The 69615-nt window shown below is 37.7% G+C and overlaps 8 protein-coding genes and 1 long non-coding RNA gene across 12 annotated transcripts; 1 reads left to right on the plus strand and 8 right to left on the minus strand.

Moving 5' to 3' along the window:
* Nucleotides 1–3408: 3408 nt before the first annotated feature.
* Nucleotides 3409–5819, minus strand: LOC129727198 (arrestin homolog). Its single transcript, XM_055684762.1, has 4 exons — nt 5549–5819; nt 4158–4968; nt 3967–4096; nt 3409–3906 (listed from the first exon to the last, which is right to left on the minus strand). Exons 1-4 carry the CDS (start codon nt 5655–5657, stop codon nt 3805–3807), a joined length of 1152 nt encoding a protein of 383 aa, XP_055540737.1. The 5' UTR covers nt 5658–5819; the 3' UTR covers nt 3409–3804.
* Nucleotides 5820–7586: 1767 nt separating this feature from the next.
* On the plus strand, nt 7587–8392 carry LOC129727199 (protein croquemort-like). The gene is made up of 3 exons (XM_055684763.1): nt 7587–7887; nt 7949–8039; nt 8095–8392. The coding sequence occupies exons 1-3, from the start codon at nt 7766–7768 to the stop codon at nt 8320–8322; spliced, it is 441 nt and encodes a 146-aa protein (XP_055540738.1). The 5' UTR covers nt 7587–7765; the 3' UTR covers nt 8323–8392.
* A 1567-nt stretch (nt 8393–9959) lies between these two features.
* LOC129727197 (protein croquemort-like) lies at nt 9960–14350 on the minus strand. 2 transcript variants are annotated; one of them, XM_055684760.1, is made up of 6 exons: nt 14190–14350; nt 12079–12388; nt 11718–12023; nt 10853–11655; nt 10701–10791; nt 9960–10644 (listed from the first exon to the last, which is right to left on the minus strand). In XM_055684760.1, exons 2-6 carry the CDS (start codon nt 12202–12204, stop codon nt 10504–10506), a joined length of 1467 nt encoding a protein of 488 aa, XP_055540735.1. In that variant the 5' UTR covers nt 12205–12388; nt 14190–14350; the 3' UTR covers nt 9960–10503. The 2 variants fall into 2 exon arrangements, with proteins under 2 accessions (XP_055540735.1, XP_055540736.1); XM_055684761.1 differs by having other exon boundaries at nt 12079–12385; nt 14190–14349.
* A 2383-nt stretch (nt 14351–16733) lies between these two features.
* Nucleotides 16734–35194, minus strand: LOC129731965 (protein croquemort-like). Of its 3 annotated transcripts, none has more exons than XM_055692397.1 (6): nt 35098–35194; nt 18675–18934; nt 18318–18623; nt 17337–18178; nt 17189–17279; nt 16734–17138 (listed from the first exon to the last, which is right to left on the minus strand). In XM_055692397.1, the coding sequence occupies exons 2-6, from the start codon at nt 18804–18806 to the stop codon at nt 17025–17027; spliced, it is 1485 nt and encodes a 494-aa protein (XP_055548372.1). In that variant the 5' UTR covers nt 18807–18934; nt 35098–35194; the 3' UTR covers nt 16734–17024. The 3 variants fall into 3 exon arrangements, with proteins under 3 accessions (XP_055548372.1, XP_055548371.1, XP_055548373.1); XM_055692396.1 differs by lacking the exon at nt 35098–35194 and adding an exon at nt 34972–35054 and having other exon boundaries at nt 18675–19077; XM_055692398.1 differs by lacking the exon at nt 18675–18934 and having other exon boundaries at nt 35098–35168.
* Nucleotides 19965–22757, minus strand: LOC129728533 (uncharacterized). Its single transcript, XM_055686977.1, has one exon. The coding sequence runs from the start codon at nt 22755–22757 to the stop codon at nt 19965–19967; it is 2793 nt and encodes a 930-aa protein (XP_055542952.1).
* A 3776-nt stretch (nt 35195–38970) lies between the features above and the next one.
* Nucleotides 38971–43903, minus strand: LOC129730316 (protein croquemort-like). The gene is made up of 4 exons (XM_055689564.1): nt 43411–43903; nt 41797–42623; nt 41642–41732; nt 38971–39172 (listed from the first exon to the last, which is right to left on the minus strand). Exons 1-4 carry the CDS (start codon nt 43840–43842, stop codon nt 39008–39010), a joined length of 1515 nt encoding a protein of 504 aa, XP_055545539.1. The 5' UTR covers nt 43843–43903; the 3' UTR covers nt 38971–39007.
* A 509-nt stretch (nt 43904–44412) lies between these two features.
* Nucleotides 44413–54278, minus strand: LOC129728534 (ralBP1-associated Eps domain-containing protein 1-like). The gene is made up of 6 exons (XM_055686978.1): nt 54246–54278; nt 52727–53967; nt 51983–52661; nt 51761–51929; nt 51034–51695; nt 44413–47001 (listed from the first exon to the last, which is right to left on the minus strand). Exons 1-6 carry the CDS (start codon nt 54261–54263, stop codon nt 46498–46500), a joined length of 3273 nt encoding a protein of 1090 aa, XP_055542953.1. The 5' UTR covers nt 54264–54278; the 3' UTR covers nt 44413–46497.
* Nucleotides 54279–60792: 6514 nt separating this feature from the next.
* Nucleotides 60793–61609, minus strand: LOC129732712 (uncharacterized). Its single transcript, XR_008729322.1, has 3 exons — nt 61335–61609; nt 61026–61248; nt 60793–60955 (listed from the first exon to the last, which is right to left on the minus strand). It is a non-coding gene; the product is annotated as an uncharacterized LOC129732712 (long non-coding RNA).
* Nucleotides 61610–63541: 1932 nt separating this feature from the next.
* LOC129730491 (protein croquemort-like) lies at nt 63542–68481 on the minus strand. The gene is made up of 4 exons (XM_055689853.1): nt 67966–68481; nt 66352–67178; nt 66197–66287; nt 63542–63743 (listed from the first exon to the last, which is right to left on the minus strand). The coding sequence occupies exons 1-4, from the start codon at nt 68395–68397 to the stop codon at nt 63579–63581; spliced, it is 1515 nt and encodes a 504-aa protein (XP_055545828.1). The 5' UTR covers nt 68398–68481; the 3' UTR covers nt 63542–63578.
* Between the last annotated feature and the right edge of the window lie 1134 nt (nt 68482–69615).

The following is a 69615-nucleotide window of genomic DNA, read 5'->3' on the forward strand; positions in this document are numbered from 1 at the left end:
TCGGAAGCCTTCAGTTGTATAGAATAACTGTTTGAGAATGAATTGTCATACAAATCTTACAAAGATTTTTTTGACAAAATTTCTGAAATAAATGCTAACTAATAATTAAGGAGGCAAAAAGGATTGCATATTTTCTTATTTTGTTTTTTTTTTTTTTTTTTTCAATAAATTAGATGTTATAACAAAACTTGTGGTAAAAAGTCAAAATGGAGAAAAAAGACAAGTCTTGAAGCTCAAATTCAAGAGCCTTTTTTCTCAATTTTAACATTTTTAAGAATAAAAGAGATAAATGTTTTAAAAAAGTATTCAAAATTAAAAAACTTATGAACAACCTCCTAAATGAATCCGTTTTTGAGTCATTTTCAATTTGAGTTTAAAAAAATTAAAATTAAATCTAAACTTTATGTTAAAAAGTATGTTCTAAAGATTTTTGAAATATTTTTACTTTTTTTATATTTTTAAAAATAATTAAATTCCAATGGTCCATCGGGTCCGTGAAATCTTCTTGTTATATCGTGTCATGCATTGAATAAAAAAACCAATGATGCGATATGATTTCGATAGTCATTTGAAATCATAAAGTTTTTGGCGACGAACTTTCTAAATGCATCCGGAATATTTCAGAATTACATTTAAAAAATTTGAGTTTTCATTGAAATTCGCCTTTTTCGTAGTTCTCTGGCAATAAGCATAAATTTATAGAAATGTATAATCAATATAACACAATTCATTCTTTGCAGGAAAAAGATTGGGAGAATAACGAAAATTTATAATTTGAAATCAATTCTAGAATCATATTGTATTATTTTACCTAAATTTCCGTAATAATGCCTATTTTAAGGGAAAATGTGACTCTATTTCGATTAAATCTAAAAGTTAGTGTTTATCTGCTAATTCTCTGAACTAATGATTTGTACACTGAATAAAAATATAAAGCCACCCGGGCAGGAGAGCATAACAAAATAATAACTCATCAATAACATATTTGGCTATGAGGACTTATCGTGTTATTCGAAAGATATTCACTTTTCAAACATGCATATGAAAATATCATAAAACTTTGATATCATATTTTGCTATGTCTTCAATAAGATATTTGAGTTGATTTTGAAATATCTCACTAAAAGTAAGTTTTCAAGTGAAAATTGTTCGTTATTGATTATTTATAATATATTTAGTTATGCATTCAGTGTTCAATAAGTTGAAAATATCTGAATCGGTAATTTTCGTGAATTTTAATGCAAATTATTGGTTTGTTATTGAAATATCAAGCTTTGTTATTCATATAGTCTTTGAGGAACAATATTTTGGTATAATTTTTTGTTATTTTACCAACTATGTAAACTATGTCAAGATCAAAATGAGGTTTATTTCCAATATCTGATTATGATATTATAATGATATTTTTTCCTGCTCTGGTTATCAACAATCTTGCACGGTGGTTCATCACTGACAACCTAGACGGCGTGCGGGATTTCCACCATTCTTTTCGTCTATAACATTCAATAAAAGTGTTTTCATGTTCTGCATATAAGCATGCCCTTTTGTCAACATCTCTGTTCAAAACTAATTATGAAAATATTAATTCAGAAATTCTCGATTTTCGCTACTTTTTCGCAAACATAAAACATGATAAAATGCAAAAAAAAGTATTTTTTTCCGACATGAACCCGACATTTTCAAACCCGAACCCGAAAATGTTTTTTTCACGAAACCCGAACCCGACCCGTACCCGACATGTTCAAAAAATTTCAAACCCGAACCCGACCCGAACCCGTCGGGTACGGGTCGGGTTCGGGTTTCGGGTTTGAAAACCCGAAACCCGACCATCTCTAGTAGATAGTTCGAACGTAATGTCGGCAAATCCTGGTAGTTCGAAAATGACCGTCAATGTGGGTAAACAAAACACGGTGGAAAACAAAAATACATTGGTTAACTCAGCTAGCGTTGCTTTTCTAATATCAAGTACCTAGGACCCATTACGTCAGGTAAACTTTTTTTCTGTAACAAGCAATGTTCGATCTTATGAACGCCATGTTGCAGACAAATTCCATGTTTGAAGCAATTCAAATTGGAACAAATTTTCCCCTTAATAATTTTTCAATTTTAATTTACCAATGATTGTGAATAATTCAATCATAATTTTGCATTGGCATGCTCGCTCATTGAAAGCCAATGAGAATGAGCTTTTTATCTTTTAACAGTAAATAATGTGCACATTGCAATTATTACTGAAACACTGGTTCATAGATATGATAGAAATTCAGGGTTCCGGTGGTGGAGTTGTAATTGTAATTCATTGTCGAATCAAATTTGATTCGCACAATAATAAATGATGAAAATCTTCAGCTTCTTATTCGTTTGAAAAATGTTCGCGGAAGTCAATGTCAACGCTCTCGTGACTCCATTTTTAAAATTATTCATAAAGTTTCACAGATTTATTCTTCTGAGAAATCAAAATTTTGAGAGTTGAGTTGAAAAATTGGAACCATATTCAAAATCCTTTTGGAAGCTGTCGTAGATTCTTAAGAAATCTTCAAAGCCTATTCCAGTTATAAAATATGGTGAACGTTTTCTTGTAGGTATCCAATGAACAAAAGGCTCAAAAACTTGCTTAGATGTTTGAGAGTGTTCAATTCGATTTTTGTGAGTCCAACTGAAGATGAAGTGACACGTCAATATAATTTAGTTCCTTCTAAGGTTTTTATACCTATAGATGAAGATAAATAAGGTTTTTATACCTGCAGAAATGATTGTAACTGACTTGAATGGGATTAAATCAATTATTGAAAATTTCAAAAATATTAAGGCACCTGATGATGATGGGATGAGAGCACAATGGATTTATAGTGAAAAATTGCAACAGTTGTTTTTCAAATTTGTGAATGTTTTCCCAAATTGTGGAAAAATGCAAAAAATACCCAAATTTTAAATCCGGATAAAATTACAGCTGTGAAACCTCAGTTATCGACCAACCAGTTTGCTTTCTTCGATAAGTAAACTGTTTGAGAGAATTATTCTTATTGGCTGATGTCACACATCAATAAAAATTCAATTTTTGCAGATGATGAGCTGAGATAACATATGTTGCTCAAAGTTACTTTTATTACTCATCAATTATATGCACAATTGACAAAACCTGTATTGCATATAAAAGATCAATCTGTTCTTCAACCATACTGAATAGTTCATCGTGCACCCGCCGAGAAGGGGTAATTTTTTTCTCGGTGAAATAACGGCAGAGAGAAACAATCTCGCACCATTTTGCAAAAGTCGTGTCTATGCCTGTTACTATCAAAACTGTCAATTCAAAGACGTTTTGCGTAAGATATATTTCTAGAAGTTCTATATAATTTTAAAATTAATCTTTTTCTAAACTTTCATGTACATTGTAAAAGAAACAGACAATCCCGATCATATTTTTTTTTTATTTAATGTTTTATTTTTTTTCACATTTTTGTTACATATAAATATCACCGGTAAGATTCGACGAGAGACAAGTTCTATTTATTTTGAGAATTATTTCGCTCTGTTCTCAGAAAGTAAACATTTAATCAATTGGCTGTTTTGAAAAACTCTCTCTTCTACAGAGCTCTAGTTTTGTCATGTTTCTATATAAATTTAGAGGTTATTTTGACAACAAAAATAATAGCATAAACACACACACAAATTCAATTATGACACTAAAAGATACCAATGTAAGGTTTAAAATTCAAAGCATGTGTCGTTCGTTTTGGTTTTGCGTTACATCAGCTAGTTGTCATCTATATCAGTTCAATAGTGGTCTACAATTGTTCAGCAAGTTTAGTCGAAATCAACCGACTGTTGATCAATGGTATCCTGTCGGAATGTCTCCACGTCTGCTTGACTATCAGCGTGGATCATGGTTTTTGCCTTACTGCCAGGCTGGAAGTTGAACCACTTATGTTAGCATATTGTTTGTTAGTTTGAGTAGTGAAACATTACCTTCGGATGCATCAGAACAAATGGTAATTCAGCAGAAAGCTCACCACCAAGAGCTCCAAGGAACAATTTTATTTTGACGGCATAGGAAATGATAACTCCAAAGGCATCCCGTTGATCTGGTTGAGCCAACCTGTAAAAGTTTTTTTTTATTAATGTTTCTTCAAACACTCATAATTTTGTCACAAACTTACAATGTTGTGGAAGCTAGGCATTGCTCATGGCGTTTAATTTGGCCATCCAATGCAATACCTTGTTTTTGTTTATTCGAACTTAGCAAAGGTGTCAAATACATCACCTTCTGTAGACAAGATCCAGGTTGAATGGGGCATCCCTCACTTGTCTCAATTGATGCAACAGTATTTCTATAGCTTCCATTTTGGAACAGAACCACATCGACACCTTGTTGAATCATTGCCTTAATTTTCTTGACCACCTTGTTAGAATTGTTTCTAATGCACAGATTCACTCCAATTCGTTCACCGTGCAAATATAACTGCTTGTCTAAAGTTACCTCTAACTCTAGTTCACCAGGGCTCAGCATGAAGTCCTTGCGTACTACAGTGCATGGTTGCTGTCCTTGCTTGGTAGGTGCAAATTGAATCTTGCGGATTCCCAAAGAAACTGTGCCACGACGATGCGTACGGTCGGTTTCGTTTTCACCCGCGAAGATTTTCACGTAATATGAAACGCCACATGGTTCGCCATGATCAGTGTCACCTTGTTGTAACGTAACCGACGAAGGAGCACTCGGCGGGATATTGAAAGTGAATGGGAACGCATTTGGACCAAGTTTTTTAAGCAAGCGATCCTGCAGCTTAGTTTGTTCCTTGTTCGATTTTTCAGGTTGTGGGTAAATCTGTTCCGACGCCAAAAATAGCTCTTTCTGGAAGTTCAGTCCCATAACTTCATCTTCTTCACGTCCATAGCGGAAGCAGCACACGACTTGCCCAAAAACTCGACGCTGGTCGCGAACATATTCGTCGTCTAACACCACGATACCGTCTGAGAAGAAAACAATTCAAAAATCATTTTGGCATATCCGAACCTTTTTTTTCATATTTAACTACGTTTTGCTTCTTTTACTTTTAAAATAAATTATGATACGAATTATTGGCATTTGTTTAAAGAATTGATGTGATCCATGACAGATAATCTCTTTTGAAGTTCTCATTTTTTAATACATTCTCTAATTTAATTTTTTTGTACAGGTCAAATAATAATTCAGTACCTGATATAATTGGCTATGGCCAATTTAACGCTTCTCTATATAAATATATGCTCCACTTAATTTAATTATAACTTTTTACTGGTACACACATATGTAGATAATGAATACACGTTTATGAAACTGAATTATGATTGTATCGTTCAATGGTTTTGTTTTCTGTAGTAGACAGTTCTTTTCTTTTACATCAGATGCTATATAAAATAATTGCGGCTGTTTATATGAGTATTCTAAGTTGCACTAGTTTTTCTATTTTGGCAGTTTATATTATTTATATTGATAGAATGTGAACGCATGCTAATTCCTATTCCAACGCCAGAACACTTATTAAATTCCAAAAGGATTTATTATTCGCACCTATTGGTTCAACTCCTGAAACATGATCGACAAAATCACGTTTTCCCATGTAGATTGTAACCTTGCCGTTGGGTGAGCATTTTTTGAAGACTTTGAAGTTGTAAACCATTTTGATATGAGTGGTTTTGAGTATCACAAAACGCAATACACGTTGTTTGAAAATTATTACAACTGAATAAAGATTTGCTAACACTCGAATACGCCTGTTATTGGTGGTCCTTCGTTAGGTCGTTTGAAGAATGACAACCGGTGTAGAACGCAAACTAAATTTCACCTGGTGCTTTCGCTCACCTTTATACAATTTTTTAAGCGCGTATAGTATTCCACGTGCCCTGGAATTTCACTAATCCAATTATTGCCGTCCAGCAGGCTTGGTTTCTCGTTCCCTGCCGTAGTGTCATTCATTCGATTTGCCTTTGTTTATGGCCGGATGTTCCACTGGTTTGACCTTGATGACGTATTCACGGAAGGGTGGTTTTTTGATTTGTTAGTTTTTGCCTGAAACCCATTAAAAGTAAATATGTCTAGTTACCGAAAATAATTTACCTAACAATAATATTAACAACGAATTATGACAATAAATTGCAATAATGTGCAATATTATTGATTAGACAATAACATTGCATTGTCACCTTGTTTGTACCGAATAATACAAACATAAATTGCTAGATATTTACGCCACTATGCCGTATATAACCAATGAGACTTTTGCATAGTAATATTTTTCGTGTAAACAAAGATACGATTGTAATCTGTTCCTTGGACTTCAAGTTTAGCCAGAGTGGATAGTGTGCCGTATAAGTGATTCACGTTTAACATTTGTGTCGCAATAACAGAAAAAGAGTCGATTGACGTATATCGCCGTTCCTTCTATGAAAACTTCTGACGCATTAGATGAAGACCGCAAAAATATAGTTTCGCATTAGAGAAGAGAATGATGGTTTCGTATATTTGAACTTAATGAAAATCTAATAAACAAAAACATCACTCAAAGCCTTGTGTAACAAACTGAATATTCAGTGATTCCAATATTTGTCAAAAACACTAAGAACTGCCGTATTATTTTCGCAAAGACTTTGACCTAGATATTGTTGCCCAAGCTAGTTACGTCACAATCAGTCTTGAGATGCGACCCTGATATCACAATCGACTTGTCGTATCTCCGAATCCCAGGCTGAGAGAATCAGGATCGTACGGGTTAACTTACGATCGTCATGCATAGGGGAAGACCGGGCAAGACGGTCACCCTAAGGAAATTATTCATTATTCTGCTCAGAACACAATATTCCAACCAACGATATTCATAATATTTGACATTGGCTTACGCTTGTAATCCTTTTATAGTGTTTTTATATTAGTTTTCACTAAAATAAAACAGTCTCGAAAACCGATATTTCACAACATGCATATAAAACGGGCCGGCTGTGCTGGCAAGACGGTCTGGTACGAAGTAGGGCGAAATACGCACCCCTTGTTTTTGCGAAACTACGCATTTTATAATGCAGTATGATATGAGGCTTAATTTTCGTTCTCTCTACTTCATATACTGTCTGCTTAATGAACTTGCGTGTTAACGGGAAAAAGCCGTTGTTAAAAATAGAAATTCAGTTCGAAAAATATGAGGAACGCTTTCGTAGTTACCACACTATCTCTTTTTGTAAAACGAAAGTGATTTGTCGTTTTAAAATATTGAAATATATTTAAGAAATCAACTCGATTCCTGAATGTTGAAGAAATTATTATTGTCGCGCACTACAAAATAAGCTTTTACGGCCGTTCTAATGGCTTAATCAAGTATATAGTAACTTCAATATGACGTATTGGTCGTACCTCAAATCCCACCATAATTCAAGTTTTGATTTTAGGCTATAATTAGTGGTGCTTATTACGGGAGTCACTTCACGGTGAAATCAGAGTGAAGTGAACATAATCCTATTACGAGACTCACGTAAGTGAGAAAAACGTCACAAAGTGACATCTGCCGCGGAATCTGGGTTATTATGAGTGTCATATCAGTGAAGTGGGAACGGAAAAAGCGACGTTTCGCGTGGAATTATTTCAGAAGCCGCCTGTTGGTGTAATTCTAAACCAGAACAATGCCCAGACGTTAAACCTGGTGTCTTCAATGCTTCCGCATGTAAATTTGACTCCCCTACGTTTATTTCTTATCCACATTTCTATTTGGCTGATGCCAGCTATCGAGAAGCTATCGACGGCATGAAACCAAACAGGAGTAAGCATGAGTTTTATATTGCCATTGAACCGCATACCGGAATACCTCTGGATGTACGTGCGCAGCTGCAGATTAACATGCTCTTGCAACCAGTTCGAGGATTCAAGTATACTTATTAGTTTGTGTATTATCAGCTATATTTTACTTATCGGTATTCATCCGAACAGGTTATACGAGGAAGTTCCTGAACTCATGGTACCTATGCTATGGTTTACTCAACGCGCAACTTTAACCACTGAGCTGGCAAATCAGGCAAAGGTAAGAAAACTGGCGATTCTTTTCTGCAGATATTTAAAAAAATCGTTTGTTACAGATGGCTCTGATGCTGCCAAAGTTAGGTATCTACGTTGCTATTTTCTTTGGTACAACTGGGATCTTGCTCGGGGGAATTTTCGCTCTCAATTTTCGTTCTCACTTCACTGATATGACACTCATAATAACCCAGATTCCGCGGCAGATGTCACTTTGCGACGTTTTTCTCACTTACGTGAGTCTCGTAATAGGATTTTGTTCACTTCACTCTGATTTCACCGTGAAGTGACTCCCGTAATAAGCACCAGTATAAAAATCTCATTTTAACTTTAACTAATGCGATAGGAGTGTGAAAGTGGTGACCAGGCTTCGAAATGGTCACGGTAGAACCACTTTTCACTGCGATAATCGTCTTCTTCTTCCTCTGACGCTACCAAGGCTCGCTATCTGAATACATTCTTATAGCGAATTTCTTTATTCCACTGTGTACGGGCAAAACTGCCGAGGAATAATAAAACGTCATCACCATTTAAGAAGCCAGTAAGAAAGAGATGCCAGATAATTGTTTACGAACTTAGCACGTGCGTTGGTGGGTTGAAGCTGACAAATTTTACAGTGCGCTTCGGGCAGCACGGCAGGTCAAAGCTGGGTCAAAATCGAGCGAATAAAGAAAGGGTTTGACAGCAGTTAGTGCGTTTCCAGTCCAAAACGAGGTGAGCTGGTGGAATAAAGAAATTCGCTATTAAACAAACATGTCAACTGACTATCACCATCACGACGTTATTTTCCTCAAACGTATTTTGACATTTTTTCTAGAAATGAGAATTACGCATGTTGAGCGCGTGTATTCTGGAAATTATTTATATCATTGATCTTGTAATAATATTTCTCAACATAAATGATCAAAGTACACAGAAATAGGCCGAAATAACATCGCTAAACGATTGACAGTGTGCATCTCATTGATACGCGAGTATAGTTTGACTATCGTTTTCTTTCTGTGAGCTGAGCGGCGATGGTTTGGTTATTTTACATTTACGAGCGAAAGTCGGTGACCGTGGTGACCGTTAACAAACCTGCTAACAACTATCGATTTTGTATTGATATCTAGCCATGTCATATACAGTCAAACCTGTTTTTGTGCGACTCTTTTTTGTGCGAAACTTATTTCGTGCGGCTGTTTTTAAGCGATTTTTTATTTTGTGCGATTTTTTTTGTGCGGCACATGAACAAGGACCATCCGACAACATTTTCAGCCATTTAGTTTTTTCGATTCTTGGAATGAAATCCAACGCATTACAGAAATGTTGCGTCCAAAAATTACTATTTGATCCAGTTTTACGTAGGAAAAGTCACGAATTGCTTGCCTACGAAGGAAAGCGGTTGAAAGGATTAGCATGTTTAAAAAAGTTTCGTGTTTTAAAATTGTTCTCATAGGTATTCGAAATCAGAATCAACAACTTTCGAGTTATTTTTAACTGAAATTTTTTTATGCGGTCCCTATCCACCGCAAAAAAAAAGGTTTTTTCAATAATGCTGTGGAAATATTGTTTTGTAGCTGCACGTGAAGTTCCGAATGATTTTTTTTGTGCGGTCCCTATCCCTCGCACAAAAACAGGTTTTACTGTACATGATTTGTGTAAAAAAACTATCAATTTCAAAAAAATAAAAGCGGCACTTTAACTATTCAGGAACATGTAAGTCCAATTTAAGCTTTTACAGACCAGCTTAAAAAGGATCTCGCTGGCCCGCATAAAACTTACATTTGCCCGGAGAAGCGATGGTTACCTTTCAAACCTGGCGACTTCGTGCTGGACTCGGAGAGAACACACATGGATACACACAAATTTTAGGAAAATTATAACTTAATTTGTTAATAAGTTTTCGGACTTGTATTTCGGGAAAAATATAATCGGACTCTGTATATCCATTATAATCATTTCATTTTGACAAGACATTTACATATTTGGTATTTTTTAGATTATTCACAAATGTCTGTGCAACCTAGGGCAGAATATTTTTGTTGAGCAAATTTCTTTGTACGGGTAAAATCCAAATGATAGTCTTATATGTTCCAACGAATTGTAACTTTAATCTGTCCAGATTTATTATGTGTTCATTTGTTAGAATATACTCGATTTACAAGACAAAGAATTTAATATTATCTCCCGAAACCCTCACTTGGCACTAGTTCCAGTGTAGATCTTACTGAATCACTGTCAGTCAATTTTGAGTTTAAATAAAAATAACAGTTTTGCAATAACTATGCAATATAAGGTAAAAAAATTGGAATCTTACGTCTAAATGATTTTTAAAATCTTCTCTCGTCACAACGCTAACTTTGGCATAGTATTTTTCAATGTGACTGGTGATTATCGTATCGAAGGCACTTTTTGATCTTTCCAGATGTATGCCCTCAACTCATGAAATTTCGAGATCAAGCGATTTCCTATCCGGCTGTGTGCATCTCTTACCGTAACAATTCTTCGTATGGTACCTGGTCGGACCATTTTCGAATAGCCAAATAAGCGAAAATTCCCCCGAGCAAGATCCCAGTTGTACCAAAGAAAATAGCAACGTAGATACCTAACTTTGGCAGCATCAGAGCCATCTGTAACAAACGATTTTTTTTAAATATCTGCAGAAAAGAATCGCCAGTTTTCTTACCTTTGCCTGATTTGCCAGCTCAGTGGTTAAAGTTGCGCGTTGAGTAAACCATAGCATAGGTACCATGAGTTCAGGAACTTTCTCGTATAACCTGTTCGGATGAATACCGATAAGTAAAATATAGCTGATAATACACAAACTAATAAGTATACTTGAATCCTCGAACTGGTTGCAAGAGCATGTTAATCTGCAGCTGCGCACGTACATCCAGAGGTATTCCGGTATGCGGTTCAATGGCAATATAAAACTCATGCTTACTCCTGTTTGGTTTCATGCCGTCGATAGCTTCTCGATAGCTGGCATCAGCCAAATAGAAATGTGGATAAGAAATAAACGTAGGGGAGTCAAATTTACATGCGGAAGCATTGAAGACACCAGGTTTAACGTCTGGGCATTGTTCTGGTTTAGAATTACACCAACAGGCGGCTTCTGCATATTTCAAACCATTATCAAATACTCTCTCGTCTCCTACATATTTTGCTCCTTCGACATCGTTAATTATCACTTCCTCTCCGTATTGAAGAGTCAAAGAACGACACACATCCGAGGCAAAAATAGTAACGTTGGTTTTATTACTGTGCATAACAGGCCACAGTTCCCCGGTGGTTCCTCTAACATCACCACACGAACCTTTATACATCCCAGTATGACTTGCTCCATTCCATAGAGTCAGTAGGCCAGTATTCTCCAATGAATCTTCCCCCGTGTTCATAGTAAATGATCCGTCATAGGTTTCACTTAAGTTCCGGTTGACGAACCATCCGAACTTATCGAAAGGTATTCTCACAGTATCATTGAGCGTTTTCAGCACTTCTAGCAAAGTATCACTGAAACCGTCAAACAGTAGCTCCTGAACGGTTTTTTTATGCCACAGTAAAGAACCGTCCAAATCTATCAATATATTTGCAGCAAATTTTTTTATGGCATCAGCGTTTCGCAACAAATACGCCACATTCTAGAAGTATATTAATTTTGATGAATACATCAGAACTTTTTGTTATTAGTTATGTAACTAACCAGAGAAATAACGTTTAGGTTAGTAACTGTATCGTTCAGCATTCCATTCGAGCGTTCCTGGACAAAATGCCATGTACGTCGCTGATTGAAGGTAACGGTGTGATTGTTATTCCAAATTAGATTCACCCGTTCATGCACCTCTTGAAAAACGTAAGGTCCCATTTCTTGAAAATTTGGTTTAACTTCCGGATAACGATGTAGGTCGGCAGGATTTGTCCAATTAAACATATATATTTCTAGGTACATTGGGATTGGTGTCTTTATCCAGTTCTGATAGTTGACTGAACCATTCTTGATAACTAGTTTCTGCAATGTATTTATGAATCGAATTTCGAGGATTGTGAAATATATTCTAACCTACCTCACGTAGTAAATTGGAAGACAACGTTGGCCACAAGCTTCCTAAAACAATGGCAAATAACACTAGGAATGCTGAGCAACCAAATGATACCGTTTTCTTTTGAAAGTCTGTACATGATGAACACATGGCTGCTGGTTTCTGCAAATCTTGCCTTACAACCGATATCAACAAGTGTACAGCAAATGTTTCCCGATAATGCCGCAGGCGGGGACGACTGATATGCGATACGTACTGGAAAGCAGGTCATGTAATATCACAGCATTCCGATTTATTGTATTCCGGTACGTCTTAGCGAGACGTAAGCATGCTACTGGAATGAGAAAAAAATGAATTATGTTCTTTACTACTAGAACAAATGTTATTGACCCTTATGGCGTCATCCACAAATTACGTAAGGACTTTTTTCGAAATTTAAAACCCCTCCTCTACCCTATAGTAAGGCTTAATAAGATTTTGCATTACCCCCCCCCCCCCCTCCCCCACAAATCTTATGTTAGATTTTCTTTTTCAGGAAACATTTATTTATGAATAAGTAACATATTTTTTACATATGGCGTATTCGTGAAGAATAAAAACAAAACAATTTAACCAATTCAGTCAATATCATGTTCAAGATATTAAAAAAGTCGAGTCGATTCGTCTTCTGTACTTGAGCCTTGTTTCTGCCCGAGCAGGAAAAACTATCATTATAATATCGTAACCAGATATTGGAAATAAACCTCATTTTGATCTTGATATGGTTTGCATACAAATTCACGAGAATGACCGATTCAGATATTTCCAACTTTTTGAACACTGAATGCATAACTAAATATATTATAAATAATCAATAACGAACAATTTTCACTTGAAAACTTACTTTTAGTGAGATATTTCAAAATCAACTCAAATATCTTATTGAAGACATAGCAAAATATGATATCAAAGTTTTATGATATTTTCATATGCATGTTTGAAAAGTGAATATCTTTCGAATAACACGATAAGTCCTCATAGCCAAATATGTTATTGATGAGTTATTATTTTGTTATGCTCTCCTGCCCGGGTGGCTTTATATTTTTATTCAGTGTATAAAATAAACTTCATTTCAATTTCTGCAATCACGCAACAGTGTTACTTTGTTATATTTACAAGCCATGTCGTTAGAATATAGTTGGAGCGAATAGATATCAAAATGCAGGGAATCTAAATAACATATGTTTACAATAACATATGTTTACAGTGCAGGGAACCTAAATAACATATGTTTACAAAAAAAAATGATATTGACTTTACTGACTTCAAGTGTCAGATTAGTTTCTTTCATATTTTGAAAAAAATATTCATTAAAATTTTAATAAGATTCTTCACGCACAATTTTATTCACAACATACCAAAATTTGCTTCTATGAGAGGACAGCATTTAACTCGGGTAGCCAATTATACGAATGGTCAGATGACCTTTATGTGTGTAGCAACGCAGTGAGTGTGCATTCAGGTGTGCTAATCGCTGTCTTCAATGCAAGAAAAAATTCTCAATAACGAACATTGCTAGCACATGCTCGTGTAAGAAACAGCTTTTGATTTAACTTCAAGCTGCAGATGTTGAGTACATAAAGTTACTGCTGTCAACTTTTGTTTGCAAGGTCCTGCATTTAGGCTATTATCACCATATTATGAGCAGATAGGAAGACTTTTATATTTATCATTTTCCAAGTTTATTTCCATTTAGGTATATTTTGCGCCCACCCACAGAGAGAATAATGTCGATTCCATTTCATCACAATCTTATCTTTGTTAAACCAGTTTGTTATTCTTTTACTGATAGCAGTATCAATGGACAATGGGCTGTTTTCATTTATTCTTGCGATGTGTTACTATCGATGCACGCTAGCATTCAACGATTACTAATCGGTTCAATGTCGTATTTGTTTTTTGCCTATGATGAATCACGTAGTTTGTTACCGCTAATTTAATTTATATTTGCTTTTGATGCTAGAAGTTCGTTTGTGTTTTTTTTTCGGGAATCGCAATGCATATGTAAATATAAAACTCATGCGTCCATTAACTGCTACAATTTATAATATACCCAAGAATTTCTTTTGTCCACTACACTCGTATCATACGTTTACCTGTTATGACTTCATTGATATAGACTACCAAAAGAACATTTTATCAATTTATATTGAATAAATGTTGTGGATTGATAATTCACACTTAGCTGACTGCTACCACAACTCGCACTGACACAACACACCACCTTTGAATGGAACGAAACTGAAACTGAGCTAACTTGAGAAGCTCTATCAATAAAGTAGTGACAAGGTAAGCATAAAATCCGGTTTTTGTTGTGTGCGTTACCCAGCAATCGATTGAAGTGCTCTGAAACTGTAAATGAAATTGCATATCCAATTCATTTTTGCGGCGGTGCTCACATTGCTGAAAGACTACATACAAACGAAGCTCTACTGTCTTATTCTGCATTTGTATTTGTTGTTACAGTGCTAAAGTTTCGTTATGGTGTAGATGGTGTAGGTATACTGGAAAAACGAACTCGACATTGATTTCGTGTCTTGTTTACATTGATATTCACAATCTTAAGGGAGTTACCACCTTTTGTGTACCGCAATGTAGTTTCGTACATTATTATGATTGTTTTTACTGCCGGTTGTATGTACTCGGGTACATCCGATGAAATTGAGAGAACGGTAGTTTCATGATCCGAGTTCTAATCGTTAGTCTGTTTTCATCGCTTGTATCCATGCCAATTGTTCCGACTCAAATTTCATTGTTCATCGTTCGTTGCTAGATGAAGTGCTCTGTTCGATTTGACGCTTGTCATTTGTATGGGATTGTCCAAAACTGTCAATAGACCATTTTACGAGACGTTTCTGAACTCAATTCATGACTGAAATTTTGACAGAAAGCTCGGAACCGCTGACATAACGCATGTGAAAGCAGCATCAATACCAGCAGGATCCGTGACACCTGTCAGTACGTAAAATGGTCTATCCTTTTGATATGGTGTTTATGCTTCCACATAGAGAAAGCGTATTTACAATGTTTTGACGGCTTCAGAAAACAATACACTCAAGTATACTGCCTATAATCGCATATCAATTCCATCTGAAAAATCGTCGGTTTGAGAAAACAGTGCTTGAAGGTATTTTTCTTGTTTTGGGTATTTCTCTTGTTTGGGGCGGTTTGTTTCTATGTTGACGACATAATAAAATTAAATAGACCTTCTTTATTAAAAAAATACATTTTTCGTGAAAATTATCTGAAAAAATTATCTGAATGAATCTGATCGCTCGGAAAGTGTGATATCAGTACAGTTTTTGGAGAAGCCATTTCCTATGAAAACGTTAACGAACCATGATAAATCAGGTAGCTGTTTTTAAAAGACATTTTTTGCAGCTTTAATAAAGTATATTATAGTAATCGTCTGTTGCGACATTTCTAATGAAGAACATTATTAAAGTTGTCAAAGCATAAATCAAAATTAGTATATTTATAATGTGTCATTTGGTGTAAGAAGTTCAGGTCGTCCACTAAAGGAAGTGGTCTATATTAAGCAGATCTACCCTATTTACGTTCGCAGACAGCTTCTTTGCTGCAGTGCAGGTAAGAAGGCGGAGATATCCACCCATAACTTACCTACGTTCGAAAAAGCAAAATCTAAGGTTGAAGTCTGAAAACTGTTCACAGCTAAGCATCTAAAAACGTTTTCTTCTGAATTCTGACAATTTTAATTTGAATGATCGTTTGAAACGAGCAGATCATGCACAGGTAATTAACACCTCACAGAAAGAAGCATTGTTCTAGCCTATTATTCCCCTGATTGGCGAAGCCAAGAAGCCTTTTTGAAACAAGCTACTAAAAACGTTGCAGTTTCAGTGTCTATTTAAAATTAGTTTTTGTATGGGATTTCTTTGAAACAACCTTATATTCAATATAGATTTTTTAACAATAAGAAGCATGAAAAACACCACCAAATATTTGTTACATGGATTGAAGAAAAAATATGGCCATACTCAGGAAAAACATTTGGTGGGGCTAATATGCGATTACTTTTAAGATGGGACAATCACATTTTTTTCTGACTTTGAAATAAAATCAACATTTTTGTATTCTCAATCGATAGTAAAGCAAGAAATAGGTGGTATTTAACTCAAAAATGATGAAATTCCATTTGGGTTTGATATGCGTTTATAGGCAGTATAGTTGAGTACGAGTGCAAAGTCACACTGCCTACTTCGGTGTTTGATTCCTTGTTGGTAATGTTTCAGGTGCTGGTAGAGGGTCACATTCGATAAAAAATATCTACGCATATGCCCTAACGTTAATCTACTTAAAGTTATTTAATTTAAAAGTTTCTGGAAGACTCTTTTTTAAAGTGATTCTCACTCTAAATGTATACCATTGACGCAATTATATTGCATTTATTTAAAATATCCTACTAGGTACAGCCCTGCATGTACAAAAAAGTATAAAAAAAAACATGTTATTAATAGTAAAAATGTTGAAAAGAAGTGCTGTTTCAATAGTATAGTGAAGATTTCTCACAAAACAAAATGGGATCAACATTGGTATCGTTTGTTAAGTTAAACCTGTAAACAGCTCCGTAGTTCATTCTTTGACACCAACTCTCTATCTGCTTCAGTTTAGTTGTGGAGTGTTACTTATATTTCACCATTATAAATCAATATTTAACATTTTTCTATGAACCAGGCTTGCATTAAAAAGTAGCACACAGACATACACCAAACATTTTGTTAGAGCCACTATGAGGGCTAATAAAATTGACTCCTTTGCTTAAAAATTACTGTACACCATGGAATATAGCCCTTTCCTAGGCCTCAACTAAAACGAGTATTATAAAATCCAATGCAGAAACCCTTTGTATATGCTTAATTATTTATTTAGTCTACTAGTTTATTTTTTCATTCATTGTAGTTCAGCAACTGTTAGTCTTTCCATACAGCAACAGAGAAATAAAAAGCCACTATAAATGCCAAACAACCAACGCCGAAAAGCGCCCATCCTAAGTACTTTCCGACATCTCGTAACGTGTAGATAAGCTAAAAAATACATGCATAAGTCAGTAAAAATTTACTCATTGTATATTCACCTTCAGTTCATCGATCTTTTCTTGCGTCAAAACCACTCTCTGTTCAACCCAGAAAGCAGGCAAAACCATATCAGGCAAACCATTCGTGATTCTAAAAAAATGCATGTTTTATAAATTCTTCCTAGAAAACTGTGTAATCAAAACATACTGTAGTCCATAGTCTTTTACGTGGACATTATATTGCAATCTACCGTTTACTGTCAGTGGAATTCCAGAGAATGGATGTAACGCATAACGGAACTCATGTAGTTGACGCGTTGGGGTTAATCCGGTAACAGCGTTCAAATAGCTTGGGTCTGCCAAATAAAAGTGCGGAAAACTAACTAGCAGTGGAGCACCAAAATTGCACTCAGATACATCAAATAAACCTGGTTTCAACACAGGGCATTCTTCTACCGGTGCTGTACATTGGCACTCTGTTTCTGGAAATGTGTTTCCATTATCAAAGACCCGATTATCGCCTATCCAAACACTTCCTTGAATTCCATCCAACTCGAAATCGCCGTCGTATTTCAGGCGAATAGCGCTGCATAAATCGGTGACGAATAATATAAAATCTTCCGGATTTTCGATTTGTGAACTAGTCATAGGCGGATTTACTTGGCCAGTTGAGCCATGAACTTTACCACATTCACCGCGGTAATAAGGAACATTAGGTTCGCCATTCCAGGTTACCATAAGTCCAGTATTACTCCAGATATCTGTTCCAGTACCCATTCGGAAGACACCATCATACTCGACGCTGTTATTTCGTTCTGCAAAGTATGCAAACCCATCCCAGGGAGGAACTTCAATACCTTCTATAAGTTCAGGTTGCCATTCGGCAATTCCGTTCAACCATTCTAATAATGGATCTTCTACTCCGTTAAATAAAACATCTTGGACCAAGACATTCTCGTAAGTTACTCCATCCAGTAAGTTATTCGCAGTGATTAATCCATCCATTATCATCAGTAGGAATGGATCATCTTGGACTACAGCACCGACAGTCTACAAGTGATTTTATTTTTATTCTACATATTATAAATCAAAATACGTTTAAACGTAAGCATTGTCTTGAACTCTAAACTTTAAATTGACTATTCTGACTAGGTGTTATGTCTGAAATAATTAAACCATTACAACTCACCATGAGAATAGTTTGAGGTGTGGTTACTCTATCAGTATAAAAATCTCCGTTGGATTGTTCTGGTATATAAATCCACGTTCTGTTCTGTTTAAACGTAATAGTGTGATCCGCATTTCTTTCTATGAAATGTCTCTCATGGCGTTCTAGAAAAACATACGGCCCACGTTGGACGAAGTTTGGCCGAACATTTTCGTTTGTCGCTTCTTCTGAGTTCGTCCAATCCCAGAAATAAATGTCAAAATACATGGGAACCTGGCCATCTATCCAATTTTCATATACTTGGCTGCCGGGTTCCATGATAAATTCCTGCAAAAATATTCATTAGAAGTAATATTTACAATAATTTTCGATACCTACAGTTCGCGCAACTGCATCTACTATTGCTGGTAAACCGAAACCAAAAAAAGCAGCAAATCCAAAAATTATTACCACCCCCACAAAAGACCATACCTTTTTGGAAAGATTCGAGCAGTTACAACAGCAGCACATGTTCCTCTATTTTGTGATGTTCGGTTGGTACGAAATACAGGTCTGCACTTTGCGCTAGACTAATGGGAACAATTCAGCCTATAATCCTAATGACCCCCTATCAATTTTTGTTATTTTTACGCTGGTTGCTAAAATGATATGAACATATACTGACGTCAGTCAAGTACAAACTTCGTAGACCCGATCGATAGCTCCGCAGTTTGCTCCTAATGTTTAATCAAATTTCCTCGATAACGTAACCAGTGAATGCTTTTTGTACCCTTCAGAGTAGCTTAAAGACAATTTATTATCATGATTACAGAAAGCCGTCAATGGGATTATTAGGCAAAGATAAATATTAAATCGAATTGGAAATTACGAGCGTTAAATTAGCAAACTTTTTGTTGCACTGTTTATCGAAAAACCTAATGTAAAAAAAAGCTCTAGGAATGTTTGCACCGAAATTTACGTTTTTGTTTTACCATTGTTCCTTTTTGTAGTGCGCTGAATCACAAAATTTTTGCACAGGTATTTAAAAGGATAACTGAAATCGGAAAAAGGCTCAGACATTATATACACAGCGAAAAGTAAATTACACTATTTTTTTAACTAAAGGATGAAAAGTAGATATAGTCTTCCGAAATGCACTACTTTTAGTGACTAAGAAAAATCTCGGCTCATGTGATAGTTTTCACGGAATCAAAGTTGTTCCGGCGATTTCAAAGGAATGAACCAAGTCCACTGAATTCTTTAGCAACTAATTTATTGTACACGAAGCTTTATGCTAAAATATAATCGTTTAGAAAATCAATTCAAATATATCTTGTTTCACTTACAATTTTCAGTGAATCGCCTATATAATACCGCATGTGTTTTACAATTTTCAGTGAATCGCCTAAAGAATACCGCATGTGTTTTAGGATAAGCGCATTCCTTTTAGCTGTTATTTTAAAAATCATGTTAAGTACATTATAAGTGTATTTATGTAGAACTTACGATTTAGCCTAATAATATTTAATAAATTTCCAGATTGATGTAACTTTTATCTAATAGGTGTTTAAGTAATAAGTAATACGTATTTAAGAAACTATAATTTCGCTACCGCACAGTATGATCTTCGATCAGCAATGACAATCACTTTGACAGGGGAAGTGGATCAGTTGTATTGAAGCGGCGTGTCTATTGTTGATTAGACATAGGGTACCCAGCCGCAACATCCTCCCCCCCGTAACACTGGCCACCGGATCCAGTTTTACCATTTTGCTCAACCTCCAACACAGCCAACTTAGTCACTGGCCTACGCAACATCCCCCTCGCAGTTTGAACTACAGCTTGTCGAACTCTTCCATCTCTCCCTTTTACGACTTCTTGAACCCGTCCCCGAGCCCAGCCGTTCCTACGCTGGTCATCCACGACAAATACTAGATCTCCTACAGTTATTGGTTTCACTTCGCCGAACCATTTTGACCTTTTGGTTAGCATAGGAAGATACTCTCGGATCCAACGATTCCAGAAGGCATCGAGTTGAAGTTGAATTTGATTCCAAGCATTTTTTGTAGCAAACTTGGGGTTGGCGTTAGCAAAAATGGGCTGTCGTACACCGTTTGAACTTCCCAGCAAAATATGGTTTGGTGTTAGAGCCTCTCCTTCTTCAGAGTCCAGTGGAAGATATGTGAGAGGTCGGCTGTTGACGATTCCTTCAGCTTCTATAACCATTGTTTGCAATCCCTCGTCATCCAGCTTTTGATTATTGTTATATGCTATCTGCATCGCTGACTTAATCGATCGCACCATCCTTTCCCATGCACCGCCCATATGGGGTGCCGCGGGTGGTATGAAAACCCATTTTGTATGTGAGTTAGTGAATGTTTCCGCCAGCTCGTTTTGTATATTTGTGAGTTGTTTTCGTAGTAATCGCTCGGCACCTTGAAAGTTAGTGCCGTTGTCCGAATAAATCTCGGCAGGTGAACCGCGTCGACAGACGAATCGTCGTATTGATTTCACACAAGATGAGGTAGTAAGAGTGAGGACAACCTCGACATGAACGGCACGGATAGTCAGGCAAGTGAACAAGCAGATCCAACGCTTTGTAACACTTCTTCCAACTTTCACTAGCAATGGACCAAACAGATCTATACCGGTGTACGTAAACGGTCGAGTGAATGACGACAATCGTACCACAGGAAGCGGTGCCATCCGAGGTACTTTCGGAGTTGCTTTCTTCACGATACACCACTGACATGCTGCAGCTACTTGCCTTACGACCGCCCGCAGCCTAGGGATGTGATATAATTGTCGAGCCTCGTTCACCACTGTTTCTGAGTTTCCGTGGCAAAACGTTTGATGCAAATTTTCCAGTATCAACTTAGTCACAAGATGCTTTCGTGGAAGAATCACCGGATATTTAGCGTCAAACGATGCATGAGGTGCAGCTCCAATCCTTCCATCTACACGCATAACTCCGAACTCATCCAACGTTGGTGACAACTGATACAAACTACTGGACTTATCTGGATGCGATCGATACCTTTCCAACGTAACCATTTCTTCGGGGAACACCTGCCACTGCACCATCCGCATAATAGTGTTTTTCGCCTTTTGTAGTTCATGTTGCGTAAGGTGTGCTAAATCCAATTTTTGCTTTAGACGTTTGCGTCTGATATTTTCCGCGAAGCGATGCACGTACGCAATTGCTCTCCATAATCGGTTCCACTTTGAGAAACGGTTAAATTTCACTATGACTTCTGGTAACGGGGGTTCTTGAATCACGTAGCAGTGTTTCAGCTCCTCTTCTGGAGAGGATAGAAGCTTTGTCTGTTGCGGCCAACTCTCCTCAGGGTTGCGAAGAAATTCCGGCCCGTTGAACCAAACGTCGGTGAAATCAGAGCACTTATTTTTCCCCCACTTTGTGGCTGCGTCGGCAGGATTTAATTTGCTAGGAACCCATTTCCACTCTGCTACATCAGTTGTGGAAAGCAGCTCACCGATTCTATGCGCAACGTATTGTTTATACCGACGATGGTCAGCTCGCAACCAGGCAAGCACTGTCATGGAATCGCTCCAGAGATATCGTTGTTTTACTTCTACGGAGTGGTTTTCTATCATAAACGTCATGAGGCGGCTGCCCAAAACCGCTGCGCGTAGTTCCAAGCGTCGAATTGAAAGCGGCTTTAAAGGAGCGACTTTAGTTTTGGCGGCGACTAACGAAATTTCTGCTGGCCCGTTCAGTCTCATCACTCTAAAGTAAACCACGGCAGAGAAGGCAGTTTCACTAGCATCTACGAAGACATGAAGTTGCAGTGAACTATACGTTTCCTTCGTTGCACCGTGAAAGTAGCATCGTGGTATTAGCAGAGCACTAATTTTCCCAAACAAACCAGTCCATCTGGTCCAGGATTCATAGATCTTATCCGTCACTTTCTCATCCCACTGCAAACCGGCACGCCACACTTCCTGAAGGATTACTTTCCCGTGGACGAGAAACATGCTTAAAAGACCCAGCGGATCAAAGATGGCCATCAGACACTTCAAGATCTGTCGTTTAGTGGGTCGTTCTTTGTTACCAATCAGTTGTTGGATTTCAGCTTTCAATTTGATTGAGAATTGTAGTTCGTCACGTACTGTCAGCCACTTCATGCCCAACACTCGGTCGCTTTCTTCGATTGGGTTGAGACAGAAACCTTTGGCATCCAAGGGCTTTTCCACGTTCATTCCGTTCAATACTGCAGCGCTATTCGACAACCAGTTTCGCAGCACAAAGCCTCCCCTCTGGTGGATGTATCGGGTTTCAGTGGACACGCGCACTGCCTCTTCTTCACTTTCGAAGCTATCGAGGAAATCATCCACGTAGTGGTTTTTCAAAATCGCTTCCACTGCACGTGGGTAACGATCAGCGAACTCCTCAGCGTTTTTGTTTTTAATATGTTGAGCCGATGCTGGCGAACAGGTTGAACCAAACGTGGCCACATTCATTAAGAAGATTCCAAAATTTTCCGTCGGATCGTTCCTCCACAGGAATCGTTGAGAATGGCGATCAGGTTCCCGTATAGATATCTAGTGAAACATTTCTTTGATATCGGACGAAACTGCCACCTTGTACTGTCTGAATCGAGATAATACTGCCGGCAGTGAAGCGAGCTGGTCTGGGCCCTTAATCAGCATGGTATTCAACGATATTCCATCCACTTTGGCCGCAGTATCCCAAATTAAGCGAACTTTTCCCGGCTTCCGCGGATTTGTCACCACACCCAATGGCAGGTACCACACTCGCTTCGGATCCCCGCACTTAAGCTCATCTTCTGTCGCACAACGTGCGTAGCCCTTTCGCTGGTATTCCGACATTTGCTTTCTCAGGTTGGCCGCTAGTTCCGGATTTCGACTCATCTTACCCTCCAAACATTTGAAACGCTTCACCGCCATGCTGTAGCTGTCCGGAAACTCTATGTGATCGTATTTCCAGAGTAATACCGTTTCAAACTTGTCACCAACGCGGACCGTAGTTTGCTCCAATATTTTTCTTGCGCGTTTGTCCTCTTCAGACTCCAGTTGTTGCAGCGGTATTACTCCTGTATCCTCAAGCGTAAAGTAATCTCTTACAACATCAAGCAGCTTCTGATCAACCGCGCACTCACACGCACGGTAATTAAAAACAGGCGTAGCTCCCGTGTCGTTACCACCAAAAACGCACCACCCCAGTCTGGTTTTCACTGCTACAGGTTCATTTTTCATGCCTTCCTTCGCTTGTAGTGGAACGATTAAATTTACGTTGTTGACTCCAATTAACAAACGAGGGCTTGCTTTTTCATAACTGCTAATCGGTAAACCTTTGAGATGAGGAAAGCGTTGGGAAATATTCTCAAAGCAAAGACTTTGCTCGGGTAGAGTAAGTTCTTTTACGGTACGAACATCGTTGAGTGTTTAAAATTTTTTACTATTGTTTCCTTTAATTTTAATCTGCACTTGTTTCGAATCCGGCTCAACTCTGGTTACATTTCCGGTCCATTTCAGGCACAATGGTTTCGTCCAACCGTCAATTCCCAGTTGCTCCACCAGTTTATCTTCGACCAACGAAAGGAGTGATCCGTCATCTAGGAAAGCAAAGGTTTCGATGGTAGCTTGAGGTCCGCAAATCGTGACCGGGATAATACGGAACAAAAGAGTTTGTTCCTGCTGTTGATGTGTATAATTTTCTGCTGTGGATGAACCACGGTTAACCTGATTACTTGCACGATTAGAATGTAGAATCGGGTGGTGACGGTATTGGCATCCTTCGACAATGCATTGTTTTGCATTCCTGCAACTTTTCCTGCCGTGCATATTCAGACAGCTTCGACAAAGGCCGTTATTTTGTACAAACTTCCATCGGTTGTCTACGGTGTACGATTTGAACAATGGACATTCCCATAATCGATGCCCAAATTGCTGACAGCAAGTACACATCCGTTTATTTTCGCGCGTTGAGTCATGTATTTCAATTTCACTAGCGTGGGTGTTTACGGTTCCTTTTGGTCTCTGTTGATTTCCGCTACATCCACCAACGTGCATCGTGACTCTGCTAACTGCTGTGATAACTCCTAGCATGAAATCGCCGAAAGTCTGAAGATTAACCACTGAGTGTTGCTGTATATGATTTGCCCATTGCATCTTAGTGTGCACAGGCAATTTTCTACTAGCTCCGTCAGTAAAGATGGGTTGGAGAGATGCTCCTGTTGTCCGGCAGCTTCCAGATGGTCACAAAGGCCGCGCACAGCTATGCCGAAATCAATAATGGTTTCTAACTTTTCCGGTTTCGGTGCTGGAACACTACGAATTTTTTGTAGCAAAGCATTAATTAATAATTCAGGTCGCCCATACAATAGATGAAGAGTATCGATTACGTGAGGAACTGATTCGGGAAGCAGTAGTCTGCTTTTAACTGATTCGTACGCGGGCCCTTTCAAACATCGTTGCAGGCGCGCGAGATTCTCGGAACTATTGAACCCACAAGTTAATGTACTATTGACAAAGCTACTTATAAAAATCGGCCACTCTGCCGGGTTTCCGGAAAATATGGGCAAATCGCGTGGCATGACCTGCCGGGCAGCTAACTGCGAGGCGGAGGGTGTAAACTGATCGATAATGGGAAATCTTAGTGACGAGAGAACGTTTCCTGCTGATTGCGTAAACTTGGAACGAGATGAATCTATTCCAAACGTCGGACAAGAGTTGTTTACCGTAGGTAGCGTTTTCGTATCGCGCCCCGAAAAGGGGGCCGATGGCGCAAGGGAGCCAAATTGTTTTATCATTTGTTGGAGGGAGTTATCAGTATATGTTGAATGACTTTCATTTGGATAACACGGTGGCTTACCTCGGGTTACATGGGGCATCGGGGGGAAGACATTACCTCTCTGCTCATCTACCTTTCGTTGTTTTGGGTCGATTTTAGGGATCGCGCCATAATGGTGCTGATCGCGCCGAGTTAATTTTGGTTTTAAAATCGTCTGTAGGGCCGCGCCGATTTGCTGCTGCTGGTCCCAACTAACGGTCTTTGGATCAGGTATCGTTCCTATAAAATGTTCCTGATTTCCTTTTATTGATCTCGGATCGGGGAGCGCTGTTGAGTTCAGCCACGGTTTGTTGTTCGTCGACTTCGATTGTTCCTGACGTAGCGCTGAGTTGGCATTGTCGTCTTCGAAGTCATCTCCATACTGTTCTTCATCCTGCTCCACCGTTTACTTCTCTGACTCTGACTTCTGTACTACGTTAATATCAGTCAGGTTTTTCGACACATTCCCGTTGCCACTGATGAATCGTTCTGATGTAAGAGTGTATACGAGCTCTACTTCGATTACTTGCCGAATCGCTTACATCTCTTAACTCTTCTTCCAGTAGCTTTTGCTTCTCAAAGAGATGACGTTTTTCGAGAGCTTGTTTCTCTTCCAACAGTTGAAGGTTTAGTTGTAGCTGTGCGGCTCTCTTACTAGACGTAGTGGTGTGGGAAGAGAGGCTAACGGGTAAACAGTTTCGACAACTCCAAGGTCTTTCGGGCACCGACTTAGATACTCCAGCGCAAGACATATGCCACCAGTCCTTGCAGTCATCACACTGGACAAGATCATCACTAGAGTCGGGCCGGTCGCAGTTTATGCAACTGTTAATGTTACTTCGCTCGGGTGTCTGGACGTCGAGAGATGCATCTGTATTTTCCATTGAAAATTCTTAAAGGTTTTGTTCCGGCGATTTCAAAGGAACGAACCAAGTCCACTGAATTCTTTAGCAACTAATTTATTGTACACGAAGCTTTAAGCTAAAATATAATCGTTTAGAAAATCAATTCAAATATATCTTGTTTCACTTACAATTTTCAGTGAATCGCCTATAGAATACCGCATGTGTTTTACAATTTTCAGTGAATCGCCTATAGAATACCGCATGTGTTTTAGGTTAAGCGCATTCCTTTTAGCTGTTATATTATAAATCATGTTAAGTACATTTTAAGTGTATTTATGTAGAACTTACGATTTAGCCTAATAATATTTAATAAATTTCCAGATTGATGTAACTTTTATCTAATAGGTGTTTAAGTAATAAGTAATACGTATTTAAGAAACTATAATTTCGCTACCGCACAGTATGATCTTCGATCAGCAATGACAATCACTTTGACAGGGGAAGTGGATCAGTTGTATTGAAGCGGCGCGTCTATTGTTGATTAGACATAGGGTACCCAGCCGCAACAAAAGTGTTGAAATGATCTGAAAGAAAAATCATTCTTCGATTCGGATGTCATTGTACCACAAAGTAGTATCGAATGGATCAATTTTGTTTATAATAAATAAAATGAAATTTCGTGCGAAGGTTGTAATCTTACAAGTCAGCCGTCATATGTTTGAATCTTGGCTATATACAGAGACTGTGAGTGTTAGTAAGATCGCCACACGGGTAAAAATATTTTCCCGTTTTCATGACCTTTCAGGTCATGAAATCATAAATGCTGTTTTCCGACAAAATCATGACCTATAACTCATGATATCATGATGTCAACCCCGAATATCATGAGCTATGAAAAGCGTTTTCAAGAATGTGACTCATGGCTATTATAAGCGTAACACATCGCTGTCGCATGGACTCATAGAATCATGAGTTATGACTTATGCTACCATGGGTTGGACTCTGAATATCATGAGCTACTCAGAGCGTTTTTATAAATACGACTCATGACTGCTAAAAACGTAACACATATCTGTCAAACTGTGCGCCGGTATATTCAGTGATTGCAAGTTTAGAAACCGTGATTAATACCGTAGGTGGACTAGCGTATTTCATGTGCAAAACAAGGTTTTCGCGAGTGAAAGTGTTGATAAAACATAAGACGAGTGTCCGGTTGCATAAATTTACTCAACACAGTATTATCAAGTGCGGTTGAAACTGAAACAACTGTGGCAGAGAACATACGATTGCAGCTAGAATTGATGGATAAGAAGCTGTTCGGCGAGTGTCATCTGCCTATTAATGATTTGAAACCAGTGCCCCGCGGTTTCTGCGATGCCTTTTGTCACATCGGCTAGCAATGTTGTGAAATTAACGGTCGTGCCCACAAGGATTTGTTCGCACAAGGGAAGGCAATGCTCATTTGTCCCGCCTGTAAAGATAAATTAGGCGGTAAAAGAATTCGTGCCTATTGTGCCGAAAAACTAAATAATGTGCCGGCTGTGCCAACTAATGCTGTTCAATTTAAACAGCTGTGTATACGTAATTCTGCAAGCCGCGGCAGTAACTCGATCGATTTGAATGATCTTTCGGTTGCATCTATCACCCCCGCACCCCAATCAGTTAGGTGGTGGTTGGATTCGCTTCGCATGAACTGTAAACTGCAGATTGGTGAAATACCTATGTGTTCTCCAACTCGGTTTTCTGGCAAATTTCGCTAGCGGAAATTTGGAACGGTAAACTATCTTGACACATCACTGAAGTTGAGCATAATAAAGACTTGTTTTTTTTTACGTAGAACTACATTTCTCAGGAAGATCGGCTACATTGGGGTGAAAATGAAAATATAAAAACGGAAAAGGGGACAAAATTTGTGTTTTTTAATGCTTATAAGCCGCTTAGTTTCCAACGCATTCCCGTCGTTTTTGTAGCAATCAATTGAAAATTATCCACGCATAAGCCCCCAAATACAGACAATTGTAATTTGATTATTTGAACTATTGTAGGTAGCGAACGGCTTCGGCAGTGGTTAAGATTGGTGCAGAAAACCTGCCGAAGCCTTTCGCTACCCTACTATTGAAAAATGTTATTGAAAAGTGTTAAAATAACAAGAAATAAAACAAAATTTATTAAAAAGTCTTGAAAAAGCAATCAGTTTACTAGTGAAGAATGGGTGCTAACTATGTAGCAGCGGGCAGCAGCGATAGCGAGTACCAGTAGCGGTAGTAGTAGCAGCGTCAGCGGTAAGTGTAACGGTATTACCTTTTCTAGTAAAAAGCTGCTTATGTGCGGTAGCGACAATTCCTCCAGTGAAAAACTGCCGTATTTTGGCAACACACAAACGGGGGTGTTGGCAATCAAAATCTGTCTGTCGTCAAATTTTTAGTCCGAAAACAGCTTTTAATGTCAGGAATAGCACAGAGATGGGATCAGCATCATTTCCTAAATTGAATTAAAAAACTAATTGTCCTTTTAAGGATGAACTAAATAGTCAATTGAAGAGTTAAAATTTTTTCGTTCATACATTACACCTTAATCAAAATGTTGGTGTGCCTTGATATAGACGATTATGAATTCGATATGATCTTCATGTCTCAGTACGAGTTCGAAATTTAAATGTGCACCAAGGAACAAATAACTGAGTGACCAACTTTTTTATAAGTAGACCCTGTTGATGTTTTCCACAATCATGCGAAGGAGCCCAGTTTAGAGCAACTATCAACGTCAAACATTAGTTCTACTATTCAGGATGTCCATGATGTTCAACATATTGCTTTCTGAGAGAATTTGAAGCGACATTTTGACGACAACTTATAAACATTTAAGCATCTGATAGGAACAGCTTTTACTACATTTAAACAGTTTACCTAACTATAATCGATCCGCTGCATCACGCCACGCCATTCCGATGCGTCTTGAAACAATTATTTTTGGCTGATCGTGCTCGCGAGTAGGGGAGTGCACGCGAATAAGACCGTAAATAGGAGTGTGTGTCCATGGTTTCGGGAGCGAAGAAAACTTGCAAGCGTCGACACTCGGTGGTGTGAAATGAAGGAAGTGCGAAAGAACGAGAGACAGTTTGAATGGTGGAGGTACTCCATTGTGTGTGTGATTTCGGTAGCGGTGAGAACACTACTTGGAGTATCGCATGCTTGTTTAGAGCGAGTTTAGCAACACTGGAGCATACAACCATAAACCATTTGTAGTTAAAAAAACTTTAAAACAAGTTGTTTTCCTTGTTTTGTGTTGCAAAATAATTTTTTTGTGTATACTTTTATCGGTAAGATAAAACTGTTATCTGCAACTTTTCTGAAGAAGTCACACCGATTAAACAAACCGTTCTGTCTCTAAAAATATTTTTTAACCGTCCATAAGGCAATCCACGTGTGACGTTTCGCTAGCGGAAATTTGGAACTGTAAACTATCTTGACACATCACTGAAGTTGAGCATAATAAAGACTTGTTTTTTTTACGTAGAACTACATTTCTCAGGAAGATCGGCTACATTGGGGTGAAAATGAAAATATAAAAACGGAAAAGGGGACAAAATTTGTGTTTTTTAATGCTTATAAGCCGCTTAGTTTCCAACGCATTCCCGTCGTTTTTGTAGCAATCAATTGAAAATTATCCACGCATAAGCCCCCAAATACAGACAATTGTAATTTGATTATTTGAACTATTGTAGGTAGCGAACGGCTTCGGCAGTGGTTAAGATTGGTGCAGAAAACCTGCCGAAGCCTTTCGCTACCCTACTATTGAAAAATGTTATTGAAAAGTGTTAAAATAACAAGAAATAAAACAAAATTTATTAAAAAGTCTTGAAAAAGCAATCAGTTTACTAGTGAAGAATGGGTGCTAACTATGTAGCAGCGGGCAGCAGCGATAGCGAGTACCAGTAGCGGTAGTAGTAGCAGCGTCAGCGGTAAGTGTAACGGTATTACCTTTTCTAGTAAAAAGCTGCTTATGTGCGGTAGCGACAGTTCCTCCAGTGAAAAACTGCCGTATTTTGGCAACACACAAACGGGGGTGTTGGCAATCAAAATCTGTCTGTCGTCAAATTTTTAGTCCGAAAACAGCTTTTAATGTCAGGAATAGCACAGAGATGGGATCAGCATCATTTCCTAAATTGAATTAAAAAACTAATTGTCCTTTTAAGGATGAACTAAATAGTCAATTGAAGAGTTAAAATTTTTTCGTTCATACATTACACCTTAATCAAAATGTTGGTGTGCCTTGATATAGACGATTATGAATTCGATATGATCTTCATGTCTCAGTACGAGTTCGAAATTTAAATGTGCAAAATAATTTTTTTTGTGTATACTTTTATCGGTAAGATAAAACTGTTATCTGCAACTTTTCTGAAGAAGTCACACCGATTAAACAAACCGTTCTGTCTCTAAAAATATTTTTTAACCGTCCATAAGGCAATCCACGTGTGACGTTTCACTGCTTGTACGTTTGTAATTGTTTTTTCAAGTTGCAAAACCAAAACACAACCAAACACAAAATCTTTTAATGCCGGAAAAAGAAATCTAAAGTGATATTTTATTATTGGGTAAAGGATTGTCACTAACCATACTGGAGCAACCGATCGTTTGTTTTTCGTGCTTTTCGATCCGGGTTGCATCCAAGTTGCGACCGTTCGAACATACCTAAGGCTGTCAAAAGTTGAAAACTAACTGAAATCAGCTGACCGCACCTGTCTCGTCGATTGCCTTAGCAACATCCATAAATTACGTAACGCTAAAAACCCAATTTTTGGACCCCCACCCTCCCATATGTAACGAAAAGTAACGCCAAAACCTACCCCCCATAAAATTACGTAACGCTCTAGAAGAATACGCCAAATAAAAATGCTCATATTTGGAAAGTCTCCCCATGGATTTTTTGTTACGTAACGCTGATTTTACCTCCCCCTCCCCTATATAACAAATCGTAATGCCAAAAAATATATCCCCCCTCTCTCCTATAGGTATTACGTAATTTATGGATGCCGCCAAATTATTCGTGACCAAAAACAAAAAATAATAATAGCACATAAGAACATCTATGCAAAGTGCAAATGCAATGCTATGCAAATGACATTTAAAAAAAATAGATGAGAAACATTTTGTGTTCTCTAATGTCATCGATAAAGATTTACAGTCCTTTTTTCAGAAAAAATAAAATCCCTTAGAAAAAACGATCAAAAATGGTTGAAATGTTATTATAAATTGATTAGGGTATCGAACGTCTTTGGCAGGTTTTTGCATAATACTGCTGCAGAAAAGCTATTAAAGAAAACTCATTAATTTATGTTTTACTTTGTTTTGCCGTGCAAATCATAAATTTTAGTTTTAAGTTGAAAAATTATAATTTCAATAATTCATAATCATCATAATCATAATCATAATCAATCAAATTCCAACTTATCGGAGTGATGAATCCAATTCAAAGTTTATGAACTTTATCCTAAGTTTAATGAATTTTTATTGTAGTTTCATAAAATAAATTACTGACTTCATAAACCAAAACACGAATTCAAATATAATGTCAAATTTCATTCGTGGAACGCTAGATCACATGAATTATATTTTCAGTTTCGTGATCGATAAATCATGACATTAAGATTTAATGAACCAAAGTGAAGTTTCATAAAATAAATGTACACCCAGTGCGCACAAATGACATGTTGGTGACCTTTAAGAGAAGATTAATATTCGTATTAGAAATATGTTCTGTAAATGGTCAGGAATGCTGAAAAAGCGTCGAAATGGCGGGGCTTACAGCCTTATACAATTTTTTGCATTTACATGTTTTCACTGTGTGATATTTATAGGAGAAAGCAGAAACGTTTCTAATTTTGTTTTAAGTTGTCATCGCGAGTCGTATTTTTATCAACACATTCATGAATATTTTTCCTGACAAAGTTCTAAAATAAAATATACTGTTCGTGACCAACTCCCGAACATTGCCATTTAATTTTTTTTATTTCGCCGATAAAATTTAGAAATGATTGAACGTGTACATATTAGCAATAACATAGAACAAGTTGAATTTGCGATGAATGCCAAAAGCTATTTTCAAATGCAATCCCATTTTCATGGAGAAAGTATGTCGCCTACCCCTTAAAATTTTCGCGCGCCTTCCCAAAAATTAGGTTTTAGATAGTATTCGTAAAATTATAAATATTTTAGAAACACTAAAAATGAAGTTTATTGTTTTTTCAAGCGTCTGTCTGTTAATGGATAACTCTTGTTGTAATTTTGTTACAAAATATATGAAAATTATCAAGGAGAACTTCTAAATCATATTATGGTTTAATTTTATAATATATGTACTACTTTCGTCAAGCATTGCCTCCATTTTAAAGAGCCAACAAACTTTAGGTGCTCGTCACCAATTCTTGGTGACTTTCGTAAAAAAGATGCATTCCTCTTAATAACGGTTATGGATCATTTCTTTATTCTTCAATAAACATCAATTAATACGAGGACTCTTTTGAGAATAATCGAACGTTAGTTTCAAGAAATATGTGACCTTATTAATTTCAACTAATCTTTTCGAAGCTACTTGATCAAAAAGTATAGTTACTAAAATTCCGCGAAATTTTTGAAAAGATCACATATTCATAACAACATTTGACATATTCTTTACAAAAGTCACGGTGACTAATAAGTAACATTTGTTTATTGAAGCCCGATGTTCACTTTTTCTGATTTTTATTCAAACTAGAAGAGATGATTACCCAAATCACTGCGACAATGTTAATAACATATAAGTTTTTTTCAAAAGGTCACAAATTCTATTGAACAAAACTTTTGACAAATATTCTCTCACAGAAGTCACAGTGGCTAACAGGGGAAACTATTCCTATGAAGGTTGCCATGAAGTTATCAGAAAAATTTAAATGTACCTTTTAATGACTTAGTGAGTATTCTAAGACAACATAACATTTGTACTTCAAATTATCACCGTGACTACTTAATGGAAAAAATAATTTCGTTTCACAAGTGGAATAATTTCGCCTGAGACCCTTCAGAGAAGAATAAATAAATTTTAGTTCAATTATCACAGAGACAAAATAAAAGAAAAATTTGTTTTATAATCATAGCGCTATTGTCTTTCGTAAGAAAACTAACACAAGTTTTTCTATAAAAAGTAATGGTTACTCGCGTACAAAAACTATTTCCATATTATTTTTAAAACATTCGGGGGACAATTGTAAGAAAAAGTCTTATTTTATTTGTGACTCTCGTGCGGATTGGGCAATTTCGTGAATCGGATCGCACAAATCATGATTTCATGAAACTAGCCCAATCAATCATGAGTTTAATTCATGGTTTCCTAAATCAAAACAAGGTTTTCTAAATCGAACACCCGATTTCATGAGTCAAATGCTATATGTCCTGACTCGCAACTCATGATTTCATAAATCAAAATCATGGTTCCAGTAGCCAAAGCAAGAATTCATAAATCGAACACCCGATTCCTGGAGTCAAATGCTAAATTGCATGACTCGTGACTCATGATTTCACGAGTTTAGCTTATAATTTCATGGGTTACAATAAGCCAACGCAAAAATTCATAAATCAAACACTCGATTCCCGGAGCCAAATGATATATTTTATGACTCGCATTTCATGATTTCATAAATCACAATCATGGTTCCATGAGTCAAAGGGAGATTTCATAAATTGAACGCCCGATTTCCTGAGTCAAGTTAGTCAAATTTCATGACCCGTAAATCATGGTTTCAATCCAAATTGCTCATGATGTCAGCAAAACAGTAACGCACGGGGTGCGTTACGAACAATTGGCTCTAGATTCCATGAGTCTTTACTCATGGTGTATATTCATACCATGAAAATACATCCAAATCATGAAATCATGAGTCATTTTGCCCGTTTTCGAGATTTTATTTCTACCCGTGCATTGTCCCGTCGGGATACGGTATATTTTTCCAAATCTGTATCATATTCCCAGTTCACTTATTTTTCGTTCTTTCTCTACTTCACATACTGTCTGCTTAATGAACTTCATTAATTTGGTTAACAAAATGCAGTTTTTTCACTTATTCAACATTGACTTTCAAACAAACAAAACTTTTCGCTTTCAACACCCCTTGCAAAATACAATGACCACTATTGTTGAGTGATCAGGTACCTGCACCGACACGCTCCCATTCAGGCGAAATATGGTTTGTGAAGCCAATCACCTTTCCAGGATTCAAAGACCAAATCTCTTTGGGCTGTAAACAGCCACTATCAAGAAACCTTGATCTGCATTTAAATAATGCACCACAACTGCACAGCAGATGTTCCGATGTCTCGCTTTCCATATTACAAAAGCGACAGATATCATCCTTAATTAACCCGGCCAATGTTCCATGGTTAAATAGACGAATATCACTAATCATTGGAAAAAGGACTAAAAAATTCCTGGTTAGAGATTGAAGGCTTTCATTGTCGTTTTTATGATTCTCCTTGCACATAGGTTCTGCTGAGATTTTCTTATCATTGATAACACTGAGTAAAAAAGTAATTTATTGCCGCCGATCGGCAATACCCAGATTGCGTTAATGAGGTTGGTGATAGTCCCACTTTCACAAAAACTTCAGATAGACCTATTATCTGTTATAAAATAATTTTGAAGCAATCAAATCGTAAAGTGAAACGAACCGACTGATTTCATCGGTGCTGTTATGAAATCTTAAGCAATAAACATTTCGATGTTTAACAGAAACAGAATTATCAAAAACAAAACTTGTAAGTTATTCACTGCTCAAGACGATCCAATTATAAACCGGTTATTAAGATCTCTAAATATTGAAACTTTTTCCTTGTTTACAGAAAACTGAAGACTGAAAATATTTTTCAATCATTTTTTCTGTAATTCAACGTTCAACTAAGCCTGCTAATATTTTTCTACTCTCCGTTAGAGAATGTTTCTTCTTGCATATGTAGTTAGTTTATAAACTTAAGTTAATATATTCATCTGCAACAATCTTGTTTACCTCCCTATTATCTATTTAGATAATCTTAAATCATAGATTCATTATCTACTAGAGGAACATCACATATTTTCATGATTGTTCTCTGTAGTGAAAAATATCTTAAACTTAATATATTGGACACTTTACTTGCAATTTGCAATGTTTTCACTTCGAATCACGATAATATTACAATATACGTACGCTTATATTTCAGCGGACCACTTTTGACTGACCATGCTTGCAGGCAATTCTGCGCGACGCAGACGATAGCCAGCTAAAACAGTTACTATATCTTAATCTTATCGACTAAAATCGGCAGCCATAACGATTCGATAAATCGGTATGCGTTAGGTTATCTTCCTTGTTGTTAAGCACCCCTTATAAATAAACAAATAGGAAATCCTTGATATTACTGCATACCTAGTGACCTGTAATTCACATTGGTACCAAGTGGCACTTATTTTAGGTAGTTTGTTCACCTGAACTGTATTATTAGGATTCTCATCATCTTACATACTTATGCAAGAGTTCTTCGAAGAAGCCTTCCCGTATAGTTTCATGCTACATGCGTTTGGATTAAGATAATGGCGACTCAATTTAAGAGGCACCACAGCTTTGGCTGAATATGATAACGGCATAGATTATCAAAAGAGACAGTGGTTATTCGCGGCAAAAAAGTTGAAAATTCGCGGGTGGCAAAATAGAAAATATTCAATCTTTGCGGTAATTACGCGGCCTCCTAGTTGGTCTCGAGGTACGATGCTGGCCTCCAAGCCAGTAGTCACATGTTCGAATCTCGGCTGGGAGAGACCGACAGAGTCGGTTGCGCTAGCTCCGCAATTGTGCTGTACACTAAACTGTCGGCTGCGAAGTCTGTGTCGAATAAAAGTCTAATTCCAAAAAGAATGTAGCACCCAAGCTTTGCTTTTCGGAATTTTGGCGGCAACCTTTTTCTTCAGAAAATACTAAATGAAGTTTTAATTTGGTAAAAACAACAAGCAACTGTTTTATACGGTTTAAGATTTCTTTGCGTTACTGACTAAAAGTACATACTGAGTCAAATTATTTTCAGTCATATTTTGGTGTCGGCAGGCACGTATTATTCAAGTTAAACTGGCTCATGCTGCGTTTCATATCTACCTAGTCTCCGGGAATCGTTAAATATTGTATATTAATATTTGCCAACTGGAAAAAATCAGGAGAACGTTCGCGATCCCAATACCTACAAAAATTTTAATACCAATAGTCGGGAATTTTTGAAAATGCTTGCTTATATGTTTATCTAGCAACTTCGATTTGATGGCTGCACACTCTGGAATACTATCATACAGGTCACCAGTCGCCAAAGTCTTTGCGCGAAGAGGATTTAACAGCCGAACCGTCGAAAAGCCTTCGCGTATCCTAGGTTGAAAACCGCTGACATAGAATGTTGTTGTTTTTCATTATATTCGTGGCATTTCGCGACTTTTTATAAAATTTGAGGCTCATGCTGCATTTCGCAGAGTTCCGTGCTTCCGCGTAATAAAGAGTAACGTACTGCATCAAATTTCGAACACATAAGCTTGGATGTAACTACTTGTAATGAAAAAGCTTAAATTAAATAAAAATTAAATTTTCTCGTGAACTTGAACGACTGAACATTGCATAGTAGCTCCTCCGTGATGAATCTGAGTTAGAGAATTTGCACAAAAAACAACTACCAGACGGCTATTTGGGATTAATTTACCATCTTCAATGTACAATAATTCAGTAGCTTCCGCTCTGTATTGATCGATTACGGCGTCGGCTACGTCGTTACGTTTGGTCAAGGAACGGAAGAAGGAAATGTTACAATCGTTGTTGCCAGAGACTGAGTTTACATCTGCATCTCTAACGACTTAGACGAAAGAAAGTCACTTAGTCCCCGTGGTCAGTGACGGATTTTTATACTTTCACTCTTTTCTTTACACGCCTATACAGTCAAACCTGTATCTGTGCGATTTTTTTATTTGTGCAAATGTTTTAGTGCGGTGTATGAGAAACTTGCATATCCGAAAACCTTTCGGCCACTTAGTTTTATCGATCCTTGAAATGAATTTTAACGCATGACATACGTATTGCAGCAGCCAATTACTGTTTAAGCCATTTCTACGCAATAAAAGTCACGTATTGTTAGCTTACGAAAGATAGTGATGGAAAGTTTTTCATGCTTAAAATAGGTACGTATATCACTCAGATGTTTAAAAATTATTTCATAGGTATCTTCCAAATCAAAATATCATGTTTTGAGATTTTTAACTGGGTACTTTTTTGCGGTCCCTAACATTGTTTAATAGCTACTCATGAAGCTTCAAATGATTTTTTCATGCGATTTGTTTTGTGCAGTCCCTATTCCTCGCACAAAAACAGTTGTCATTGTAACTATAAACTCTACAGGTCTCCTTAACCGAGCTTTGCCAAGTGTCGGCAGTTATAACTCCCTGGAGAGGGATTAAACTATATTTACCTTTTTTTCTGAAATTTAAGCGTGATGGAAGGCTCATGTAGGGAAAAGGGAGGGAGCTTAAGAATATACCAATGCGTAAAAGTTCCTCTAACCCCAAACGATCTGATTCTATTAAAATTAGAACCCATGACCATTAGGGTGGGACAAAAAATAAATGTTAGCTCCCATGCACTTTTCGTGTTCCTTATGGGTCCCATAATAACTGTGTAACTTTTCAGATTGATCGGTGAAACGCCCGATTTGCGCCCGATTTTTAAAGTTTCCATACGATTTTATATGGGAAAATTCACTTTTTCAAAACTTATTCTCTAGAAATTCCCAGTTGGGTCCTAAAAATATATCGATACATGATATTTGTAGGAAATTTTCCTGGGAAAAACTCTTCTGAAGACCGTAAGGCGCTACGATGCTTGTAGAAACAGCTTTTCACCCCAAACTGATTGAATGTCTGACAGACGGCTCACAATTGAATTTTACTAGCAATACTGCTGCACTGCCGTGAGATAACATTGTGACGTAGATCCAAGTGATCAGTTTTTCAGTACGGCCCAGTTTAGTTTATAGTTTTAGTTTTATCATTATGAAGCAAGCCCTGTACTTCGTTTCCTTTCTGTCCTTTATTCGAGTAATTCCGTAATTTCCTTCCATGAATTGTACCGTCCACGCTTTCATGAACATGGGTTTTTGAACAGCTGCAATAACAATATTTTTCTTACGTAAGATAATCAATTCTCCCCCCTCCCTCCCCTGTAAGATAGCGTAAGAAAATTATATGAAATGTTACTTAGAAAAATGCAAATTTACGGCACATATTCGCATTTTCATAAATGAATGTTTGTGAGTATTTAGAGACCAGTATGAAACAGTTGGAAATTAAAGGTCAAGTTATCCCATAAGACTCTATTAAGTTTTATTATAATCGGATAACTTTGTTACTTTGTTATGTATCAAAATATGAAAATCACAAAACTTCATTACTCCAGAAACTATCAAACCAATTAGAACAAAATTGGTATCAAATAAACAAATGTTTCCAAAGCCCTTGACTAATAAATTTTATAATGAACTTATGGTTTAAAAGTTATGAGAAGAAACAAGTTTCAGGTGCTGTTTTAAATCATTCGTATTTCTCAGAGATGGCGATAAATTTTCAATTTCATTGTAATCGGACTGTAGCTTGGTCCATTGTGTATAAAAATGTGAAATCACGTTACAAAAAGAAACATATTCCAGAGCAAGCAGACTTACTTACTTTTCTCACAGATGGTTGTTCTAATTCTCACAAAATTGGTATTAACTGAAAGGTCTAGTTGCCCTATAGGTGTCTTTTGAAATTCATTGGAATCGAACTGTTACTCTGTTCGTTATATATTAGAACACAGAAATCAGGAAACTTTATTACCTCAGAATTTGATATCAAATGGTCGGGCTAATTGAAGGAGTTGGAAAATGCTCTTCTCGTTTTCGTCTCGTTCTAATATTTTCGTACGAATAAACTACGACCGCAAAAAGTATAAAAATGAAAATTGCGCAAATGTACAAACAGATTTATTTTCTATAAAAACATCATTTCTACTCAATCGTTTCGGTTGTCTTATCTCGTGTGCACTCAGGCTCTGGCTTCGATGTTTTCCAAACCTTAAGCGAACAATACAACGCAGCTGCGAAACTGATCAAACCAATGACGCCAAGGCCGATAGCAATGTACATTCCGATATCCGGCAGAATAAGAAGCAGCTAAAAATAAAATGAGAAGTAAGAAAGGTTGCTCTTGAAATCTGGTATTTTTAATGTAAAATGATAACTATTCAGCCACACAAAAATTCATCCTCGATGACAGTGGATGATTAAAATTGTCAATTTGACACGAAAGTCAAATAATATTGTGTTAAAAAGAATCGATAATCGTAACCAAAAAGTAGATATTTTAGAAGCATAAATTATCGTTCCGTGTCAAATAATTAAACTATAATAAACTAAAAAACATAAATGACCAAGAATACACAAAAATTGAATGTTGAATACTTTTTTCCGAAATTAGCTCCAAGCTTTGTACCTACAGAATATTTGTATATTTCTAAACAATTCTGCTCTATTGGGGTGTCTGCTCTGTACTACTAAACACTACCACTTGATAAAACTATTCATCTATCACGCATATTAACCGGGTAATAATTCCATTCATAACCGTGATATTTAGGGTCAGTCTAAACCTTGATTATATAGCCATTAATTGGAGAAAATCACGAGAGTGATATTTATATCAAAGGTTTCGAAGTATTCAGATTCGCCGATGATGTTGTTTTTCTTGCGAGAGGAAATTTGACAGTATAATAGCGGAAAGAATGCAGTTAGCTCTGAACTGAGGATAAAACTATGCAGACATAAGGAGCTGACCATACCCCTTCAAAAACAACTATTTTTATATTGACTTGGAAAAGAAGTTATAACTTAGATAGCCTGAAATTGGGCGAGACTACACCGATATTTTCCACTGAGACCAAACACCTTGGGGTGATTTTGGATCAGAAACTCAGCTGGAATGCACATATTGGATATGTCATCGGTAAAGGTACAAGTGTCTATTGGACATGTATCAAAGCCATAGGCAGATGGGAATTAAGACCATGCATGATCTATTGGTTGTACCAGGCAATAATGGGACCAAGAATAACGTATGCCTCGCTAGTATGGTGGCTCAAAATCAAAGAAAGGTCAACGCGAACAAGCAAAAATTTGTAATGCAGTTACTGGGGCAATGCATAGTGCTACATTGAAAGCCCTAGATGCAATTCTGCATCTGTTACCACGCTACCAGGTAATACAACTAGAGGTGGCAAATAGGCAACTAACATGCCACAAAGAAGAATCTAAAGACCAGACGGGCCACTAGGTAACGAAACTTGGATGGAAGCTAAACCAAACATTATATTCGACAAGGCTCTGTCGTCTTCTACACAGATTGCTCAAAAATTAACTATTCAACCGGAGCAGGCATAAATGGTACAGAAATAGGTCGCGGACCTACAGTGTTCCAGGACGAAATATTTGCAATTTTTAAATACGTACAAGTCTGTTTAGCTAGGAAATATAAGCATGGTATTAAACTAGTTTTTTCTATGCGAGGGATACGTAGCGCGCAAGAAAAACGCGTATATTATGAAATTCGCTTGAAAAAACTTCATTTGCTAAACGTTTTTAATAATTTCTGCTAAATACTTTCAAAAAAGAATCAAAAATCTAGGAAAAAATATAGTAAGGTTGTGCCAAATCAGTGAATATTCGGTAAATTGGATTAAGTGAACTCATATGACACTCAACAAACGGTTTGAAAATGAAAAACCAATAAAAAGATGCCGCGTGAAACGGAAATCAGCGTAAAAAAAACATGTAAACAGGGTGGCGAAATCATGGAAGCATTTCTACATTTAATATTTTTGTTCTAAATGCTGAAAAATATCAGGAAAGTTAATGTTCTATTTCGACGAATATCAGGGAAAATCAGGGAATTTATTTTTGAAAACTTTTTCGTCACCCTGGGTTTAACATAAGCGCATAAGCGTCACGTGTTACATTTTAACATTATCGAGGTTGTTTTGCTCAACGTCATGCTTTTATACGTATTTTTGAAATATGTTTTCCAAACATAAGGGTTATTCTAGAAAGCTTGAAAAAACGAATAAACAAATGGGCGCATATTTGAAACTTCAAATGCGCTTTTCTATTTTTTGTAACAGGGTGACGCCCGAGCGTACCACGGTATAGTATTACCACAGACTAACAAACGTAACACTAAATCTTTGCTCCATCGCCACAACAAAAGGATCATTTCAAATTTCCAATCCAACAACAGTCATCGCGCGGCAACACCTGTGGCGCTATCATGCAATCTCATACATATTTTGTAGTTCTCAATTTGACATATGCATGTACGCTAGCGAAATACAAGACGCAGCGCGAACACGGCAGCAGATGGTGCTTGTGTTGCTAACGTGAAGTACTGGTATCTTCCGAACGATGACTTTATTGAAAATTTTTCGAGGTGTTATGTCTGTTAGTCTGTGGTATAACCTTTCTACATATATTCTATCAATAGTTTGCTAAGATTCCCAACCTGGAACACCAATCAGTAATCATATTTAAACTATGCAAAAAATAAAGCTGGTGTGTGAAACACAGAACAAAGCTACAGCAACTATACTGTACCTTCAAATCACTTGCAAGATCCTCCGAAATATCAGCTCTTTGACAAAACCACAAAATCGGCAGCATCACTTCGGGTAAATCTTTGAGCATTCTACATGAAATACAATAGTAAATATCAGTGTATATATACATTTTTATGTAACGAGTTATCTTACGTCAATCCGTAATGTTCAATTGCTAGATTGACTTGTAACTGAGCTTTCACTTGAAGTGCTACTCCAGTGTGTGGTTCCAGTGCAAGTATAAACTCATGCTGTGGCTTGTTAGGTTGCATTCCATCGATTGCATCCAAATACTTCTCATCGGCTAGGTAAAAGTGCGGGTAGGAAACAGTTGCTGGGGCACCCCACTTGCAGCGCGACACATCCAAAACACCTGGTGCCAACACAGGGCAGTTCTCCTCTGGTGCAGTGCATTGACACTTGGTTTCGCTATATCGGTGGCCATTATCAAACGGCCTCTCATTACCTTTCCACTTATAACCGTTCACATCATGTACACTAATTTCACCATCGAATTCAAGGGACATTGCACTACATATATCCGGTGAAAAAACACTGACATTAGATCGCATGTCCTGAAAAGGAGGCCAAAGTTCCCCTGTGGATCCATGAACTAAACCACATTCGCCGCGGTAAAACTCTGTTTGCCTAACTCCGTTCCAACGATGCATCATTCCCATAGTTTCCCATCTGTCCAATCCCGTTCCAATGGTGAATTTTCCATCGTAGATTTTGCTATCATTACGGCCATAGAACCAACCAAATTTGTCATATGGTGGCAGAGTGATGCCTTCAACGAGTTGCGGATATTGTTCGGCAAGATTGAGTAACGCTTTTAAAAACATATCGTCATATCCATCGAATAAAATATCCTTTGCGCGCACCACGTAGAAAGGAGAGTTTATTATTTCGAAACTCGCGTTGATAAGTCCATCCAAAAAAGGTTGTAAAGGATTATCTTTCGTAGCGTAGCCAACTGTCTGTAAATTACAAGTTCGTTGAAAAATTATATTTCGCCATCACAAAGCATTATTTAGCAAAATGTCACGGTGTCATCTGGTTATCAAACATTTAATATGAAAAAAATATTAAAAATTTACTAGTACATGCTTGGGCTGCTCTGGTGAAGATAAGCGTTCAGGGGCGAAACAATTTATTCTTCTGGTTTTTGACGTTAGCGCAGAATTTTAAGGATTTAATCAATGGCCCATCATGCCTTTTATTTTTTCAGTTTTATCCTGGGTCTAGTTAATATATACCTATTATTTGTATTTCTTTTTTAAACATCAACTTCAGTTTAGCTCTAAATGAAAAGGACGACCTAAATTTCTCAAGGAGATTTGTGCAATAGGGAGAAAGTTAGAGCAAGTTATGCTAAACTTTATATGCGATTATTTTGGAATGATTTTTCGAAAAATGACTGCCGTATATGTTTTTATGCCGATAAACTTTTCAACCGATTTTCTTCATCTGTTTAAAATGTTTGTTGTTAACGTCGTTGGTCTCTGAATGATCTTTACCGGAAAATCTGTTTCAATACAGTTTTAGCACTCAAAACTGGATTTTCTAGGACGAACGTACCTTTTGCAATAGATACAAAATACCTATGCTACAACTCTTAACTAATGGAATTTTTTTTTTTTTTCTGATTACAAGAAAAGGCCAACATAAATAACTCCACTATCTAGATTTTCACATAGTGGACAATGTCGATGTTAACCGATGTGATCACTCGAATGACACAAAAAGATCCGATTCCCTACTCACCAACAATACAGGATTAACTGAAACAACTATATCATTTTCCAAATCCCCAGCAGACAGTTCAGGTTCGTAGTGCCAAATGCGTCGCTGATAGAAAGTCAATGTAAAATCATCGTTCCACAGCAGATCATCTCGTTCATGTATCTCTCGAAACGTATACGGGCCTAATTGTTGCAATTGCGGTTTATACCCTGCATCTCGATAGTCATTCGTGTTGGTCCAGTTCCAGAGATAAATCTCAAGGTATATGTTGACAGGCGGATTTTTCCAATTGTCATATATTCGAGTGCCTGGTTTTAGGAGAAATTCTTTCTCTATTTCTTTGCGAACTGCTATGGGCCATACCACACCAAGAATTATGGCTACAATACAAACTATCCCGGCGGTGCTGAAAGCCCACCAACGTTTCGCTTTAGTCGAACAAGCAAATGCCATGATACGATGTCAATTATTAACGTTTTTTTCAAGACTAAACTTGAGCGTCGATTTCAGGTGTTTGAGGAATCAATGATAAGATGCAATTGAACACATCATATCCGAGTATGTGAATGCTTATCAAACGTTTAGTAATAGCACATGCATCTCTTCGTTTCTTAATCTAAGCGTAATTCGGTTCAAATCGTGATAATAAACCGGAGGTGATATAAGCTCTCAACGCTACAAACTGTTTCAAGGCAATAATTAAACGCTTCAACCAGGTCCGCACGAACTGAATAAATTTTGTTTTTGTTTCAGGTATTCATTAGAAATTCATGAGAATTTTAATGAAAATGAAATTGTTCAACATATATTTTTTGCCGTTTCGTCAATTTAGGTGTTAATATATCTTACACATATTTTTTCACGTGTTTACTGTGTATTTCCGATATTGTTTGAATACAGAGAAATGTACATTCATCATTTCGGCTTATAGTGACAAAGCTTGATCAGATCGTTTGCAAATGTCTCTTATGGTGATTAAATTACTATCTGACTGATTTCCACTGTCTGTTACATTTATCGTACTTTTTCTGTATTTTTTTTTTTCAACAGACGATATACGCTAAGAGCACGTTCTAATGTCCTTTGTTCAGTTTCAATCTGTTGTCCATATTTGGCGGTTGACATTTTTTAACACACTCTGCACGACATAATTGATTCATCCTTTGGACATTATAACACATGAAAGTTCTTCGCAGAACTGGATATTTGCGCTTCTATTTGTAAACTTAATACTTTGCGCTACCCCGACAGATTGAGTGAAGCTGTACTCTCATTAAAATAGATTTGAATAGTTTATACATCTTTATAAAAATAAGTATCTCTTTTATTATTTATGTTTCTGTCATCCATTTTAGCAACACATCCCAAACATTTATCAGATCGTTCAAGATGTCAACGTAGAATAAAGAATCATCTCTTCTATGTGATTGTAAACACTTTGTATCGTACAATAACTTCGAACGAAAATGCTACATACTCGGATAATATCTTAACGGCGTCTCATCCATATTTCGAAACAATCAATTTGTCTCATTTTGGCTATTGTTACAAAACTTATGCTGTTTAAAGGCCAATCATCGATAATGGCAAAGTTACTGTATTTCTGTAGCAGCATGTTTTTGAATATATAAACAAGCAGCTTTTGCATTGATGAACAAAGAAAAAGGAACTTGCGCATCCAACGCACGATGAAGTTAAAACGCTGTGCAAAAAAGACTATGCTCCTCTAATAAGCATATAGGGATAATTCAAATATGGTGCCCTGCTTCTCCTCTCTGTCACTGTATGTTTATGATAGAAAATTTTAAGCCCGTTATTCCCCAGAATGTTACACCAAATTTGAAAAATAAAAAATGTGGAAAGAATTCATTCATTATTTCAGTCCATTATTCATTCATTCAATCGAACTACACTCCCATCAACTCTTTTTGCGTCAGTTTGGAGTTTTCCATTGACACTGTTGACGAAGTTAATTTCTTTTCAAGAAAACGAATGTTGCCAAATTTAACATTTGTTTCGAAAAATCAACGTGGAGAAAATTGTCAAAAGGATGGTTTAAATATCACGAACAGCCGTTTGTAGCATTAACGGGTATTCGGTCATCAACTGTGGTCATAAATTCTCTACACTATAAAAGTTTCACGGAAAAATTTGTACGACATGCCAATAAAATGCAGAATTATAAGTTTTGGAGTAACTTTTTTAAACCTTTTTCTTGTTTGAAGCCAGATTCATCAGAACGCACACAAATCCGCCCCCCACCCTTCCATCATTTCACACTAATAAGTTTACGTTAGTTTTGGATGACCACTTAACTTCATATTTCGCTGATCTATTTATTTTATTGTCAAATAATATTAACAATAATCATCCACGGGAAGCACTGCAGAGAAAAAAAAAGAAATTATCCTCAGAAAACTGTGCTGGTAGTACATAGTAAGCAATTTATACAAAATTTTGTTTTAGATGTTAAATATTTAGTTTTTGTTGTAAACCGGTACCGAAATAATACGGAATTAAAAAAAAACAGAATACACAGAATCAATACACAACTTTTGCTGTTTGCAATATTCCCATAATGAATGGAATCATAATTACTGTATCGGACAAAAATCATACTGCCAAGCGGGATAAGACTTCCTTCTATTTTCGATAATGAATTTACTCATACGATTCAATACACTATTTAACATAATAACATAATCTTATCAAAACCAATTACTTTCACAAAGTATTGTTAAGTTTCTTCTTTTGAACAAACATTTCGCGCTGATTTCGAAGTCCTGACGATAAATGATTGATAGTTTTTGTTAAATACATACTACGTTTCCCTGCAACGATCCAAAGTGGGTGTAATTCAGTTTAAAATCTCATGAGATATTCCCCTCTACTTACTACGGTCGCTAACAATGTTTAAAATGTAAAACTTTAATGTTTTGCTGATTCTCTACTAAGCGGAATAGTGTTTGAGTTGAGGAAAAGGCTTCGCTTGTGTAGCAGTTTTTTTCTGGGGGAACAAAATCACAATTAACATGCTGATAGTCTATATATCGACATCATTCACATTCAGCTTATCATCAATGGTCAACAAATCCTAGTATGGCGATTTCACACCGCATGGTGGCTTGAGGAGCAAATACTACTAGTAGGGTGTGCACCACTAACAGTCACTGTACTTGTACCAGCACCTAAATTTTGTTCCTGCAATTCAATTTTTATCCGTATGTCTTCCCTTTTTTGCTGAATTTGCAGCAGTTCCTCGCTTAAATCGTTACATATCCGCAGCAGAAGAAGGTTCTGTTCTTTCAAATGTTTCAGCACATCAGAGCCGTTGGAGCATTCGTTACCCTTTAAACGAACCTGCCGCAAATTGTCACTGAGCGCTAACATCCGTTTTTCATACTCAAGTGAGGATGATTCAACACTACGGGATGTAAGCAATGGCGGCACTGGATGTGGCGGAGACTGGGATCCACGAGAATGTTGCTGCTGAGGCTTACGATAAACCTCGAAAGCGCTGTTGCGTGAGGCCGTTTGCAGCGATGGTGTGCCAACGATGAGCGAGTTTGAAACACCGCTCCTAGAAGGATGTGCACCGCTCCTAGAAGGATTCTTGCATATATTGCAAACCAAAACGTGCGCAGTCTATACACTAAATTCCGCTTCCAGAAATGAACTTATTTGTTCATAGACTTTGCTATAAGCTGTTGATATAGGGATCGAATGTAGGGTTTCGAATGGTGAGTTGCCAACCTGGGAAGAGCGTCAAACATAACTCCGGCCCCTGTATCTCATGCTTCCACGAGTCATATGAACAGACCAGTCTGCCAACTGGAACATGGACACAACTTACTAGCATTGCCTAGTAAATGTTATCATCCGGTAATAGCTAAGTGAAAAGGTGTGACTTTGACACATAAACTATCTTTCAACGAGAGAGTAATTACTATGCCAACCCTGAGCGTCTGTGCAGGTGGTGCGGTCTAAAACAGCGTCTGTTCTCTATGTCAGAAGCGGCTGATTAACGATTTGGTTACAGCTTGGGACCCTAAAGCTGACACGATGGTCCTTCCACGAGGGTTACGATTTTCACAAAGTTGGTTCACATGATAAGGTATAAGCTCAAGAACTAGCCAGTGTGATATTTACGAAGTCAAGAGTTGAGTGGGCAGTGGATTCCTTAACCCTTTATAAGGCAGTGGCAACTATATTGCCACCAAAAACTTTCGTTTTTTTCTGCTTCATAATTACGAGCTATGATCAGTGATCAGATATAAACAATAAAATTTAATCACATTTTTTTAGCCTCGGCCCGTTAAAGGGTTAAAGCCCTTCAAATCGCCATTTATCCAGTACTTTTACAAAAAAGCAAGGATTTTATAGTCCCCTTTCTGGTGGAGATGTTCAGGGCTAGCATGATACTAAGCTACATTCCTAGTAAATAGCGAGAAGTCCGCGTCATATTTATTCCTAAGGAAAACGTGACAGCACAAGTCCTAAAGAATACAGACCAATCAGTCTAACTTCTGTCATTTTAAAAAAAGGTGAAAGAAATCATTGATCTACACATCAAATTATCTTACTTGAACAGTAAACCATTGAACAAATTCCAGTTTGCCTATCAATCTGGTAAACCAATTAAAATCACACTTCACATGTTGATTTCAAAACTAGAGAAGTCTTTTGATGCTGAAGTAATCTCACTGACAGCTTTTCTTGACATTGAGGGAGCATATGACAATGCTTTTCACGAATCTTCAAAGAAAGCTGCAAGAACGCGGTTTCGATATGTGCATCTAAAATTGGACACTTGCTATGTTAGCAAACCGGGTAACCGGGTAATAACAGCCAAATTAGGAAGATCAACTTTAATGACAAAACCAACAATGGGTTGTCTGCAAGAAGCGGTTTTATCTCCTATATTGTGATTTCTTGTAGTCGATGATCTTCTTAACAACTTAACAAACCTAGGATACGGAGTCATCGGATTCACTGATGACATTACTTTTTTAATTAGGGGTAAAAGTGGGCTTACTATTTCTAATAGAGTGCAATTCGCCCTGAACTACACATGATGCACTACATATGGTGTAAGTTGATAGCACTAAACTTCAACCCTTCTAAAACAGTCATAATCCCATTAACAATAAAGAGAAAGTATAATAAATGCGGAAAGTTTTTCGAAATGTTTACCAATGCTACTCAAAATGCATGAATATATTCTTGAACAATATACTGATTATGCATTCTGAGTAGGATTGGTAAATATTTCTGAAGACTTTGCATCCAAACCTATGGTGCTCTAGAGTAACCATGGTAAAGAGAGGGTTAAGTTGGTTGAACCATAGTTGGTGATATCCGGACGAACTAAGTACCTTAGTGTTATGCTTGACCATGAGCTCAACTGGAACGACCATCTAGAGTATGCAATCTCGAAAGCAAACAACGCTCTTTTTTGGGCTTGCAACAATACATTTGACAAAAAGTGGGGACTCAAGCCGAGGATGATTAACTGGATATACTCGACAATTATGAGACCCAGATTAACATATGCTTCGCTAGTTTGGTGGTCTAAAACTACTTAAATATCAGCTGAAAAAAGCTGGATAAACTTCAACGTCTGACAAGCTTATCAATAACAGGAACGATGACCAGTGCACCATCTAAAGCCTTAGAAGCTCTTTTATATCTTCTACCCTTGCATCAATATGTACAACTTAAAGCCGAAAAAGCTGCCTTTAGGCTCAAACGTGTTAAAACTTTTCAGGAAGGGGATTTTAAGGGACATTTACGAACCCTCAGGTTTTCAACTGAACACCTTAGTAACCATGAATGAAGACTGGAGGTCCATCCAGTCTTCATTCATGGTTACTAAGGTTCAACTTCAACGTTCCCTTCAAAGTGATTGAATCCAATTGCAGCGAATGGGAGAAGGAGGATCACTCATATTTTATACAGATGGCTCTAGAATGGGTGAGTCTACAGGCGCTGGGGTCACTGGACCAGGAATCAATTCGAATGGGACAGTGGCCCACAGTTTTTCAAGCTGAAATAAATGCTATTTTAACATGCACAAATATTTGTTTGGCTAGAAAATATAGGTATGCCAATAGCTGCATTTTCTCAGATAGTCAAGCAGCTCTCAATACGTTAAAAGCATATACATGTCAGTCCAAGTTATTGTATTTTAGTTTAAGAGATTGTATTCTATCCCTCCAACAACTATCTGCAACAAACGATGTTAATCCATACTGGGTGCCTAGTCACTGTGGTATAATAGGAAACGAAAAAGCAAACATTGGTTCTTCGACTACATTCGTCGGGCCGGAGCCATTCTGTGGGGTGTCTACATCCTGTTTAAAATCAGAGCTTGGAGGCTGGGAAACAAGCAGTAGCAGTGGTCATAAGCTCCAACAGGAAAAAAAGGTCGGTTAAGCTTCTGGGCTTTGTGAATGACTGACATCTTAACACGCTACTTTGCGACGGCGGAGTAAACCTACGTCCGACTGAAAACTGAAGCCAGCTACCGTGAGACGCCCTAATTCTGCGCGGCTTCTAATTCTGCGCACTTCGTATCAAAATGCTGATGCTGTTTAGTTAAAAAGGAAACATAAGCAGAAAGTTTACAGTTAATATATAGGAAATCACTTCCAAACATCCAGAGGCGTCGCGTGGCTGATTTCGTCACATGTGCACCAAACATTTATTTAAGTTTTTTTTCCTTGAATAAAAAAGGAACTCACACCAAAGTGTTTGATGATTCAAATTGGAGGGTTTCGCTAGTAGGCTTACTTGATTTAAAGGTTTTTATATTTCTATAATCGCATATGCCCGGGGTAGTAAGGTATTATAGGTAGTAAGGTACCTGTGCAGTGCACATGTAGCACAGGTGGGCCCGACGCCACTGCAAACATCATTTTTGGAAATCTGCTTTTAATTGATATTTTTTAACATTCTAATAAGAAGTGCGCAGAATTAAGAGCCGCGCAGAATTAGGGCGCTTTACGGTAAATCGAACTGCAAATAAACGCGTTGAAAACTTAATACATGAGGGCGAGTGCTTCCAATGACAACAGTATCAACCTCCCAACGCTGCACAAAACCCGCTGTAAAAAATCCTGATAAGATCGGGGCACCAGCAGCGAGCTGAAAACCAGCTTCATAGTACTAAGGAAGATGCACCTACGCGTGGTGGGGTGGCAGCCGATCAACGCGAGGATGGGCAAGTTTAGAAAAAGGGCCGGTTCTTCAACTACAGCAACATCACCGTGCTCCGGCCACATATAGCATGATTTGATGATGAGTCTCTGATGACGAGAAGGAAACGCAGCTGGAGCGAAAATCTTCATCGGGGATATGAACGCTCAGGTAGGACGAAAGGCAATGTAAAACGGCCAGCGGTGCGTGAACTTTGCAGCTTTCCAGGGTATGATATCGAAGTATCTTCCTCCCCCGCAAATATATATGTATCCACACCCGTCGTTCCACAGATCACCCGACCAACAGATAGATAATCAAATCGACTATGTACGTTCAAACTAAAGACAGGACGAGCTCGTGTACCTGGGCTCACTGGTAACCAAGATACCAGCAGAAAATTCATGTTGATCACCGGAGGAATCTATAAATTACAGAAAAACTTACCATGTGCGTTCCACCAGTGGTGGTTGTATTTGAAAAATGTGCAAAATCAGCAAATCCAGGCACAGCTGAAAGTTGTTCGGATGTTGGAGTGACGCGTGGTGGAACTTCTGGTGGTGGTGGCATCTTTAACTGATCCTCCAATTGTTTGGTCAAGCCAGAAGCCCCAGAAACACCACTAGTTGTGTTGAGTTTAAGCTTGTTCAGATCTAAACTGCTGCTTCGTGTGTGACGGTGATGTGCAGGTCGTGGAGGGGGCAACGGCGGAGGAGGTTGATCCTTCTTACTGGCACTATTGATTACGGTTCCCATGACTGGGTGTCCAGCAGTACTGTTGATAACACTGTTGAAAGTGGCTGTATCAAGTGAGGTAGCCATAGAATCTACCACGATCACTGAACCGCTGGCAGAGGTCACACTTGGTTCTCGTTGTGGGGGCGGAGGTATGGCACCTACCCCCTTTGATGGGGGCTTTTTTGGCTGAGGTCTTTGAATAGCACGAAGATCCCCGCTGGTCAGTGAATCGCGTTGGTTTGATATTGGCTGTTGAGGGAGTTGTGTGAGCTGCTTTGGACTCGAATCATCCTGCTGTACTATCAAAATACCGCCAGTTCCGACGGTCACATCACTGTAGACTAGATTGCTATTATCTGCAGCTTCAGCACCTGGAAGGGTCATATACCTAATTTGAGACAATTCAAATAAAAAAAATAATTATTCTCTATCTTACCAACAGGTGTTACACGTAGTGGTACTGGATGCAAAATTTGTGGATCAGATACAATTGCCTGAGTCGTGCGTTGCATATCAAAGTTGACGGGTTTGGGTCCAGGACTAGAAACGTTCGATGTAGGAGATTCTGTAAATTTGGTCCATTCTTTACTGGAAATGTTCCACTCCTAAAACCGAAGGGTAGTTAGTGGGCTATATAAAGCTTGTTTAAATTGAATACCTTATTATTTAAATTATTAGGCGGTGTCATTGATTGTTCGTTTTTCGAGGGTTTTGTTTTTGAATGCTGCAGTGGAGATACCAGATTGGTTTGTGTTTTTCTACCAGACCTGGATATATTGTTCATCAATTTCGAGTTACCGGTTGTAGATGAGACTGTTGGTGAACTGTGTTCGATGCTTCCAACCGATACAAGTGTGGCAGTTGCCATTGAATTTCCAGTTGTTGATAATTGATGACTGAATTTTAGTTGTTCCGGATGTGAAACGATTCGTTGGTAGTCTTTTTTGTCGATGTTTACCCTATTACCGCTATCAGTATTATCATCGCTTTCGAGATGCAGTAAATCAGCCTCCTCTGGACCAATTCGTTCACGATCGGTAATACTGTTTCCAGTTTCTATCCCAATTCCACCAGTACTAGCACCTCCGGTCGAATTACCACTTTGTTGAGTTTGATTACTAGTATTTGCACCAGGTAACAATGAATTCTGTAACAAACTCGGCATCAAACAGCCAGGAAGAGTGCTTGGCACAGGGATGTTATTTCGTCGCAAAACTACCAAATGCATTGCCGCCGTGAACTCCGCCAAATTTAAAGCACCATCACGTGTAACATCACACATCTGCCAAATGTGTCGCAACTCTTTTATTGGTATACGAGATTTTTCGAAAAACACTCTGCAATAATTAGATTTTTTCTAGTACACGATGTTGACTGCATTAACATGAATCATTTTACTTACCTAGCCACTTGTCCACTGACTAACCCATGCACGTCAGGCTGTATAGTTCTAAACTGTTTCAAGTAATATTCTTTCTGAGTTTGCGAAATCTGATAAAAATATTCCAATTCAGTATCTTGGTCATCATCACTACTGTGTTTATCAGAAGACTCTTCTTCTGTGCCTAGCAACTGACGCTGTTCTTCACACACTAAACCCTGCCAAAGAGCCTGGTTTGCCCATGGACGTTCGGCTACACTGTTGGTTGGCGTCGGACTGTCACTAGCCGTACTCCACGCCTCTGGAGAACCACCGACTCCACTGCTGGTTCCACCTCCTACTAGCTTTCCGACTCCTTGACCTTTTACTTTGACCACGTGATGACGTTCAGTTAGTCTTAGTATTGAATCGTCGTTGTGTTCCACCTCGGAATCAGTGCTCGGCTGATCAGAGTTGGTCATATCGCCACTGTTGGACATGTTATTGTTAGTTCTAAACTGTTTCAAGTAATATTCTTTCTGAGTTTGCGAAATCTGATAAAAATATTCCAAATCAGTATCTTGGTCATCATCACTACTGTGTTTATCAGAAGACTCTTCTTCTGTGCCTAGCAACTGACGCTGTTCTTCACACACTAAACCCTGCCAAAGAGCCTGGTTTGCCCATGGACGTTCGGCTACACTGTTGGTTGGCGTCGGACTGTCACTAGCCGTACTCCACGCCTCTGGAGAACCACCGACTCCACTGCTGGTTCCACCTCCTACTAGCTTTCCGACTCCTTGACCTTTTACTTTGACCACGTGATGACGTTCAGTTAGTCTTAGTATTGAATCGTCGTTGTGTTCCACCTCGGAATCAGTGCTCGGCTGATCAGAGTTGGTCATATCGCCACTGTTGGACATGTTATCAACTCTTTCACGACTACTACTGCTACTAGTCGTTACCAGTTCAATTAGATCTTTGCCGCCTTTCATCTCAATATAATCTGCAGATCGATTGCCATACCCATTTCGTTCCGGTGGTGCCATCCCGGTGGAGCCCACCGAACTAGCGGTGGAGCCTGCACCGGATGCCGATACAGGAAGTGTTGTAGGAGATTCAATCCAACTGAATTGTGGCAATGGGAGAGTTAACGTGGAAGTGAGAATCTCTTCGCGCAGTGGCACTGACGCTTGATAGGCCGCAATCAGTTTTAGGCAACCATAAAACTGCTGTCGAGACAGATGCAGTGCGGTTTGAGGAATACCGACAAGTGATGTTATCTGTGAAAAATTAAATAAATAATTAACTTAGAATATTCATCTGCATCTGTACAACTGCAATTAATTTAAAAAACTCAGGATGATCGAAACCGAAAATCTCTCCCAGAGTATACGCGATATTGAAAGGAATGGCAGGTGCAACTGCAATGCTATTTTGTGTTTAAAATGTATTGTAGGTAATATAAGAATAAGCACTCAAGTTTTACTAAAACTTTAATTAAATAATGAAACCCATCGACCCATTTCCAATTTTTTATTTGTCAATCTTTCTCCCTCACCCGGTAGCATAGAAACATCTGACAACATAAAGAGCAAATCTATTGCACTCGTTTTGATTCGGAAGCAGTTATTTATACCCTCTTGTATGAAGGAAGCTATTTTATATTACTATCGCATATCACGTTGAATATTCACATCGACACAGATAGGAAAAGCCACCAGCGATTGCACATCATCGTGCAATTTGCTATTTGCGAAAAAACACGACTTTTGCACGAAAGGTTGCAACACTGACCTGTCTTTTCTCATATCCGTTTATTTTCCTTCTTCTTTAGTTTGATACATGTCAATCGTTCATTCAATCCGTTGATTCACGATGCCAACTACTACTGGCATCCATTTCTTCGTTCTCGTTGCGTTGTAGCAAGACGATAAATCTGCTGAATGCATTCAATCATTGGATATAGCTACTACAGGTGCTGATTAATGAAGCTGAACTCAACAAAGCCACGGTTATTTGTCCCTCAACAAACTACACCTACTACATTCGGTATAGTTAGCCGGAGGCGCAAAAAGATCTTTAGGGGCTCTTTTACTTCTAAGTACGGACGGAGGTCGTTTGACAAATTAGAGCCGGTCATAGGTTCTATCATGTTATCTATCAAAGTCGAGTGTCATACAACTTCCCGTGCCGTAAGTTCTGCGACTCAAACGGTACGTTCTATTGTTTTAAAATGCTTTTGTATATAAACTGTAGCGTGCTATACGAAGCTGGGTATTTCATTTCAAGAGGACAACTAACAATTTCTTTGGACCAAACTAGGGATGGACGAACGGCTCACGAGCCGTTCATATGAACCGGTTCTTGAAAAAGAGCGAAAGAATGAACGGCTCACGAAAAAGAACCACGGTTCTTTGAGCGCACCAAAACTGTTTGGTTCGCGCGAACCCGAAGTTTACCAAGACAACACGAACTGCCAACGCTCGTGAATCATTGTGAACCATGAGCCGTTCATATGAGTCGGTTCAGAACCGTGAGTGAGCGGTTCAGAGCCGCTCTTGCAAAAGAGCCGTTTCGCCCACCCCTAAACCAAACCCAATAGTAACTACATGATTCAAACATTAGAAAAAAGACAACAATTTAATGTTGCATGTTTGTGAACGTGCACCTAACCTTTTTTATCGCAGGCCGTTATTTTTTAAATTGTTGAACAAAGCTTCATCAATATTTGTATCAACGGGTCGTGAGTTAGGGTCCTGGGTGGAGTCGCCTCCCCGGGCGTCGGTGATTGGCACAACAACAGTGGCGGAACTAGACCGACGGTAAATGAGCGAGAATAAAAAAAAATAAATATTTGTATCACACCCGATATAAAAAAAAACCATCGAATTTGTGTTTCTTTTGTTTTTGTAAAAAAAAAAACAAACAATCACCTTCAATCTTGTTTGCATCCCCGTTTTTGTTCGAATTAATTCGAACGTTCGAACTCCCCTTTTTTCTGTGTGGACGCATCACTGCGACCTAGCGAACCTATACATTAGAGAAATGACAAGACACTCACCGTTAAGGCAACTGTCAACATCAAAGCGGATAACGACAATGCAAAATGATACAACTCGCCCGTTTTGATGTTGACAGTTGCCTTAACGGTGAGTGTCTTGTCATTTCTCTAATGTATAGGTTCGCTACTGCGACCAGAGAGCTTAGATCTATTGTGATATTGCCCAGGGGTTTTCTGCACTCCGCACTTCATATTATTAGCAGTAACCAAGGTTGATATTTGTTGACACTCTTGAGTGAAAGTGAAAAAAAGCATCCACAAACGTTATTTTTTTACAATCCTTTCAGAGTTCTCCCTTCCTGCTTTTTGTATGGAAGTGAACTGTCAAAACACCTCATTATATTTCAGGCGATGAAAGCAAGACAACAAAATCAGTTTATCAGTTAACGAAGATTGTCAAGGCATCGGTCAGTGTCCGTGAAAAAGTGATTCGGTGAGGTTCATTCTGGTTGAGTGGACTGTTTGTTTTTCTTTGTCGCTTTGAAGTGAAGATCATTTGGTTGGATTTGTAGTCCAATTTTATTCCGTAACCGTGAACGATGCGCGCGATCTATTTCATCTGAGTATAACAGCACGTTACTAGGACGAAAATCTAGTGTATCTGAAAGAGTGCTGCGATCATTGGAAGTGAAAATTAAAAATGATTGGTTGTAATTTTCGAAGAATTTTGCTAGGGAAAATGACTTATCAGCACTGGCAGTAACACTACTGAAGTAAGTGATACGCTTATCATTCATGTCAGTGCTTGTGTGTAATTACCTTCCTTTCCATTTCAAGCTTCCTGCTCTACTATACCGAGTCTCTGTCCATCCCAACAATATCGCCTAGTTAAAAAATTCCCTGGAGAAAACTTTCATATGTTACTCACACCAGTTTTATTATAATAGGGGCTTACACTTGTTAGGAGGAGAGTCAACAGGGTACTGTAGAATCCAGATTGAAGGAAGGGTACGTGGTGGGGAGCCTGAGAATAAACCCATGCTCAAAGTCCTTTGACAACCAAATGACCTGATTCTACTAAGATTCGAACCCACGACCACCCGCTTACCAAAGCGGACTCTTTAACCTTGCGGCTACGGAGCTCCACTTACCAAATGGCCAAATACCGATCGCCAATAGTGTTGTTTTGCAAAAACTTAAAGTTGATATGTCGCAAGCAAGGTTTCGCTACCATTTATTCTAGTCTGTGTCTCTGGGGTACTTATCCCACGGTTCCCCTCGATAAATCCGGAACAACGGAACATTTGGAAATGTCCCCTACTGTCCCAAAAACTATGATAAATTTGTGATTTTACAAAAAAGGTTCGTTCAAAATCGGTTCAGATCTTGCGGAATGGCAGGTAAAAGAATTTTCATTTTTTCGGCTCCGGAGGGGTCGCTTACGCAAGTGTTAACTATTGTTTGGCCCTTGGAGCAACAATGTGCAAATCAAGAAAATTCAAAAAAATCGAAAGGTACGGTAAAATCGTTCCGAACTGTTTCACACATTCGTACGGTACACATGAGTTCTGAAATGCATATTTTTCGGCCTTCCTGTAATATGTTTTGAACTTGTTTTAAAAACTGGTTGTATTTTGGCAAACGTTTAAAATTGACGAAAAATACATATGATTTTTTCATGTATTTTGACGCAAAAACAAGTTCCCCGAGTTTGAACACATTTCAATAATATTTCACCTTAAGGAGCAAGAGTGGCGCCATTTTGAATTTTCGAGAAATCGGAAATTTTCGATGTTTCTCCGATGCCATTTTGTTTTAAAGCCAAATATCAAAATTCTAAGAGTTCCCGGCTGTACGAGCAACAGCTAAAGCTCAGCGGAACTTTAAAACCCCCGGAAATTAAAGTTCGGTTAGCATTTTTTCCGTACTTTTAATCAGCACGAAATTTCAGGAGAAGTCTATGTCGAACTTCATTTCCACTTTAAAGTTCATGTTAAGTTCTGAATGATGCTTTACTCGGCTTTGGCGAAAGTGAAGTTTGCTCCAGGATTAGTGTTGAAAATGAGTTTTTCAAAAACAATAAAGAAAAGTGGTTTATTTTATTATTATCGGATTTTTCTTTATCTAAATAAACAGCATAACGAAAACAAAGCTTCAATTGCAATAGGTAATATTAGGGTTTTTAAATGCTTTCTACTTTATTTTATTACCTTACAGGAAATCAATTATGAATTCAGATACCCAGGAATGTGCTGATCAACAGAAAAAATAAACCAAATGTAAGCTGTGAATTCGGGGAGCTGCGTAGCCGCAAGGTTACAGAGTCCGCTTTGCAAGCGGATGGTCGTGGGTTCGAATCTTAGTAGAACCAGGCCATCCGATGTCAAAAAAAGGACTTAAGCATGGGTTTATTCTCAGGCTCTCCACCAGTTACCCTTCCTTTACGCTGAAATCTACAATACCTTTGCGTGACTTCCTCTTAACAAAAAATAAGTCCCTCTTATCAATAAAACTGGCCTTCTCCAGGGAATATCATAATTGGTGATATTTGGCAAGAGGAACGAATATCGGTATAGTAGAACAGTAGGCGTGTAAAAAAGAGTATCACATTACAGACAAGCACTGATGAACAATAATAATAAGCATGCCACTTCTCAATAGCGGTATTGCTATTAACAGAAGTGCGGGATACGGGCATATCTCACAATAGATCTACAATTCTGGTCGCAGTGAGGAATTCCATACAGGAAAAAAAGCTGTGAATTCCTGTTAGACACTTGTTTGCGCATGATGCTTTCATCCCTGAGCATTTTGGCCAAATCTCGGGTGTTTTTTACGTTCGGCCACAGCTGATATTGCCGGTTTTGGAGATCCGAATTTATTTCTTGGACACCACCGAGAGTTTCCTATGTCACCAACGGCTCGTTTCGACTACGGCAAACAGCATATCTATTGATCAAAAAAGTTTTTATCGATTTTGGAACGTTTATCATATTTTGTATGTACTGCTTAACAGAATAAATTATCGTATTTACCATCTTCAATGTACAATAATTCAGTAGCTTCCGCTCTGTCTTGATCGATTACGGTGTCGGCTACGTCGTTACGTTTGGTCAAGGAACACGCCTATACAGTCAAACCTGTATCTGTGCGATTTTAATTTTGTGCGATTTTTTTATTTGTGCAAATGTTTTAGTGCGGTGTATGAGAAACTTGCATATCCGAAAACCTTTCGGCCACTTAGTTTTATCGATCCTTGAAATGAATTTTAACGCATGACATACGTATTGCAGCAGCCAATTACTGTTTAAGCCATTTCTACGCAATAAAAGTCACGTATTGTTAGCTTACGAAAGATAGTGATGGAAAGTTTTTCATGCTTAAAATAGGTACGTATATCACTCAGGTGTTTAAAAATTACTTCATAGGTATCTTCCAAATCAAAATATCATGTTTTGAGATTTTTAACTGGGTACTTTTTTGCGGTCCCTAACATTGTTTAATAGCTACTCATGAAGCTTCAAATGATTTTTTCATGCGATTTGTTTTGTGCAGTCCCTATTCCTCGCACAAAAACAGTTGTCATTGTAACTATAAACTCTACAGGTCTCCTTAACCGAGCTTTGCCAAGTGTCGGCAGTTATTAATCCCTGGAGAGGGATTAAACTATATTTACCTTTTTTTCTGAAATTTAAGCGTGATGGAAGGCTCATGTAGGGAAAAGGGAGGGAGCTTGAGAATAAACCAATGCGTAAAAGTTCCTCTAACCCCAAACGATCTGATTCTATTAAAATTAGAACCCATGACCATTAGGGTGGGACAAAAAATAAATGTTAGCTCCCATGCACTTTTCGTGTTCCTTATGGGTCCCATAATTACTGTATAACTTTTCAGATCGATCGGTGAAATGCCCGATTTGCGATTTGCAAACTGATTAAATGTCTGACAGACGGCTCACAATTGAAATTTTCCAGCTGCTATTGCAGACTTGCTTAAGTATGAGAAATAATTTCGCGTTGAATTAATTTTCAAAGTGTGATTTTTGCTCATAGTATCTTCGGGGAAGCCTCCAAGATAAATCCAAGCGATATCATTTCTCATCACATGGTTGAATTTGCAACAGCAGCATCCTGCACTGCCGTGAGATGACAAAGTGACGTAAGTGCCACTTTCTCGAATATGAGTTTTTCATGCCAATTGGTTCATTATTCGAGGACCTATCTTTTGATATCTTCCTTTTCGTTGTTACTTATTCATACATTGCATAAAATCAAAAAAACAAAGTGACGTTGGCATACATTTCCATACAAAAGTGACGAAGAATTCTTTCGTTTTTGGGCCGTACTGAAAAACTGATCACTTGGATCTACGTCACAATGTTATCTCACGGCAGTGCAGCAGTATTGCTAGTAAAATTCAATTGTGAGCCGTCCGTCAGACATTCAATCAGTTTGGGATGAAAAGCTGTTTCTACAAGCATCGTAGCGCCTTACGGTCTTCAGAAGAGTTTTTCCCAGGAAAATTTCCTACAAATATCATGTATCGATATATTTTTAGGACCCAACTGGGAATTTCTAGAGAATAAGTTTTGAAAAAGTGAATTTTCCCATATAAAATCGTATGGAAACTTTAAAAATCGGGCGCAAATCGGGCGTTTCACTGATCGATCTGAAAAGTTACCCAGTTGTTATAGGATCCATAAGGAACACGAAAAGTGCATGGGAGCGAAAAACTAACATCATCGCTTTTTCCCATATAACCGTGTCCCAGTCTAATGACCATTCGTTTTTCAAAGCGGTCTCTATAGCTTTGAGACTACGAGCTCCCATAATGAACTTTCTCCTTGATCTTGATTTTATTGTTGCTGCAATAAAGTGCTATTTATATAAATTTAAAATTGTTTTATACATGAAAACAAAAAGGGTTTTGAATTGGAGTTTGATTCAAATGCCGAACAATGCTAAGCAATTCCGCTAAAAAAGAGGGTGAGATCGTCTAAATACTGTTACTTTTTTCAACGCTTCCTGCAAGTGGTCCCATAATGTAGAGATACATGATGTAACGGTTTTTATTAAAAAGTAGGCGCGCGGTGAGGTAGCTTTTTTACACTGGAGGGATGAAGACGAGACATCGCTAAATGACAGCTAGCAAATCTTCGAATTACATCAGTTAATTTGTTTTCGCTTGAATTGTTGCGTTTCCTTCTACAGAAGAGTTCCGTTATGATCGTCCTGCCTCGAATGTGCCGCTGCGACTGATTTTTTACGCTAAGGATGAAAAACAGATAAGATAACTACTAAACTGATAACAATAACTAAAAATGCAATTTTAGAATACCGTGAATCGGGCTGATCAGCACAGCAAAACAGCCGCACAATTATTTATCAATTTTTTACAGGAATCAGATTTATAAGGAGCTCTAGATCAAGAGCGAGTGTTTGAAACAGCACTGAAACTGTTGAAGGACAAAATTAAGCTCCGGAAATCTTTATTAAATGCTGCCGCTGCTGAAAGTTTATAGCCGGGGCAAATTCCTTAGAAGCAAGTCCGGGAGAATCAACTGCAAGAATTTTTTCGGTTGTTAAAACTCGCTTAGATAAAAATAAATATCCACAAGATATTTAAAGTTTGGGTATTTTAATTCACCTATCTTTGTTACCGATTTCAGTAATGCCCGTTGTTCATATTTAAATTGTTTTTCACCGGTATAGTGTCATCTTTTGAAGTTAGGCCGGTGGATCGTCCTATTGATTTGTCCCGGTAAGCGCTACCGATTAAAGCAGATCAAAGCTTATTTGCTTCATCCTCGGCAACTGATAATTTGATAATTATTTATAAACAAATCGATGCCACATCACATCGGTATATAATAATCATACTTTTTATTACACCAGCTAAAATTAACTGAACTAGGCTGAACTGTTTATTCTGAAGTGCTTAATGTTTGAATCAAACGGTACGTAAAAGCGGCTAACTTTGATAGTTTTTCAAAGTATTATTTGAATGTATGACTTAGGGTACCAATCACTTATATAGGAAACAAGTAACCAGAAAATTAGAAAACCCTACACAAAATGTTCTTCTACTCGAAAAAACACCCTGTGCAAAATTTTAGCTCGATCGGACTTGAAACGGGGTGGCGCAAAGCGATTGAAGTTTGACCTTGAGAAATTTGAAAAACACTAACATCGTCAATTTTTTCTTCAGATGATACCAGATGTCGACGTTTCATGCATTTTTAAGCCATCAATTTAAGGCACCAAAACAAAATTTCGAAAACCAAAATTTCATGCACCCCACTCCGTTGGGTTAATTTTTGGATTTTCATTTGCGCTCCCCTATTATAAGTCCGATTGAGCTGAAATTTGGCAAAGGGTGTTTTTTGGGCAGGTGAACCTTTTGTATATGGTTTCTAAAAATGACCATTTTGGTTGGCACCCTAGTCCTATGACTCTTCAATGCATTTTCTCCGGGTTCAGAATTTTTAAAACAGGTACTGGATATACTAAAATATACAACAATAAAACCCATCAATGTTGGTTATTATAGATGTTATAGATGGCTATTTGGGATAACCATCACCATCTTCAATATACAACAATTCAGTAGCTTCCGCTTTGTAAATATCGATTGCGACGCCGACCACGGTCGTTAGGGAAGCAAAGGAGGAAGTGTTACAACCGCTGTTGGGGGTCGTTCAATAATTACGTAAGCCTATTTTTCCACTTTCCCGACCCCCCCCTCCCCCCATTGTAAGACATCGTAAGATTTTTTAATACCCCCCCCCCCCCCCTCTCCGCCATAGGAAGATCATACTGCCAGCATGTATAGTTTTTTTTTATTTTAGTTTTATCATTATGAAGCAAGCCCAGTACTTCGTTTCCTCTTCTGTCCTTTATTCGAGTAATTCCGTAATTTCTTTCCATGAATTGTACCGTCCACGCTTTCATGAACATGGGTTTTTGAACAGCTGCAATAACAATATTTTTCTTACGTAAGATAATCAATTCTCCCCCCTCCCTCCCCTGTAAGATAGCGTAATTATATGAAATGTTACTTAGAAAAATGCAAATTTACGGCACATATTCGCATTTTCATATGTGAATGTTTGTGAGTATTTAAAGACCAGTATGAAACAGTTGGAAATAAAAGGTCAAGTTATCCCATAAGACTCTATTAAGTTTTATTATAATCGGATAACTTTGTTACTTTGTTATGTATCAAAATATGAAAATCACAAAACTTCATTACTCCAGAAACTATCAAACCAATTAGAACGAAATTGGTATCAAATAAACAAATGTTTCCAAAGCCCTTGACTAATAAATTTTATAATGAACTTATGGTTTAAAAGTTATGAGAAGAAACAAGTTTCAGATGCTGTTTTAAATTATTCGTACTTCTCAGAGATGGCGATTTTTACAAATTTAGTGTCGCGTGGAAGGTCTAATTGCCCTATAAGACCATATTCAATTTCATTGTAATCGGACTGTCGCTTGGTCCATTGTGTATAAAAATGTGAAATCACGTTACAAAAAGAAACATATTCCAGAGCAAGCAGACTTACTTACTTTTCTCACAGATGGTTGTTCTAATTCTCACAAAATTGGTATTAACTGAAAGGTCTAGTTGCCCTATAGGTGTCTTTTGAAATTCATTGGAATCGAACTGTTACTCTGTTCGTTATGTATTGGAACACAGAAATCAGGAAACTTTATTACCTCAGAATTTGGTTTCAAATGGTCGGGCTAATTGAAGGAGTTGGAAAATGCTCTTCTCGTTTTCGTCTCGTTCTAATATTTTCGTACGAATAAACTACGACCGCAAAAAGTATAAAAATGAAAATTGCGCAAATGTACAAACAGATTTATTTTTATAAAAACATCATTTCTACTCAATCGTTTCGGTTGTCTTATCTCGTGTGCACTCAGGCTCTTGCTTCGATGTTTTCCAAACCTTAAGCGAACAATACAACGCAGCTGTGAAACTGATCAAACCAATGATGCCAAGGCCGATAGCAATGTACATTCCGATATCCGGCAGAATAAGAAGCAGCTAAAAATAAAATGAGAAGTAAGAAAGGTTGCTCTTGAAATCTGGTATTTTTAATGTAAAATGATAACTATTCAGCCACACAAAAATTCATCCTCGATGACAGTGGATGATTAAAATTGTCAATTTGACACGAAAGTCAAATAATATTGTGTTGAAAAGAATCGATAATCGTAACCAAAAAGTAGATATTTTGGAACATAAATCATCGTGCCGTGTCAAATAATTAAACTATAATAAACTAAAAAACATAAATTACCAAGAATACACAAAAATTGAATGTTGAATACTTTTTTCCGAAATTGGCTCCAAGCTTTGTACCTACAGAATATTTGTATATTTCTAAACAATTCTGCTCTATTGGGGTGTCTGCTCTGTACTACTAAACAGTACCACTTGATAAAACTATTCATCTATCACGCATATTAACCGGGTAATAATTCCATTCATAACCGTGATATTAAATATAAATTTTAGGGTCAGTCTTAACCTTGATTATATAGCCACTAATTGGAGAAAATCACGAGAGTGATATTCATATCAAAGGTTTCGAAGTATTCAGATTCGCCGATGATGTTGTTTTTCTCGCGAGAGGAAATTTGACAGTATAATAGCGGAAAGAATGCAGTTAGCTCTGAACTGAGGATAAAACTATGCAGACATAAGGAGCTGACCATACCCCTTCAAAAACAACTATTTTTATATTGACTTGGAAAAGAAGTTATAACTTAGATAGCCTGAAATTGGGCGAGACTACACCGATATTTTCCACTGAGACCAAACACCTTGGGGTGATTTTGGATCAGAAACTCAGCTGGAATGCACATATTGGATATGTCATCGGTAAAGGTACAAGTGTCTATTGGACATGTATCAAAGCCATAGGCAGATGGGAATTAAGACCATGCATAATCTATTGGTTGTACCAGGCAATAATGGGACCAAGGTGGCTCAAAATCAAAGAAAGGTCAACGCGAACAAGCAAAAATTTGTAATGCAGTTACTGGGCCAATGCATAGTGCTCCATTGAAAGCCCTAGATGCAATTCTGCATCTGTTACCACGCTACCAGGTAATACAACTAGAGGTGGCAAATAGGCAACTAACACGCCACAAAAAGAATCTAAAGACCAGACGGGCCACTAGGTAACGAAACTTGGATGGAAGCTAAACCAAACATTATATTCGACAAGGCTCTGTCGTCTTCTACACAGATTGCTCAAAAATTAACTATTCAACCGGAGCAGACATAAATGGTACAGAAATAGGTCGCGGACCTACAGTGTTCCAGGACGAAATATTTGCAATTTTTAAATACGTACAAGTCTGTTTAGCTAGGAAATATAAGCATGGTATTAAACTAGTTTTTTCTATGCGAGGGATACGTAGCGCGCAAGAAAAACGCGTATATTATGAAATTCGCTTGAAAAAACTTCATTTGCTAAACGTTTTTAATAATTTCTGCTAAATACTTTCAAAAAAGAATCAAAAATCTAGGAAAAAATATAGTAAGGTTGTGCCAAATCAGTGAATATTCGGTAAATTGGATTAAGTGAACTCATATGACACTCAACAAACGGTTTGAAAATGAAAAACCAATAAAAAGATGCCTCGTGAAACGGGAATCCGCGTAAAAAAACATGTAAAACAGGGTGGCGAAATCATGGAAGCATTTCTACATTTAATATTTTTGTTCTAAATGCTGAAATATCAGGAAAATTAATGTTATATTTCGACGAATATCAGGGAAAATCAGGGAATTTATTTTTGAAAACTTTTTCATCACCCTGGGTTTAACATAAGCGCATAAGCATCACGTGTTACATTTAAACATTATCGAGGTTGTTTTGCTCAACGTCATATTTTTATACGTATTTTTGAAATATGTTTTCCAAACATAAGGTTTATTCTAGAAAGCTTGAAAAAACGAATAAACAAATGGGCGCATATTTGAAACTTCAAATGCGCTTTTCTATTTTTTGTAACAGGGTGACGCCCGAGCGTACCACGGTATAGTATTACCACAGACTAACAAACGTAACACTAAATCTTTGCTCCATCGCCACAACAAAAGGATCATTTCAAATTTCCAATCCAACAACAGTCATCGCGCGGCAACACCTGTGGCGCTATCATGCAATCTCATACATATTTTGTAGTTCTCAATTTGACATATGCATGTACGCTAGCGAAATACAAAACGCAGCGCGAACACGGCAGCAGATGGTGCTTGTGTTGCTAACGTGAAGTACTGGTATCTTCCGAACGATGACTTTATTAAAAAAAATTCGAGGTGTTATGTCTGTTAGTCTGTGGTATAACCCTTCTACATATATTCTATCAATAGTTTGCTAAGATTCCCAACCTGGAACACCAATCAGTAATCATATTTAAACTATGCAAAAAATAAAGCTGGTGTGTGAAACACAGAACAAAGCTACAGCAACTATACTGTACCTTCAAATCACTTGCAAGATCCTCCGAAATATCAGCTCTTTGACAAAACCACAAAATCGGCAGCATCACTTCGGGTAAATCTTTGAGCATTCTACATGAAATACAATAGTAAATATCAGTGTATATATACATTTTTATGTAACGAGTTATCTTACGTCAATCCGTAATGTTCAATTGCTAGATTGACTTGTAACTGAGCTTTCACTTGAAGTGCTACTCCAGTGTGTGGTTCCAGTGCAAGTATAAACTCATGCTGTGACTTGTTAGGTTGCATTCCATCGATTGCATCCAAATACTTCTCATCGGCTAGGTAAAAGTGCGGGTAGGAAACAGTTGCTGGGGCACCCCACTTGCAGCGCGACACATCCAAAACACCTGGTGCCAACACAGGGCAGTTCTCCTCTGGTGCAGTGCATTGACACTTGGTTTCGCTATATCGGTGGCCATTATCAAACGGCCTCTCATTACCTTTCCACTTATAACCGTTCACATCATGTACACTAATTTCACCATCGAATTCAAGGGACATTGCACTACATATATCCGGTGAAAAAACACTGACATTAGATCGCATGTCCTGAAAAGGAGGCCAAAGTTCCCCTGTGGATCCATGAACTAAACCACATTCGCCGCGGTAAAACTCTGTTTGCCTAACTCCGTTCCAACGATGCATCATTCCCATAGTTTCCCATCTGTCCAATCCCGTTCCAATGGTGAATTTTCCATCGTAGATTTTGCTATCATTACGGCCATAGAACCAACCAAATTTGTCATATGGTGGCAGAGTGATGCCTTCAACGAGTTGCGGATATTGTTCGGCAAGATTGAGTAACGCTTTTAAAAACATATCGTCATATCCATCGAATAAAATATCCTTTGCGCGCACCACGTAGAAAGGAGAGTTTATTATTTCGAAACTCGCGTTGATAAGTCCATCCAAAAAAGGTTGTAAAGGATTATCTTTCGTAGCGTAGCCAACTGTCTGTAAATTACAAGTTCGTTGAAAAATTATATTTCGCCATCACAAAGCATTATTTAGCAAAATGTCACGGTGTCATCTGGTTATCAAACATTTAATATGAAAAAAATATTAAAAATTTACTAGTACATGCTTGGGCTGCTCTGGTGAAGATAAGCGTTCAGGGGCGAAACAATTTATTCTTCTGGTTTTTGACGTTAGCGCAGAATTTTAAGGATTTAATCAATGGCCCATCATGCCTTTTATTTTTTCAGTTTTATCCTGGGTCTAGTTAATATATACCTATTATTTGTATTTCTTTTTTAAACATCAACTTCAGTTTAGCTCTAAATGAAAAGGACGACCTAAATTTCTCAAGGAGATTTGTGCAATAGGGAGAAAGTTAGAGCAAGTTATGCTAAACTTTATATGCGATTATTTTGGAATGATTTTTCGAAAAATGACTGCCGTATATGTTTTTATGCCGATAAACTTTTCAACCGATTTTCTTCATCTGTTTAAAATGTTTGTTGTTAACGTCGTTGGTCTCTGAATGATCTTTACCGGAAAATCTGTTTCAATACAGTTTTAGCACTCAAAACTGGATTTTCTAGGACGAACGTACCTTTTGCAATAGATACAAAATACCTATGCTACAACTCTTAACTAATGGAATTTATTTTTTTTTTCTGATTACAAGAAAAGGCCAACATAAATAACTCCACTATCTAGATTTTCACATAGTGGACAATGTCGATGTTAACCGATGTGATCACTCGAATGACACAAAAAGATCCGATTCCCTACTCACCAACAATACAGGATTAACTGAAACAACTATATCATTTTCCAAATCCCCAGCAGACAGTTCAGGTTCGTAGTGCCAAATGCGTCGCTGATAGAAAGTCAATGTAAAATCATCGTTCCACAGCAGATCATCTCGTTCATGTATCTCTCGAAACGTATACGGGCCTAATTGTTGCAATTGCGGTTTATACCCTGCATCTCGATAGTCATTCGTGTTGGTCCAGTTCCAGAGATAAATCTCAAGGTATATGTTGACAGGCGGATTTTTCCAATTGTCATATATTCGAGTGCCTGGTTTTAGGAGAAATTCTTTCTCTATTTCTTTGCGAACTGCTATGGGCCATACCACACCAAGAATTATGGCTACAATACAAACTATCCCGGCGGTGCTGAAAGCCCACCAACGTTTCGCTTTAGTCGAACAAGCAAATGCCATGATACGATGTCAATTATTAACGTTTTTTTTCAAGACTAAACTTGAGCGTCGATTTCAGGTGTTTGAGGAATCAATGATAAGATGCAATTGAACACATCATATCCGAGTATTTGAATGCTTATCAAAAGTTCAGTAATAGCACATGCATCTCTTCGTTTCTTAATCTAAGCGTAATTCGGTTCAAATCGTGATAATAAACCGGAGGTGATATAAGCTCTCAACGCTACAAACTGTTTCAAGGCAATAATTAAACGCTTCAACCAGGTCCGCACGAACTGAATAAATTTTGTTTTTGTTTCAAGTATTCATTAGAAATTCATGAGAATTTTAATGAAAATGAAATTGTTCAACATATATTTTTTGCCGTTTCGTCAATTTAGGTGTTAATATATCTTACACATATTTTTTCACGTGTTTACTGTGTATTTCCGATATTGTTTGAATACAGAGAAATGTACATTCATCATTTCGGCTTATAGTGACAAAGCTTGATCAGATCGTTTGCAAATGTCTCTTATGGTGATTAAATTACTATCTGACTGATTTCCACTGTCTGTTACATTTATCGTACTTTTTCTGTATTTTTTTTGAAGTAGAATACTTCTCTCAGGAAGTTCGGCTACATAGAGATGTGAAATGAAAATCTAAAACTGAAAAAAGTGAAAAATATGTCCAATTTCAAATGCTAATAAATCGGTTAGTATTCGATGGATTTCCTTCGTTCTTGCAGCAATAGATTGGAAAATCTTCTAAGATTCTTCCCAAAAGAAGATAAATGTAATTTTTTTATTCACACTATTGTACTATTGAAAATAGTCAAGCCTTGTCAAAACGAAAAATTCGACCTCTGATTGGTCGTTATATGCTTGCTTCCCAAGCACGGTCGACAGGATCAAACATGCTATTTGGCCTATATAAGAGCCTGTTTCAGCCGGAGCCTCTCATAATAGTTCTAGACAGCGACAACAGCAGTCGTCCTTCCTTAGCCGCAGCACTAGCCCTGTGGTTGGTCACCACGTCTCAGGAGCAGCGCGGTTTTTCTCTGCGTGTGTCGCCAGACAGCCATTATTCCCCCCGTGTTGGGGCAGCATGAAGATTGCCATCAGGAAATCCAATTTTGGAAATCAAAATTTCTTTCTCAAGGCAAATAAACAAGTCATTGAAGGTTAATAATTTGTGCCAACGCAAGCAAGCATTCTGTGTTGCATCCTAGAAATT

The sequence above is a fragment of the Wyeomyia smithii genome, chromosome 3 (assembly GCF_029784165.1).
Source record: "Wyeomyia smithii strain HCP4-BCI-WySm-NY-G18 chromosome 3, ASM2978416v1, whole genome shotgun sequence".
Classification (NCBI taxonomy): domain Eukaryota; kingdom Metazoa; phylum Arthropoda; class Insecta; order Diptera; family Culicidae; genus Wyeomyia; species Wyeomyia smithii.

Excerpts from the sequence above, each read along its gene's own strand:
- LOC129727198 (XM_055684762.1), bottom strand. The coding sequence starts at position 5,657 with ATGGTTTACAACTTCAAAGTCTTCAAAAAATGCTCACCCAACGGCAAG. Across the intron at positions 4,097-4,157 it reads TGCCTAGCTTCCACAACATT|GTTGGCTCAACCAGATCAAC; the intron begins GTAAGTTTGTGA and ends AAACTTTTACAG. Across the intron at positions 3,907-3,966 it reads TTGTTCTGATGCATCCGAAG|CCTGGCAGTAAGGCAAAAAC; the intron begins GTAATGTTTCAC and ends TTCAACTTCCAG.
- LOC129727199 (XM_055684763.1), top strand. The coding sequence starts at position 7,766 with ATGAAACCAAACAGGAGTAAGCATGAGTTTTATATTGCCATTGAACCG. Across the intron at positions 7,888-7,948 it reads CAACCAGTTCGAGGATTCAA|GTTATACGAGGAAGTTCCTG; the intron begins GTATACTTATTA and ends TCATCCGAACAG. Across the intron at positions 8,040-8,094 it reads AGCTGGCAAATCAGGCAAAG|ATGGCTCTGATGCTGCCAAA; the intron begins GTAAGAAAACTG and ends CGTTTGTTACAG.
- LOC129727197 (XM_055684760.1), bottom strand. The coding sequence starts at position 12,204 with ATGTGTTCATCATGTACAGACTTTCAAAAGAAAACGGTATCATTTGGT. Across the intron at positions 12,024-12,078 it reads CTTCCAATTTACTACGTGAG|AAACTAGTTATCAAGAATGG; the intron begins GTAGGTTAGAAT and ends AATACATTGCAG. Across the intron at positions 10,645-10,700 it reads AGCTGGCAAATCAGGCAAAG|ATGGCTCTGATGCTGCCAAA; the intron begins GTAAGAAAACTG and ends CGTTTGTTACAG.
- LOC129731965 (XM_055692397.1), bottom strand. The coding sequence starts at position 18,806 with ATGTGCTGCTGTTGTAACTGCTCGAATCTTTCCAAAAAGGTATGGTCT. Across the intron at positions 18,179-18,317 it reads CACCTCAAACTATTCTCATG|ACTGTCGGTGCTGTAGTCCA; the intron begins GTGAGTTGTAAT and ends AATCACTTGTAG. Across the intron at positions 17,280-17,336 it reads GTAAAAGACTATGGACTACA|AATCACGAATGGTTTGCCTG; the intron begins GTATGTTTTGAT and ends GCATTTTTTTAG.
- LOC129728533 (XM_055686977.1), bottom strand. The coding sequence starts at position 22,757 with ATGAATGTGGCCACGTTTGGTTCAACCTGTTCGCCAGCATCGGCTCAA.
- LOC129730316 (XM_055689564.1), bottom strand. The coding sequence starts at position 43,842 with ATGGCATTTGCTTGTTCGACTAAAGCGAAACGTTGGTGGGCTTTCAGC. Across the intron at positions 42,624-43,410 it reads CAGTTAATCCTGTATTGTTG|ACAGTTGGCTACGCTACGAA; the intron begins GTGAGTAGGGAA and ends TGTAATTTACAG. Across the intron at positions 39,173-41,641 it reads ATCTTGCAAGTGATTTGAAG|CTGCTTCTTATTCTGCCGGA; the intron begins GTACAGTATAGT and ends TTTTATTTTTAG.
- LOC129728534 (XM_055686978.1), bottom strand. Across the intron at positions 52,662-52,726 it reads GTCAGTGGACAAGTGGCTAG|AGTGTTTTTCGAAAAATCTC; the intron begins GTAAGTAAAATG and ends TAATTATTGCAG. Across the intron at positions 47,002-51,033 it reads CCACTGGTGGAACGCACATG|AATCCTTCTAGGAGCGGTGC; the intron begins GTAAGTTTTTCT and ends AATATATGCAAG.
- LOC129730491 (XM_055689853.1), bottom strand. The coding sequence starts at position 68,397 with ATGGCATTTGCTTGTTCGACTAAAGCGAAACGTTGGTGGGCTTTCAGC. Across the intron at positions 66,288-66,351 it reads ATTGAACATTACGGATTGAC|AATGCTCAAAGATTTACCCG; the intron begins GTAAGATAACTC and ends TATTTCATGTAG. Across the intron at positions 63,744-66,196 it reads ATCTTGCAAGTGATTTGAAG|CTGCTTCTTATTCTGCCGGA; the intron begins GTACAGTATAGT and ends TTTTATTTTTAG.